General features: G+C 35.8%; 1 pseudogene; it reads left to right on the plus strand.

Annotated features, from left to right (window-relative positions):
• Positions 1-39,478: 39,478 nt before the first annotated feature.
• On the plus strand, positions 39,479-43,694 carry LOC133814979 (multiple organellar RNA editing factor 1, mitochondrial-like; annotated as a pseudogene).
• The last annotated feature ends 28,395 nt before the right edge of the window (positions 43,695-72,089 follow it).

The following is a 72,089-nucleotide window of genomic DNA, read 5'->3' on the forward strand; positions in this document are numbered from 1 at the left end:
TTTGGAGTCTAGCCACTTGGGCAAATATCGTGGATGTAAGCTAGTTGAGTTCCATTCTGGCTAGGTCGCAAGTAGTATGGTTGCATACTCGAGGACTTGGACAACCACGTGACGAGTTACTTGCTGAGGAATAAAATATCCATATTGAGCATGACACATGTCCCAAAATAGGCACATGCCCCTGAGAACGCCTCACGTGTGAGGTTTTGAAAAAACATGAGTAACAACACAATTCTAATTTATTTAGTTCAATAACATTTAAAAATACACAATTTTTTACAATAATCATGCATCACTTATTTAATATTCTGAAGAAAAAAATGGTTTATTTTTTTTCTTTTAAGATTTTTTTAAAATTATTAGAAAATAATAATTGAAGATTTATCTCATTTTACTTTCTCTATTTAAGTAAAATTCTAGTTCGATTCATTTGTTTTATAAAATTCTTTTTTAGACTTGCCAGTTTTCCAAATGGTTAAAAATTGTTCCCTTAACTTGAATTTGGTCAAATTATTTTCAAATATTACAAAAGTTTTCTTAGTTTTGATAAAATTATTATAAACGTATTTTTTTTAAAAAAAAGGTTCTATTTCCTTTCTCTCTCCTACTACTTCCATATCTTTTTTCTTGTGAAGAAAAATTTGAATTGTAAATATCAAATTGGGTGACCAAGATATGGCAACCAATTGCCACTCTCTCATCCTCATCTTCAAGACCCAAATAGGTTGACAATCCATAAACTACCCTTCCTCGGCCTCTCTCTTCCACTCACCTTAAAACTCTCTATTGATGGCGAGAAATCGTCAATTATGTTATGGTCGAAAAATACAAAGACAAGAAAGAAATCTATGAACTTAGAAGAATTTAGATAAAATTGAAGAAAAGTTGCAGAACAACAATAGAGAAAACTTGTATATTTCTCTTAGAAAAGTCTAGTGTTAGAAGAACTTTCCAATCCCCCTTCAATGATGAAGTGATGTCTTATGTATAGGTGAGCTCTAATGGATTTTAGTATAAAGTGGTCCCCAAGAGACAAAATAGTACTCTGACATGTTGCAAGTGGTATTGGGGTAGAAGGTAGTAGTGTTAGGATAGTGGTCGTTGGCTCTGTCCCGTGTTAGGAGGTGATTCCACTTTATGCTCTCCAAGCTTGTGTACTCTATGCTCTCCAAGCTCATATGTACCTGACCTGATGTAACTTGTACCCTGATTTTTTCTCTCATCCTCCTTAAGCATGCTTGATTATGGCTTGGTCACCTATACTTCTTGAACTTAGGGCACCCATCTTGGGAGTTATCCTTTTCTTATGCACAAAGGTCATTGTGCCTAGTACCAAGTGTTTAGGTGTGAGGAATGTTGGGAGAGAGTGAGATTACACCACCACAATATTAAGAATCTACACACAATTATCCTTGACAGAGACTAATAAAATATTGAGATAGGGAATGCAAACCCAAGTTTTAGGCCAAAACTTTTGGATCTTCTTGAAAGCTTCAAACCCTTGTTAGAATACCACTTGAAATTTCTTCTTCTTTGACAGGAATCAAAACCAAGGCTTATACACAAGGATTATCACTATCTAAATTCTCTATTTCTTAGTCCTTAATGGATGCTTGAGGCTTTCTCCAGTTAGAAATGAGAATTGAGATTGAACAAGCCTTTAAAATCATAAATACAAGCACTTTCTTTATGAATTTCTTGGAGAAAACTTGTTATCTTGAGAGCTAGAGAGAGAGAAAGGTTTTAAAGAGATTTGAGAAAGTGATCAAGTCTATCAAAACTCTAAGAGAACCCTTTTTAAAGTGTAGGCACTGCCATTAGGTCAAACCAATGGGATTAGATCTTTTAAACACACCATTTGGAGCTTAAAACATGTGTTTGTACGTACACATTAGGCGGTGTGTTGCCTACTAATAGGCGAAGCTTCTCCTACAAGGTTATGCATCGCCTACCAGCATGTGACATGTCTCCTGTTGGGCATTGCCAAAACCCTAGGGTTTTAGGTGATGCAATGCCTTCAAGGTCAAAACTCTCAAGATTGACCTTAAACACCTCCAAATGCTTTCAAACATTTTGGACATCCTTAGATTCCTAATTGTATCACTTTGGACCAAAAAGCATAATTTTTAAATGCCTACAATAGAAACTCAAATTTCACATATTCTCTATGTGAAAGCATTTAGTATTTTACGCCTAGCTTGTGTAAGAATACTAAACTTTGTATTTGAACCAATCCTAACATTCCCCCACTTAGTTATATGAAAACTTCTTCTAGCTCAAAATAGTATTGGTGCCCAAAATAAAGTGCCAATTCGACTTGAACTTTTCCTTAGTGAAAATACCACAAAGTCTTATCAACATCATAGGCTGCTTAAAATCTTGAGCCAAGTATTCCTTATGATAAAATCAGTGATACCTCACACACCTCCACTTGGTCATTCGTTTTCCCACTTTTCTTTCTTAGCACTCATATGGCCATGTGCTCATCCTTTCATGAACTTTCCCGAGAGAAACTCCAACTCCCATGAGAGGCGGAACCACCTCTAAGTTCACATAGGGGAAGTTCTTATAGAATTTTTGCCACCTTTATAGATGCTTGTCTCATTCAACTGAACTTCATTAAAAAACCCTTGGTTAACCCTCACTTGGTAGCAACCAACACTAACCATCTTGGATGGAACTCACATTAGCTTTAGTGTTAAAACCATCCACTTATCAATGAATTGTTCTTACCTATTGAACCCTTTTACTTAATATTAACAAGGTTGGAGTTGGGTTGCCATCATTGGTGAATCTCTTGTTCTAGGAGTTCCTGTCTCATCCATTTTTAAGTGGAACTTACTAACCTTCTCACAAGAGGTTATGTAAATGGATTCGCTAAGTTTTCACTTGTCTTAACATATGAGATTGATATGATTCCATCTTGAATCAATTGTCTCACATATTCATGTCTTAGACTTATATGTCTAGACTTCCCATTGTACACACTATTATATGCTCTAGCAAGTGTGGATTGGCTATCACAATGTATTAAAATTGTTGATACCATATCTCCAGTAAAAGAGATATCCAACATGAGAACCCAAAGCCACTCGACCTCTTTGTCAATTGCCGCTAGAGCTATAAACTCTGCTTCCATGGTTGAGTGTGATATACAAGTTTGTTTCTTGGAACCCCAAGAGATAGCATCTCCTCCAAGAGTAAACACCCAACTGGCAGTGGAGAGATTATCTCCCACTCCCGATATCCAACTAGTGTCAGAATATCCTTCAAGTATCCTAGGAAATTTTGAAAAGTGAATGTTATATTCTTTGGTTCAGTTAAGATATCCTAGAATCCTTTCAATAGTCTTACAATGCTTGATACTTGGATTGGTAGTAAACATACTAAGTTTAATAACCGCATATGCAATGTCCGCTCTAGTACAATGTGTCAGGGTTGGTGCCCTAAAAGCATGTGAAAAGTACAATTCTATTATATTTGATTATTGAAATTATTGTTTAAATAATTTATATAAATATAAAAAAAATTCATATTCATTTATGAGAATATGATCTTATACGCGTACAAGAGAATTAAGATCGTATATAATGAATAAAATAGTCAACAACATATTAAAGTATGAAATCTTTTATCAATGGTTGCTAGTACAGTTTACTAAGCATATGGTTGGATGGAAGTAATCTAGATTCAGATTACTGATGTGGAAATATATCTTGATAAAGGTACTTTATATAATTATGATTATATATGACAGGACTGATGCGAATTAATTTATTTATAAACTTACTGTTTGCCATAAAGATTTAATTCATATCTTAAAAGATGATCATTTGTAGATCAGTCTAAATCCTAAGTAGTCATGAAATCCTATTCATGTTTATTGGATCTTTTGATTCATTTGTTAATGTCTCTTAATATAATGAGGCCAGTGACTTTTGTTTTGGAGATTCAATATCTTGAATTTCTGGGAATATGATTTTATAATATTGGAATCCATGCTTTCCTAACGGATCGAATATTGGTTTAAGGGTTAATTTTGAGATTGAATAGTTATTGAGCTCAAATCTATAATATGATTATAGATTAATTATTCATTGGTAAATGAATGGTAGTTAAGGAACAAGAGGAAATTAGAATGGTAAAACGGTAATTCTTGACCAGCTCTAATTAGCGAACCAATAAATGGAGAACAAAACTACAAATATTGATTATATTTATGGACTACAAGAGAATACTCTGTAAATATAATTTTATAATTACTAAGAGTGAAATTCCATATTTATAATGGAATAATGATGGAATTAATAAAAAATATTATTTAATTAAAGAGTTTAATTAATAGTCTGGTTTATTGGAGCTTGATATTATAGGTTCATGGTTCCCTAGTCGCCTCTCTCCTACACTGTCAATGGTAAAGATGTCACAGGCAATATTAATGGAAAAAATAACTAAATTACAAGGGAATTAATTTTCTGTGACTAAGTTATAATTATGTGCAATTGATTAATTAATTATTTGACTAATTAGCTTTTATTTGAAATTTTTTATATTAGTTCAAATTAATATTAATTAGTGTTTGGATTAATATTAAAGAGAGTTAAAATAAATCTTAGTATAAGATAATTATTCAAACTGATAAGTTAAGATAGGGTTAATTTTGAATTAACTGATATTAATTTTTGAAATAATATTTATATTATTTTTGGAATAAATATATTGTCTTAAATTTAATTAAATAAACAAATAAGAAAAATTAGGGACACAAGTGTGTGGCACATGCTACTTAGTGTGCTTGCATAGTGAGTGGCGCCACACATATGTATCATGTGTCCTTAGGATTTGAATTTTGAATTTCAAATATTATTTGTTTATTTAACTATTATTTTAATTTGATTAAAATAAATAATTAAAATAAAGATATAGTAGACCAGTTTTGAATTCATTAAATTAAAATTATTTTATTATCTTTATAAGTTTAAAAAATATACGTTCTTTTTAATCAGTTGAATCAGACGTATTAGTTAGACCTATCGATAGAAATTTTCTAAGCCTGAAAATTTTCTATAACTCATTAAAGCCTTCTCTATTCTCCAAACTCTCTAGATCTCATGTGTTGAGAACATCTAGAGAGTCTAAATGATCAAACCAATGAATCTTATGTGCACACACACATCCTTGTGTGTTTGAGGAACGACTTGGAAAACTATGGTACGAGTCTTCACTTGATAGGAAGATCATTTGATTATACAAAAAGACTCAAGGACTCTTGATAGGTTACAAGAGGTATTCTTCATCTCTTTTTGTGTGTAGATTTAATGTATAGATATATGTATTGATCCTGGCTCGGTATTAATAATTTTTAAAACCACCACCGATTTCCGTTGCGTCCCTGATTTTATTCAAATTAATATCAACACAATGAGCGACGTACATTAGACTCCCTATTGCATTTGCATATTCCAATTGAGTCATCCCTCTTCCTTCATTCTTTTCAAGCTTCATGTTTGAATCGAATGGTGTATTTGCCTCTTTTATTTTAAGATGATTAAATTTGTCAAGCATTTTCTCAACATAATGGGTTTGATTCAATAAAAAACCTCCACTATTTCTTCTAACTTTGATACCTAGAAAGGTATCGACCTCTCCAAGCTCTTTCATCTTGAAGTTAGAAGATAGAAACATCTTTGTTTCTATTATTCATCGCATGTCGTTACTAATAATCAACATATCATCTACATAATGACACACTATTATGGCATAGTCATCACAAGTCTTAGAGTATAAGCACTTGTCAGCGTTGTTGTGTCTAAACCCATTTGAAATAATTAATTTATTAAACTTCCCATGCCACTGTTTTGGAGCTTGTTTTAAACCATATAATGATTTGACAAGTCTACACACTTTATGTCATTTCCTTGAAGAACAGAAGCTTCTGATTGTTCCATATAGACCTCTTCCTCGAGATCTCCATTTAGAAATGCCATTTTGACATCCATTTGGTGAACATAAAGGTTATATATAGATGATAAGGAAAATAAAAATCTAATGAATTGGTTCTTGCCACCAGTGCATATGTGTCAAAGTAATCTACTCCCTCATTTTTCTTGAATCCATTGACTACGAATCTAGCCTTAAAGGTTTGTATGGTGCCATTGGTATGGTATTTTATTCTAAATACTCATTTGCACCTAATTGGTTTACACCATTTTGTTGTAACGACCCGGATTTTCAAGACTCGATAATGCAGAAATACAAATGTTTTCATTTAACAAAATGTCTCAAAACCCTGTATAAAAAAAACTTTTTAAAAAGTCGTATGGCCATACTTAGCATTTAATTACAAACATATTTTATAAAGAGTAGAGTGAGCCTAGTTTAGGAAAATTACACAACATTTCTAAAAATAAAAAGACTTCCTAAAAGGTCGGTCCACATGTACATTTGCAAGGTGCTATCCAGGAAGCAACTAGGTAAGCGAAAACGCTTAGTAAGTTCAACCTTAAAACAAAGCATGCAGAGAATTAGGGTTCCGGATCCATCCGGACCCTACACAATCAATTTCAAGAACGCAAAAGCATCCTTGCAAACTTATGGTCATGCCTGATAACCAATGATAAATTATTTCCTATAAACAGATAAAACCATGCACGCAGAAAATCCCAAAACAAGCAGATAAATTATATCACAACTATTTCTTATCAACAATTATATCCTTGCACTCAGAAAATCCCAGAGCAAGCAGATATATTATTTCACAATATAATTCGAGACCAACGCTCGACAATTTCCAACAATTCGAGCATAACACGCCCTCCAACATAAATGATAATCTGTAAGAGAGAACCAAGTCTCAACACTAAGATCTACCCAATAAATATCCCCATCAAGGGTAACTATCATGTTACCTAGGGCATCACTACTTATCCAAGAGTGTAATCGAATTTACACAGTTTTACAGAGACTTCTATGTTAATTAGTGGTGCTGGTGAGCAGTTTCCCCCAGGGTGTTCAGCCTCACTCAATCTTGGCAACCCTTAGTATCTCTAGGCACTCTCACTGAATGGCCAATATTCACAGCTGCTATCCAGGAATAACTTATCAGAGCACTTGCTCGGGCTCTAACCGTTCACTGATTAAGTAAGCATGAGGGCCAATAGGTCCCATTCATTTTGGCTCCCCTAGGTTTAACCAGCAGTCATCACCTATTGGCCACTCGTCGCGGTACTGAACCGAACATAATAAAATCAAGCAGTGTGACGGGGATCAACCGTCTAGGATATGACGGATCTCTATCGTTCATATTTTCTAAATTAGCACTCACTAGACTAACGTCTCTAAGCAACTTTCTACAACAGTGTATATATGTGCATGTATCCCGATACTAACATACAATACAATAATTGTTTCATGTTGCAGCCTTACAATATAAGTTGATTTACTTGGAGTCCTTAGCACTCAGCAGGATTTCACCCTCCAACGTTCAGTCTAGTTACGCTAGCCAATACTGTAGTTATCCATACAATATACTCAGATTAATTATGACACTCATAATTTATTATTATTATTTTGGGTAGTTTGGACATTTTAATAAAAATCATTTGTAAAGATTAATGATCCTTATTTGGTTTCAAACCCATTAAGGAAATTCATACAAAATTTTTTAAGACTAAACCCTAAGTCTCGGGGAGACCTATCCTATGGTCTCGATACCTAGGCTCGGGTATCACTATAGTATTTTTCCACAATCCGCTAAAAATCTTGTTCTTTAATTGTATCACTGATCCGTACTTTCAACAAGTGGGTTAAAATATATAGAAGATTTTAGCCGGTATTATATTTAGAAAATACTAATTAAATTCTTTAATTATTTTTTCAAGAAAATAAACTCTTAAATTTCCCTTTTTTATTTTTCTTAAGGTTTTAATCTCTAAAAACCATTTTAAGAAAATTTCCTAATTTGTCTTAATTAGGAGAACCGTTAAAAATTTCTCATCTTGACTAGTTAATTTTCCAAAATCAATTAATCAAGTTTACTTACTAGAAAATAATTCACTTAATCATTTTCTCAAAATATAGGGTTTTAAACACTCTTTTAATTTATTAACTATTAATAAATTAAATCTTTTATTTTTAAAAAGAATAAAAATAATTCACACTATAGTCAAAGTGGTGATTTTAGTCAAAATATATTTTCAAGACTTACCAAGTGTTTATCTTGCAATAAGCAAAATTTTACTTTTTACCTTAAGTTCCAAAATCTCATTTTTACACTAAGTGTGAAAAGCCTATTTTTCACATTTTTAACTACATACTTTATTAGTTCATAACTTTAAATTTACTTATCCAATTGTTACCGAAATTTCCCAATTCCATTTTTGGTATTCCATTTAGGTCTTCGTAAAATATTAGGTCAAAATGAGCATTTTTGATTGGTGAAATCATTTTCCAACAATGAGGTAAAAATGACCTTATTTTCAAGTCCTTATTTTTTCCAAACTTTGACACTTAATAACTTTCAAACCGTTCAATATTTTCTTACCAAATTTTACAGTGGAATACTAGGTTATGTTAATAATATGTCCACCAAAGTTTAGAAAAAACTGGGTTAATTTTCCTTATACAGTGGCTGTCCAAACTTGGTTCCGAAATTAAGAATACGAAAAAACAGTTTTTTCACCTAAACTTTGAAATAGCATAGCTCACTCATTTTTAAACATTTTTGAGTGTTTCAAAAGATCAATTCTATATACTTAATCTCAAAAACATCACAGTATAAGTAAATTTTACAAAATAAATATACAGTGGATGCTTGACCCCTTGGAAGTCACAGCTCAAAACATGTATTTTGTTTTAAAGTTTCCTACAAAACCCTTGGGGGTTTTGGTCCCTATTTTAAAAAATCAACACACAAGCATCATAAAAGTTATAAAACAACTACCATAACCTTATTATATCACCAATAAGAAACTTTAAGTAGTAACTATACAAAATAATGCTTAAAACTAAAAATCATACAATAACAACCATAAAAATAAACTTTTTACCTCTTTGGTGTTCTTGCTTATGGTGTGGATCTTCCTACTAGCTTTGGATCCTTCAAAACCTTTCAAAAACCCTAACCAAATCCCCCAAAAAACATAGATAATTAGCTATTTGAAACTCTATGATTAAAATTTTACAAAAGTCTAGATTATTGAAACTTTACCTTAGGGAAAACCCTTCCTAGACCAAGGCTTAGCTTCCAAGTCTCCTTAGTGTTCTTGAGGTTGAAGATGGAGAGAAAACTTTGAGAGAGTTTTCAAAAAAAGATGATAGTGAATGGGAGAAAGTGAGTGGTCGGTTTGGCGGGGGAGGGGGGGGGGTTAGAAGAGTTTATACAACTCTAATTATCACCTAAAACACTCAAGTGGTTTACTACCCACTTGCCCACTTGACATTATCCCTTATCTTTAAATAAATGGGATTAAACTTAAAAAAAAATTGTCCACCCAATTAAATATATCACATGGCCAGCCACCCATTTTATTACATATGTAATCATATATATATTTTTTTATAAAGGTGAATCAATATTACCTAAGAAGAAAAGTCAAAATTGACTTTCTATACCTTTTTCACTCTTATTAAGTTTCAAAAACAAACTTAACACATAATAATTAAATTAAATATCTCTCACATTTAATTTAATTAATCACACAATAAAATTTTACCTAAGGTCTATTTATGGAATAAAATTCCCCATTTTGGCAAAATTAAGCATTTAACACAAAATGCCCTAAATTTTCCATTTTCTCTTAGGTTTATTATTTTTTACCAAACTTTAATTTTTATGAATGTATTTTATGCCCAAAATATATTTGCCAAAACTTTTCATTTTATTTTTCGATATTTTTACCCGATCAGGGTTTTTGTGTCAGTCCTGGACCGAAAGTCTTTTCTTGACTTTTAAATCACAAAATTCATATTTTGGCTAGCAATAACTCATGGAATAATTTCAAAACAAATATAATATTATTTAAAATAATATTCTTAACTCATGGAAAAAAATCCCGACTCGAGTCATTTAAAGGTACCTGAAACGCAGGACGTTACATTTGTAAGGTCAACCAATTCCTAAGTGTGGTTTGACATAATTATATCCATTTCATCATTTATTGTCTCCTTTCAAAAAGTGGAGTCTCTTGAGGACATAAGTTCTTTGAAAGTTTTGGGATCATCTTCTAATTGAAGTACTATTGGATATTTCCAAGTAACTTCCTCATTATTTTGTTCTATAAGATTTAGTGTCTCTACTTGAGAGCACTTCTCACTTGATCCTAAGTCTTTGAGCCTTTAGTTTCTTCTAGGAAATAAAGGTTATTCACCTACCATTTTAGGAGTCTCCTCTTGAGGCTCTCTAATTTGAATATGTTGTTTTGATTTGTTGTCATCACATGACATGTTCTCAAATAATTCAACCTCTCTTGATTAAATTATCATATTAGACTCCAAGTCTAACAATCTATAAGCTTTTCTATTTGAGTCATAGCCCACAAATGCACATTTTATAGCCCTTGGACCCAACTTGGTCCTTTTAGGATCTATGATCTTCCAATAAGCAAGACACCCCCACACTTTATAACTAATATTTTTCTTTTTTTCCTTTCTATAATTCATATGGAGATATATCATTTTTTTTATGGGAATACGATTCAAAATAGGACATGCAGATAACAAGGCTTCACCCCCACAAATTAAAACTTAATTTTGAATGTAATAGCATAACATTAATTATCTCAAGAAATGTTCTATTTTTCCTTTTCACTATACAATTTTGTTTTGGAAATCATTCCATGCTCTTCACAAAACAAGTGAAAATCATTTGAAATATATTCACCACCCCTATCACTTCTAAGAACTTTTATTTTCCTTTCTAATTGATTTTCAACTATCGCTTTGGAAGAATTAAATACATTAAATGATTCATCATTGTTCTTAAGAAAATATACATATGTGAACCTAGAGTAATCATCTATGAAAGTTGAAATTCCATTTTTAGTAATTACCAAATTAATTAAACCATGTGAAATAATTAAAGTGCAGAATGGTAATTAACTGTTTAAACAGATTGCAGTTCTATCGAGACAGAATCTGAACTTGTCACGACAGAAACTGAACACAATAAAAAGACAGTGCAAAACAATAAAGAACACAACGAATTTTTACAAGGTTCAGAAACCCTTTCGGATAACCTACTCCTTGGGGCCACGCCCAGAGAATAAAACCAATTAATAAAGAATCACAAGTACAAAATATTGACTTAAACAAAACAAGACTCCCTCTTGAGATTTGCCGCAACTTTGTTGTACTACTCTTCACTAATCTGATCTTGATTGAAACGCTCTACCACTTGAACTCCCTTCAATGGCCAGCGAGTGCTTGCATCCTCCCGACACAAGGCTTGTAAAAATCTTCTCCCAAAGACTATAAACGTTGTGTTCAAATTACAATGTGTATTCACTCATGAACATGGGATAAACTCACCACTAAAAACTAAACACACATATTTCTACAAGATCACGTGAATACTTATGATCTTGAATACAAAGAGGAACTCTCTCAAATATTACAATTATGCTCGCAAATTATGCATCTCAGAGTTCCACATTCTCACTGCCTTTAGAGCCCTATTTATAGAGTCCTTTTTCGTGTTCATAAAGGTTGAGAAAGAATTCTTCTAATAAAGGCAAGAATAATTGAAGATATTCTTGATTGATGAAGAGTTGCCTTTTTTAGAAGATGCTAATCCGACAGATACGATTTTGGTGGGGACAGCTCAGATCTGTGTCGGATCAAAAACAAGCTCAAACAAAATAGGAAACAACAATTAATGACATTAAGGATTCAGTTTCCTACTTTTTCAATTCTTGAGCTACACGAATATATAAACAAATAATCTAGAAATGACTTTGGGTAAGTACTGAATATTTTCAATATAAAACTTCCCTTTATAAACAAATTGGGACAATATAAAGCTAAATAAGGAAGCTAATTATTATCCGAAATTCACAAAAAGGGAAAGTGAATTTCTGAAAATTACATGTCATTTAACATAAATCACTATGTATCAAATCTAACAATTTAGAATTTCTATTAACACTTGGAAAAGGTTTCTAAACCATTTTAGATTTTATACATAGTTGACACTTATCATGCTCAACCTTATCAAAATTAATTAATCCATATTTAATTTCTCTTTTAGTTGTGCTAAATCCTATATGTGCAAGTCTAACATGCCACAAAGTAATAGAATTTGAGTCAAGCATATAACAAAAAGAAATAAAAGCTTTATTGTTCTCATGATCAATAGAGGTACACATTTTAAGCATGACATCACAAGCATATTCCTTCCCCACAAAAACATTCCTCTTTGACAAAATAAGCTGATTCCCGTTTTTCCAAGCAAATTTCCACTTATAAGGTTTCTACTCATTTCTGGTACATTCAAAACATTGGTGAGTAGAACCTTCTTGCTAGAAGGGAAGAATAGAACAATGTTTCCCTTGCCTTCAACCTTGGACCTTTTCTCATTGCCCATTTGGATTTCATGCCCTTCCTTTAAAGTCTCAAATATCTTGAATAAAGATCTATCAAAAGTGACATGGATGGTAGCAGAAGTATCATACCAATATCCATTTACCTTTCCATGTATGACACTAATCTCACTTAGTGTTGTCACTAAATCTTCTTCGGTTGAATTAACTTTCGCCTCATTATTGTGGTCTCTCTTAAACCTACAATCCCTTGCAAAATGGTCATTCTTGCCACACACAAAGCAATGCCCTTTGGAACTCTTGAATCTAACTTCATTCTTCTTAGGCCCCAATGTTAGGATTTATGCCTTAAAAGCATGCAAAGACAATTTATTGATTTAAATAAAAGTACACTTTTATTATATTTGAATGTTATGATTATTGTTTGAACAATTTATAAGAATATGTAGAAAATTTCATATTCATTTATGAGGATATGATCTTGTATTAGTATGAGAGAATTAAGATCATATACAATGAATAAAATAGTCAGTGACACATTAAAGTAAGGAATCTTTAATGAATAGTTACTAGTACGGTTCACTAATCATAAAGAATGCAAGTAATCTAGAATCAGATTACTGATGTGGATATATATCTTGGTAAAAGTACTATATATAATAGAGCTTACATATGACAGGACCAATATGAATTAACTATCTTTATAAACTTACTATTTGTCATAATGATTTAATTCTTATCATAATAGATGATCATTTTTAAATTCTGAGTAGTCATGAACTCATGTTTGTGCTTATTGGATCTTTTGATTCACTCGTTAACGTTTCTTAGTATAATGAGGCTAGTGACTTTTGTTTTGGAAATTCAATATCATGAATGGCTGGGAACATGATTTACAATATTGGAATTCATACTTTCCTAACAGATCGAATATTGTTTCCCTTAAGGGTTAATTCTGGAACTGAATAGTTATTGAGCTCAAATCTATAATTTGACTATAGATTAATTATTATCTAGTGAATTAATGGTACTTAAGGAACAAGAGGTAATTAGAAGGGTAAAGCAGTAATTTTGACCAGCTCTAATTAACGAACCAATAATTGGAGGACAAAACTACATTTATTGATTATATCAATGGACTACAAGAGAAAACTTTGTAAATATAATTCTATAAATACTTAGAGTGCAATTCCATATTTATAGTGGAGTAATAATGGAATCAATAAATAAGATTATTAGATTAAAGAGTTTAAATAATAATCTCGTTTATTGGAGCTTCATATTATAGGTTCATGGTCTCCAAGTCACGTTTGTCCTACACTATCAAGGGTAAGAATGTCATAAGTAAGATTTGTAGAGAGACTGACTAAATTGCAAAGGAATTAATTTTTCAAGGCAAGGAAATAATTATGTGATAATTATGGGAAATTGGTTAAGTATGAATTAATTAATTATTTAACTATATAGTATTTATTTCAAAAAAATTATGTTAAAATAAATATTAATCATGTTTGGATTAATATAGAGAGAGTTTATTTATTATTTTATTATAAGAAATTTATTTATTTAAAGCTGATACTTTAAGATAAAGTTAATATAGAATTAACTAATATTTATTTTGGTCGGGATAAATATATTATCTTAAATAGTAATTAAACAAGCAAATGAGAAATTCAGGGATAGCCAAATAGTTGCACACATGTAACGACCCGACTTAAAACCCATTAATTTACTAAATAGTCCATATTTAAGTAAATTAATGTTTACATGAAAATCTTTGAGAAAAACAAATCTTTTATTGAAATAAACATTAATTAACACATTTTACAAAACATGCAACTTGAGATCTCAATATTTTAAATAAATCATGTTTTACATGTATGACGTAAATAAAAATACACGTTTAAGACACAACATAACCAAAGGTTAAAACCTTTATAACAATAATACATAAGTAGCAACCCCTTGACCCCCAGGTCAACCAATCAAGACATGCACACATCTGATTGAGTCAGCCCCAACTCATCGCCTCATCAACTATGCTTATACATTTACCTGCAACACAGAGTACTCGCGAGTTAACTGTAGTGACCCACTAATCTAGACTAATTGGACCATTATCGAAACTATACATAAAAACTTACATTTTACGAAAATACCATAATTTATTGAGTAACTTGAAAATAAGAGTTATTTACAAAAAAAAAACGAATACTAAGAAGGATTTTGGGATCCCATTGTCTTTAAAACAAAATAAGATTTAAAATAAAAGACATTACATAATAATGCGGAAAATACATGTAAAACCATAAAAAAACATAAAAGGAGACTACATCCTCGAATCGATAACGCTCGGCCCCTTGACTCCATTCATCATCGATACACATTCTCCAAGCGTCACGAATCTTTCCGCCTCTAAACTTATTTTCCTGCACATAAACAGAAAGGAGTGAGCCTAATGCCCAGTAAGGAAAATCTAACACAAAGTCACATACATAATTTCATAAGGAAACATAAAGACTTAACATCATACATATAACATACACTTATTATAATGGCCATTATTACTTGGGGTCCCATAGACTAAACAAGCATATGCCCATGGGGTTAATGGGGTCCTACTAGCTAAGTAGGTCATATGCCCATAATCCATTTGGGGTCTTGTTAGTCATATGGGTCATATGCCCAAGCCTACATACACATATACATATCATAACACTTTTAATAACATAAACATATAGATAACACATAACATATTAATTCTAGCCTATTTTCCTTACCAAAGTTACCGAGATTATGGACTGAGTTAGGACTTTTGGAACACTCCTAAAACCACAATGAACAAGGGTGAGTCTAAAGAAAGGAGATGAAATGAAAGAGAATAGGAAGACTAAACCATTAAACGAAAATATGCTTACCACCACTTAAGTGCTTAAGAACTTGGATTCCCTAACCAAAAATAAGAATAAGGTTAGGGGACCGAGTAGAAGGTTTTGAGAAAAGAAATAACATAGAATACAGAAAGGACTAGAGTTTTGGGTTTACCTCAAAGATTGCAAGATCAATCTAACATCCACCGAAATACTATAGCACTCACTTACTTCCCAAGTGTTTGATAAGCTTATGATGTTTAAGCTTATAGTTTTTCCCCAAACCAAGTGTTTACACTCTCTCACTCACTTAACACTAGCAGCCTCTGAACTTAGAGCAAATGGTGAATAATGGCTGGGTACTAGGTCCTATTTATAGAGTTTGGGAATGAAAATATCTTGATTTTACTTGAATAAAAATAATGGCTTTTTAGGTGAAAATCATTTGAATAATCGTTCAGCAGAGGCTGAAGACTCGTTCAGAAGATGCTGGACTGTTGAAGGAGTTTGAATGGCTGAAGGGAAAAGAATTCAAATGAATTTGAAAACATGCTGGTGGAGGCGATATATCGCCCCCTATAGGCGATATATCGCCTGGACCTTTGTTCCCGAGGCGACCGTGCATCGATTCGTGTTTTCCGTATCTACGTGCTGCGACATATCGCCCCCTATAGCTGCGATATATCGGCATACGCAGAATATTTAAACACGAGTTTACACATTTTTAGCTAAGTTTGAATGGACTAAACAGCCTTGACTAAGCCCTCAACGTGCTCAAAGCTGCTGACTGACCCTATACATTCAAACTTTTACCCTTATTTAATTTAATCCTCAAAAATACTAAATCCTTAATTACCATTCAAAACATGTGCTTAAAATCCTATTGGTTGATGTCTAAACCTTATAATATACTAATATAATCCTTAATATCAGTCACATTAATCAAACCTTAGGTTATACTTAATATTCTTAAACTATAGGTTAAACTTAGAAAATCTATAAGTACTACTATGAGTGTCCAAATAACTCCCGGTCTGAAACAAAAATCCAAAGTAACAATGATAACACTAAACATACTATAATACTACTAAACAATTAGTTAAGTAAAGTTCTTGGACTCTACAATTCTCCCCTACTAAAAAGAATTTCGTCCTCGAAATTTACTTACCAAATAATTCCGGATACCGGCTCTGCATGTCCTCTTCCAACTCCCACGTTGCCTCGCGTTCAGAACTATTGCTCCATAGGACTTTAACTATAGGAAAGCTCTTGGACCGTAACTGCTTCATCCCCCTATCTAGGATGCTAACCGGTCGTTCCTCGTAACTTAAGTCCTTCTGGAGTGCTATGGTGTCGTACTTGAGGACGTGAGATGGGTCTGACACATACTTGCGTAACATCGAGATGTGGAAGACGTTGTGACTATCGGCTAGTGCTGGCGGTAGGGCTAGTCTATACGCAACTGGTCCCACTTTGTCCAATATCTCAAAAGGACCTAAGAATCGGGGACTGAGCTTGCCTTTCTTCCCGAACCGCTTGACACCCTTCATAGGAGATATCTTCAGGAAGACTTGATCTCCAACTTGGAACTCCACATCGCGTCGCTTGGTATCCGCATAGCTCTTCTGTCGGCTTTGAGCAGCAAGCATACGCTGTCTAATAAGCGTTACTGCTTCTTGTGCTTGTCTAACAGCTTCGGGCCCTAGAAGCTGCCTTTCTCCTACCTCGTCCCAGTGCAACGGTGATCGACACCTTCTTCCATATAGCAACTCATAAGGTGCCATCTCGATCGTTGACTGGTAGCTATTGTTGTACGAGAACTCGATCAGCGGTAAGTACTTGTTCCACGATCCTCCGAAGTCAAGTACACATGCGCGTAGCATATCCTCTAAAATCTGAATTGTACGCTCAGACTGCCCATCTGTCTGAGGATGGAAAGCTGTACTAAGACTTAGCTTAGTACCCATGGCTTGCTGTAAGCTTCTCCAAAATCTTGACGTAAACACTGATCCTCTATCTGATACTATCGTCTTGGGGATTCCATGCAATCGTACAATCTCTTGAATGTAGATGTCTGCATATTGGTCTGCCGTATAAGAAGTCTTAACAGGCAGAAAATGAGCCGACTTGGTTAGTCTATCTATGACTATCCAAGCAGAATCATGCTGCTTATTTGTCTTTGGCAGACCCGTCACGAAGTCCATGGCTATATCGTCCCACTTCCACTCCGGTATGCTAAGCGGTTGCAATAATCCTGCAGGCCGCTGATGCTCCGCCTTCACTTGCTGGCATACCAGACACTTAGATACATACTCCGCTATGTCCTTCTTCATCCCTGGCCACCAATAGACTGCCTTGATGTCATGAGTCATCTTGGTAGACCCTGGATGAACCGAGTATGGGGTGTTGTGCGCTTCTTCTAGGATCGTCTTCTTAATACTTTGATCGTCTAGCACGCATACCCGATCCTTATATCTCAATAAACCTTGACTGGATATTGAGAAATCTGTAGTCTTGCCTTCTCTGACTGCATCCATGTGTATTGCTAGTGAATCATCATGTCTCTGACCATTCCGTATGTCTTCTAGCATATTCGATTGGATAGACAAGTTAGCCAACTTGCCTACAACCACTTCTATTCCGGCACTGATAAGCTCCTGCTGTAGTGGCTTTTCTATTCCGGATAAGGCTGCTAAGTTCCCATAACTTTTTCGGCTAAGTGCATCGGCAACTACGTTTGCCTTCCCCGGGTGGTATAGGATTTCGCAGTCGTAATCCTTTACTAATTCCAACCACCGGCGCTGCCTCATGTTAAGCTCCTTCTGAGTAAAGAAGTATTTTAAACTTTTGTGGTCCGTATAAATCTCGCACCGTTCTCCGTAAAGATAATGGCGCCAGATTTTTAACGCAAAGACCACCGCTGCCAACTCCATATCGTGAGTTGGATAGCGTTGTTCATACTCCTTTAACTGACGTGACGCGTAGGCTATCACCTTGTCATTTTGCATCAGTACGCATCCCAATCCTAACTTTGATGCATCACAGTAGACAACGAACTTGTCGTTGGGTGTTGGGACACTAAGTACTGGTGTTGAGCAAAGCTTATCCTTAAGCAACTGGAAGCTTTCCTCACACTTATCATTCCAGTTAAACTTTTGTTGCTTCCGGGTCAGGTTGGTGAGTGGAGTGGCTATTTTAGAAAAGCCCTCTACAAACTTTCTATAGTAACCTGCTAGCCCTAAGAAGCTTCTTACTTCCGACGCGTTCTTTGGTCTAGGCCAATCTTTCACGGCCTCTACCTTCGATGGATCTACTGCAACTCCGTCTTTCGATATGATGTGCCCGAGGAACGCCACTTGTGAGAGCCAAAACTCGCATTTCTTGAACTTCGCGTAGAGTTGGTGCTCCTTCAATCGCGTCAAAATTATCCTCAAGTGTTCCTCGTGCTCCACTTCATCCTTGGAGTAAATTAAAATGTCGTCGATGAACACAACGACGAATTTATCCAAGTAGTCCTTGAAGACCCTATTCATTAAGTCCATAAACGCGGCTGGCGCGTTAGTAAGACCAAAAGACATAACCAAGAACTCGTAATGTCCATAACGAGTCCTAAAGGCTGTCTTAGGAATATCTTCCCCCTTTACCTTGAGCTGATGATACCCGGACCGTAAATCGATCTTAGAGAATACAGTCGCGCCTCGGAGTTGATCAAACAAATCATCAATCCGAGGTAGCGGGTATTTGTTCTTAATCGTTACTTTATTCAGCTCACGGTAGTCTATGCACATGCGCATACTTCCGTCCTTCTTTTTCACGAATAGTACCGGAGCTCCCCATGGTGAATGGCTTGGCCTAATGAAACCCAAGTCTAGGAGTTCTTGTAGCTGCGTCTTTAACTCCTTGAGTTCCGTAGGTGCCATCCGGTATGGTGCCTTAGAGATAGGCTCGGTGCCCGGTACTAATTCTATCGTGAAGTCTATTTCTCTAGTTGGCGGCAATCCTGGCAAGTCATCGGGGAAAACTTCTGGAAATTCTTGTATGACTCGAACATCTCCAACTATGAGTGATGTCTCCTTCTCCACATTCGTGATGTTGGCTAAGAATGCTTGACATCCTTTCTCCATCATTCTCTGAGCTTTGAGAGATGATACTAACGGTGTGCGTAGTCCTGAAGCTTGTCCCATGAAGCACAGTTTCTGGCCGTCAGGAGTATCGAATGTCACCTTCTTGCGTCTGCAGTCGATCGTTGCGCCATGCCGTGCTAGCCAATCCATGCCTAGTATGACGTCGAAGTCTTTGATCACCAGCTCTATCAGGTCTCCTTCTAGTTCCTTGTCCTCAATCTTGATTGGTACGCCTCGTACAATTCGTGATGATAGAACTACTTTGCCCGAAGGCAACTCGGTTGCAAACCTAGTTCTAAATCTTTCACTAGGTTTGTCTAGTTTATCTATCATTCCTAACGAAATATACGAATGGGTGGCTCCCGAATCAAATAATACATGACATAATTTATTGAGGATGGAAACCTGACCTGTGACCACCTTGTTGCTAGCATCCGCCTCTCCTTGGGTTAAAGCAAAAACCCGAGCAGGAACCATCTTTTCGTCCTTCTTTCCTTCCGGCTTTTGCTGAGGACAGTCTCTTTTACGATGCCCTTCTTGACCACAGTTGAAACACTCCTTGGTGTTGGCACGGCATTCTCCGGGGTGCTTCTTCTGACATTTGGCACATGGCGGGTATTCCACGTAGCCCGACCTATTTCCCCCATTACTTGGTCGTGCCCTTTTATTGTTGTCGGCTTGCTTGTTGTCAGGATGCCTTCTCTTCTGTCCGTTACCGTTGTTGTTGGACTGACTGTTGCTGGACTGATTGTTGTTCCGACTGGCCTGAGGTTGGCTCTGCTGCCTAGGTTCCGGCTTGCTGGCATCTTCTTTGCTCACGTTGGCTTGCAACCTTTCTACTTCAATTGCCGTCTCAAGAACGTCGGCATATGAAGTGTTTCCCGGGTTTGCTAGCTTCACCCCCATCTCAATCTTTGGTCGGAGTCCTCTCACGAATTTGTTCACCCTCAAATAATCGGTCGGAACTAACTCTGCCGCGAACTTGGCTAAGCGATCAAACTGACGAGCATATTTCGCCACTGTTAAGTTCCCTTGCTTCAGATTGGTGAACTCCTCAACTCTCGTAGCAAGCACTGCTGAATTGTAGTACTTCTTGTGGAAGAGCTCCACAAATCGGGTCCACGTCATGGTGGCAGCATCGTGGGATTGCTGGACCAAGTCCCACCATATCCTGGCATCTTTCTTGAGCAAAGATGAGACGCAGGATATGCGGTCTGCATTACTAAGGTTCATGTGGGCTAGGATCGGCTCCACATTCCTTAGCCATTCTTCTGCTTCAAAGGGGTCCGTAGTCCCTTCGAAGTTCGGAGCGTGCTGCTTGCGGAACCTCTCGTACACTGGCTCCATGTGCTGAACAGGATAAGGAGCGTAGTTCGTCATAGGCCATCCCCCATACGGACCAACTTGTTGGGGTGCTGGGGCCATTGGCTGTGGCTGCGGCTGCGGCTGTGGCGGAGGCTGAGGCTGAGATTGAGCCTGTTGGCGTTGTTGCTGCAGAAGTTCCTCGACTTGCTGTCGTAGTCTGGCAATCTCTGCAGTGTTGTCAGCTGGCTGTGCTGGTGCGTTGCGGCGAGCAGTAACACGTACTCTCCTTCGGCGAACGGTAGGGACCGCATTGGTTGCTGGAACATCGTTGGAAGCGTTCCCGTTGGTGCGAGCAGATCTTCGGAGAGACATCGTAGCAGAGTTCTAACAGTTAAAAGAAACATGTTAGAACTTTTTCCTAATAGGCTCTAAGGCAAAAACTTATTCTAAAACAAACATATCTCGGACCTATTTATTATGACTTTTTATGAAAAATTATATAGGTCTTTATTTATTATTAGAGTGGGTTTCTATACTTAGAAAAACAAGTCATATTTATTTTCTAAGTGTGTTTCTAATCATCCTATATGACTTAATTCTCAGGCTCGAAACTTATCTTTGTTCCAAAGTTAACCATATTGAGGGAGGGCTGGGATCAGTAAAATCGTTCCCACTACTAAGGCCCCCTAACTCTCAACAAGGAAACCAGGTTCATTGATTCGTATCCACCCTCACCGAACTCAGTCATTATTCATTTTATTTAGTATTTATTATGATTGTGAAAAAATTTTCAAACTCACACATGATATTCAAATAGCATGTTTATTCATTTGGAAAACAATTTCACTTATTACAATCATAACATAAAAGTAAATAAAACAAATAAAAACTTCTAATCTAAAAATCGGGATCTTCTACATCCGATCCGTCATCTAACATATCATCATCTATAGCCTCATAGTCATCATTATCATGAGCATCAAAATGCCCTCTAGGAAGGTTTGTGAGAATCCTATTCTTTTGCTCCTTGGTGAATTGAAATTCAAATTTTGCGGTGAACCTAACTAAGAGGAAATAGTATCTCATTGCTAATGGTGATTCATCCTCATCATTCATTTCTTCCCATATTTCTTCTAAGGCTGCTATTACAGGATGGAAATCTTTAAACAACCTAATCACTAATACATATTGTTCTGTTGATCTTAGCATTATTTGTTTAGCCTCTTGAAGGCCACCTATTGCTTGGTGAAACAAAAGCAACCTTCGTGTAATCCTTTCTAAGGCTCCTACGGTGTTTCTTGGCTCCCTTATTCTTTTTAAGGCCTTAATGGCTCGGATATCTTGGTAGGTTAAAGCTCCATTCATTTTTAACTGAAACATAAACACTAAAGTTGTTAGCTATACACATAGACAAAGTAACTTGTAACTTGTAACTTAAACACTTACTTGGCGGTCCGATTCGGAGCTTTGAGCATGTGTATCGAGGAGAACTTCATGCGAAGGAACCGTTTGCTCTGATACCAACTGTAGTGACCCACTAATCTAGACTAATTGGACCATTATCGAAACTATACATAAAAACTTACATTTTACGAAAATACCATAATTTATTGAGTAACTTGAAAATAAGAGTTATTTACAAAAAAAAACGAATACTAAGAAGGATTTTGGGATCCCATTGTCTTTAAAACAAAATAAGATTTAAAATAAAAGACATTACATAATAATGCGGAAAATACATGTAAAACCATAAAAAAACATAAAAGGAGACTACATCCTCGAATCGATAACGCTCGGCCCCTTGACTCCATTCATCATCGATACACATTCTCCAAGCGTCACGAATCTTTCCGCCTCTAAACTTATTTTCCTGCACATAAACAGAAAGGAGTGAGCCTAATGCCCAGTAAGGAAAATCTAACACAAAGTCACATACATAATTTCATAAGGAAACATAAAGACTTAACATCATACATATAACATACACTTATTATAATGGCCATTATTACTTGGGGTCCCATAGACTAAATAAGCATATGCCCATGGGGTTAATGGGGTCCTACTAGCTAAGTAGGTCATATGCCCATAATCCATTTGGGGTCTTGTTAGTCATATGGGTCATATGCCCAAGCCTACATACACATATACATATCATAACACTTTTAATAACATAAACATATAGATAACACATAACATATTAATTCTAGCCTATTTTCCTTACCAAAGTTACCGAGATTATGGACTGAGTTAGGACTTTTGGAACACTCCTAAAACCACAATGAACAAGGGTGAGTCTAAAGAAAGGAGATGAAATGAAAGAGAATAGGAAGACTAAACCATTAAACGAAAATATGCTTACCACCACTTAAGTGCTTAAGAACTTGGATTCCCTAACCAAAAATAAGAATAAGGTTAGGGGACCGAGTAGAAGGTTTTGAGAAAAGAAATAACATAGAATACAGAAAGGACTAGAGTTTTGGGTTTACCTCAAAGATTGCAAGATCAATCTAACATCCACCGAAATACTATAGCACTCACTTACTTCCCAAGTGTTTGATAAGCTTATGATGTTTAAGCTTATAGTTTTTCCCCAAACCAAGTGTTTACACTCTCTCACTCACTTAACACTAGCAGCCTCTGAACTTAGAGCAAATGGTGAATAATGGCTGGGTACTAGGTCCTATTTATAGAGTTTGGGAATGAAAATATCTTGATTTTACTTGAATAAAAATAATGGCTTTTTAGGTGAAAATCATTTGAATAATCGTTCAGCAGAGGCTGAAGACTCGTTCAGAAGATGCTGGACTGTTGAAGGAGTTTGAATGGCTGAAGGGAAAAGAATTCAAATGAATTTGAAAACATGCTGGTGGAGGCGATATATCGCCCCCTATAGGCGATATATCGCCTGGACCTTTGTTCCCGAGGCGACCGTGCATCGATTCGTGTTTTCCGTATCTACGTGCTGCGACATATCGCCCCCTATAGCTGCGATATATCGGCATACGCAGAATATTTAAACACGAGTTTACACATTTTTAGCTAAGTTTGAATGGACTAAACAGCCTTGACTAAGCCCTCAACGTGCTCAAAGCTGCTGACTGACCCTATACATTCAAACTTTTACCCTTATTTAATTTAATCCTCAAAAATACTAAATCCTTAATTACCATTCAAAACATGTGCTTAAAATCCTATTGGTTGATGTCTAAACCTTATAATATACTAATATAATCCTTAATATCAGTCACATTAATCAAACCTTAGGTTATACTTAATATTCTTAAACTATAGGTTAAACTTAGAAAATCTATAAGTACTACTATGAGTGTCCAAATAACTCCCGGTCTGAAACAAAAATCCAAAGTAACAATGATAACACTAAACATACTATAATACTACTAAACAATTAGTTAAGTAAAGTTCTTGGACTCTACATTAACGCCCAACAAGAAGAGCAATATAGGACACAATCCCCAAGCCCAACCATATGAGATATATAAAAAACATAAAGCGTAAAACATAAAACACAAAACATAGACATAAGCTAACTCATACAATCACAACCTAAAACTTATACTATTCCTAACTTATAACCTTACATAAATTAAAAAGTTCAACAATAATTGATATTGTAACGTATCATTCTCATAGTATAACTTTACATACCATAGCATAACATAACAAACAATAATCATAGCATATCACAAAACATTCATAACACGTATTACCGATGTCGCTCCAGCCGTAAACCAATGTTGATCTAGTCAATTGTGCAACTGAGCACGGATTAACATAAGCATGCACTTTCATAACATAAGCATGAAATTTGTCGTAACATGAGCATGCATTATCATATCGTGCAACAATACAACATATTCACACATAATACTGCCACACATAACATGCATAACGCATAACATACCTCATAACATAACCCATGCCATAATTCCTAATGTAACTCATAACTTAATTCACATCATAGTTGATAGTATTATTCTTAAAAATATTCATAACATAACTCCTGACATAATTCAAAATATAATTCATATCATACAAAGTTTACCATAAATAAGTACGTCGAGCGTACACCCTGCGTGCAAGTGTCCACTCTTCTTACCTGCATTCCAGCAATTTAGTTGATAAAACAGCCTAAGTGAGATTCTGTTCAAGCGTCTCTAGCCAATCCTAATCAAAATTGATCAAAATCGATTAATACCAAGCTTAGTTCATAATTCCAACTCCAATATAATAACATCTAAACTTAGCTTAGGTTCTAGGACTGTAGATCTTTTCCAAAGCTTTCCAACTATATAAAGAACGTCCAAATTCGACATCGGGTCAAAATTTATGGTCAAAATATGAAATCCAAAAATTATAATAGAAAAAATGTATTTGGTCTGTGGTGCCCTCACAAAAGGGCCACGGCTCTACCGAAGTTAGAAAGAGTTTTAGAGCCTAAATGAGATGTATTTGCATCACGACGCTCATTCACTTGAGCCGCGACGCCACTGTGAAAAAACCTAGAAATCTTAGCGATTTTTCAACCATTTCGACCCCAAACTTCCCAAAACACTAGGGGACTTAAAACCTTGCCCCAAAATAGCTATCCTGACATGTTTCTAATCCCTCAAACCCAGATATTAATATCTCCAACTTATATTAGACATTTATCAACCCAGAAACAATAACAATGAATCTCATAATTTCAAAAACTTCAATTGACAAAAACTTTAAACAGAAGTTGAACACTTACACATCAAGATCTAGCCCCCAAAACTCAGACCCTTGCCACCTATGAGATCCCTAGCCCTTCAATAACCAAGATTGGTGATCTCCTTCAAACCTCAAGCTTTCAAAAACTCAAATCAAGAACGAGAGATTGTTCTTGGTCTATTTCCCTTTCAGTCTATCGCCCAAAACTAGAGTCTGAAAATCGTACGAAATCTAAACCTAATTTTCTTATTAATAAATTATTTAATCTGACTTACACTACACCAAATACCCCTTTCCATAACACATGAATATAATACTAATAAAAAAGTATTATGCTAGAGTATTATATTGGGCATGAAAAAAGGGCGGTAATATATTACACCATCCCGCCACTTAGCCTTTTTTTTCATTTCTGAGACCTGAAAATTTGTGAGACCCGAAAGACCCATTTCCTCTCCTTCAACATTTCCTCAATTCCAGTAGAGAGACCCGAGAGACTTGAAAATTCCTTTCATTCAATTCCTTCAACATTTCTGAGACCCGAGACCCATTTCCTCTCCTTCAACATATCTCAGGGGGCTATCGATTTACTCCTGACCATCTACATGTAATGACCCAACTACTCTAGACTTTGGACCATTAACGAAAACTATATATAGACCCTAATCTTTAATAGAACTTACAAGTGAAAAAGAACATACTTTATTAAAAACTTGTAAAAACCAATGTTTAAACTTACATAACTCAAAGCAGGATATGGGATCCCATTGTTTTAAAAAGAAAACATATCTTAATTGAAATGAAAAGAGATTACATAAATAGGTGCGGAAAAATACACATAAACCATAAATAAAGACTACATCCTCGAAATCGAACTCTCGACTTGTAATGACCCACTACTCTAGACTCTTGGACCATTAACGAAACTATACATACAAATTCTTACTAAAACCTACATTTGCGAAAATACCATAATTTTATTAGAAAACTTATAGAAAATAAGAGTTACTTACAAAATAAATACCAAGAAGGATATGGGATCCCATTGTCTTAAAAACAAAACATAATTTAAAATAAAAAGACATTACATAAATAGTGCGGAAAATACATGTAAAAAGACATAAAACAAAACTACATCCTCGAATCGAATAACGCTCGGCTCCTTGACTCTATTCACCATCGATACACATTCTCTAAGCGTCCACAAATCTTACCGCCTCTTAAAGCTATTTTCCTGCACATAAAACAAAAAGGAATGAGCCTAATGCCCAGCAAGGAAAATCTAACACATAGTCATAAACATAAATTTCATAATAAACATAAAGACATATCATAACACTTATTACATACACTTATTATAATGGCCATTATTACTTGGGGTCCCATAGACTAAACAAGTCATATGCCCATTAGATTAGTGGGGTCCTACTAGCTAAGTAGGTCACATGCCCATAATCTTTTGGGGTCTTGTTAGTCATATGGGTCATATGCCCAAGCCTACATACATACATACATATCATAATACATTTAATAACATAAAACATAAGATAACATAAGCATATAACATATTGATTCTACCCTATTTTCCTTACCAAAGTTACCGGGATAAGAGGACAGCGTTGGGACTTTGGAACACTCCTAATAACCATTATGAGAAAGAGTGAGTCTAATGAAGAAAAAGAGATGAAAAGGAATGGGAAGACTAAACCATTGAAAAACATGCTTACCAAAACTTATGTGCTCAAGAACTTAGATTTCCTAACCAAAATAAGAATGAGGTTAGGAGACTGAGTAGAAGGCTATGAGAAAGAAAATAACATAAAACAAATGAACTAGAGTTTTGGTTTACCTCAAAGACTTGTAAGACCAATCTACACCACAACCGAAATATTATAGAACCTTACTTCCCAAAGTGTTTGATAAGCTTATGATGTTTAAGCTTATGATTTCCCCAAACCAGGTGTTTACACTCTCACACTTACTTAGCACTAGCAGCCTCTGAACTTAGAGCAAAAGAAGAATAATGGCTGGGTACTAGGTCCTATTTATAGAGTTTGGGAATGAAGGAATCTTAATTTTACTTGAATAAAAATAATAGCTTTATAGGTGAAAATAATTTGAATAATCGTTCAGCAGAGGCTGAAGACTCGTTCAAAAGATGCTGGACTTATGAAGAAGTTGAATGGCTGAAAGGAAAAAGAATTTAAAAACATTTGAATTATGCTGAAGGAGGTGATATATCGCCCCCTGTAGGCGATATATCACCTGGGCCAGTATGCCCGAGGCGACCGTGCATCGTCTCGTGTTTTCCGTATCTACGTGCTGCGATATATCGGCACACGCTGATTAATTAAACACGAAATTACATATTTTTAGCTAAGTTTGAATGGAGTAAACAGCCTTGACTAAGCCCTCAACGTATTCAAAGCTGTTGACTGACCTTAAAGCATTCAAATTTTACCCTTATTTAATTTAATCCTCAAAATACTTAATCCTTAATCACCCATTCATAACATGTGCTTAAAATCCTATTGGTTGATATCTAAACCTTATAGTATAATAAATATTATTCTTAATATCAGTAATATAATCAAACCTTAGGTTAAAATTAATATTCTTAAACTATAGGTTAAACTTAGAAAGTCTATAAGTACTACTATGAGTGTCCAAATAATTCCCGGTCTGAACCAAAAATCCACAGTTACAAAGATAATACTATACATACTATAATACTACTAAATAATTAGCTAAGTAAAGTTCTTGGACTCTACACGACTCCTTGAATCCATTCATCACTGATACACATTCCCCAAGCATCCATGAACCTTACCACCACTATAGCTATTTTCCTGCACATGTAAACAAAAAGGAATGAGCCTAATGCCCCGCAAGGAAAAATCTAACACATAGTTCATATACATAAATTTCATAAGAAACATAAAAACATATCATAACATAACATTACACTTATATTATACACATACTATAATGACCATTATTACTTGGGGTCCCATAGACTAAACAAGTCATATGCCCATTAGATTAGTGGGGTCCTACTAGCTAAGTAGGTCATATGCCCATAATCTATTTGGGGCTTGTTAGTCAAATGGGTCATATGCCCAAGCCTACAAACATACATATTTCATAACATATTTTATAACATATTTCATAGCATAAAACATAAGATAACATAAGCATATAACATATAGATTCTATCCTATTTTCCTTACCAAAGTTACCGGGATAAGAGGACAGCGTTGGGACTTTGGAACACTCCTAATAACCATTATGAAAGGGTGAGTCTATAGAAGAAAAAGAGAAATGAAAGGAATGGAAGGACTAAACCTTTGAGAAACATAATTACCAAAACCTTTTTGCTCAAGAACTTAGATTTCCTAACCAAAATAAAGATTAAGGTTAGTGGCTGAGTAGAAGACTATGAGAACTTAAAAGAACAAGTACAGAAATGAACTAGAGTTTTGGGTTACCTTGAAGACTTGTAAGACCAATCTAAACCTTGAACCGAAATACTATGAAACCTTACTTCCCCAAGTGTTTGATAAGCTTATGATGATCAAGCTTATGATTTCCCCACCCAAGTGTTTAACTCTCACACTCACCTAGCAACTTGCAGCCTCTGAACTTAGAGTAAAAGGTGAATAATGGCTGGGTACTAGGTCCTATTTATAGAGTTTAGGAATGAAATGATCTTAATTTTACTTGAATAAAAATAATGGCTTTTTAGGTGAAAATATTTTGAATTATCGTTCAGCAGAGGCTGAAGACTCGTTCAAAAAGGTGTTGGACTTATCAAGAGGTTGAATGGTTGAATGGAAAACGAATTCAAAAACATTCAAAATATGCTGAAGGAGGCGATATATTGCCCCCTATAGGCGATATATCGCCTTGACCATTATGCCCGAGGCAAACGTGCATCGTTTCGTGTTTTCCGTATCTACGTGTTGCGATATATCGCCCCATATAGCTGCGATATATCGGCATACGCTGATTATTTAAACACGAAATTACACATTTTTAGCTTAATTCAAATTGAGTAAACAACCTTGACTGTAATGACCCACTAATCTAGACTAATTGGACCATTATCGAAACTATACATAAAAACTTACATTTTACGAAAATACCATAATTTATTGAGTAACTTGAAAATAAGAGTTATTTACAAAGAAACAGAATACTAAGAAGGATTTTGGGATCCCATTGTCTTTAAAAACAAAAGATGATTTAAAATAAAAGACATTACATAATAATGCGGAAAATACATGTAAAACCATTAAAAACATAAGAAGTGAGACTACATCCTCGAATCGAATAACGCTCGGCCCCTTGACTCCATTCATCATCGATACACATCCTCCAAGCGTCACGAATCTTACAGCCTCTAAACTTATTTTCCTGCACATAAACAGAAAGGAGTGAGCCTAATGCCCAGCAAGGAAAACCTAACACATAGTCATATACATAATTTCATAATAAAATATAAAGACATATCATAACACATAATTCACTTATTATAATGGCCATTATTACTTGGGGTCCCATAGACTAAACAAGCTTATGCCCATGAGATTAGTGGGGTCCTACCAGCTAAATAGGCTTATGCCCACAATCCTTTTGGGGTCTTGTTAGTCAAATAGGCATATGCCCAAGCCTACAACATACACATCAATAACATATAACATATGAAAACATAACACATAAAATAGCATAATCATAAACATGTAGATTCTAGCCTATTTTCCTTACCAAAGTTACCGAGATTATGGACTGAGTTGGGATTGTTGGAACACTCCAACTTATATGCTTAAAAGCTTGGATTCCCTAACCAAAATAAGAATAAGGTTAGGGGACTGAGTAGAAGGTTTTGAGAAAGGAAATAACATAAAAATACAGAAAAGAACTAGAGTTTTGGGTTTACCTCAAAGATTGCAAGATCAATCTAACATCCACCGAAATACTATAGCACTCACTTACTTCCCAAGTGTTTGATAAGCTTATGATGTTTAAGCTTATAGTTTTTCCCCAAACCAAGTGTTTACACTCTTACACTCACTTAACACTAGCAGCCTCTGAACTTAGAGCAAATGGTGAATGATGGCTGGGTACTAGGTCCTATTTATAGAGTTTGGGAATGAAAATATCTTGATTTTACTTGAATAAAAATAATGGCTTTTTAAGTGAAAATCATTTGAATAATCGTTCAGTAGAGGCTGAAGACTCGTTCAGAAGATGCTGGACTGTTGAAGGAGTTTGAATGGCTGAAGGGAAAAGAATTCAAATGTATTTGAATTTATGCTGGTGGAGGCGATATATCGTCCCCTATAGGCGATATATCGCCTGGACCTTTGTTCCCGAGGCGACCGTGCATCGATTCGTGTTTTCCGTATCTACGTGCTGCGACATATCGCCCCCTATAGCTGCGACATATCGGCATACGCTGAATATTTAAACACGAATTTACACATTTTTAGCTGAGTTTGAATGGAGTAAACAGCCTTGACTAAGCCCTCAACGTGCTCAAAGCTGCTGACTGACCCTATACATTCAAACTTTTACCCTTATTTATTTTAATCCTCAAAAATACTTAATCCTTAATTACCATTCAAAACATGTGCTTAAAATCCTATTGGTTGATGTCTAAACCTTATAATATAATAATATAATCCTTAATATCAGACACATTAATCAAACCTTAGGTTATACTTAATATTCTTAAACTATAGGTTAAACTTAGAAAATCTATAAGTACTACTATGAGTGTCCAAATAACTCCCGGTCTGAACCAAAAATCCAAAGTAACAATGATAACACTAAACATACTATAATACTACTAAACAATTAGCTAAGTAAAGTTCTTGGACTCTACAATTCTCCCCTACTAAAAAGAATTTCGTCCTCGAAATTTACTTACCAAATAATTCCGGATACCGGCTCTGCATGTCCTCTTCCAACTCCCACGTTGCCTCGCGTTCAGAACTATTGCTCCATAGGACTTTAACTATAGGAAAGCTCTTGGACCGTAACTGCTTCATCCCCCTATCTAGGATGCTAACCGGTCGTTCCTCGTAACTTAAGTCTTTCTGGAGTGCTATGGTATCGTACTTGAGGACGTGAGATGGGTCTGACACATACTTGCGTAACATCGAGATGTGGAAGACGTTGTGACTATCGGCTAGTGCTGGCGGTAGGGCTAGTCTATACGCAACTGGTCCCACTTTGTCCAATATCTCAAAAGGACCTAAGAATCGGGGACTGAGCTTGCCTTTCTTCCCGAACCGCTTGACACCCTTCATAGGAGATATCTTCAGGAAGACTTGATCTCCAACTTGGAACTCCACATCGCGTCTCTTGGTATCTGCATAGCTTTTCTGTCGGCTTTGAGCAGCAAGCATACGCTGTCTAATAAGCGTTACTGCTTCTTGAGCTTGCCTAACAGCTTCGGGCCCTAGAAGCTGCCTTTCTCCTACCTCGTCCCAATGCAACGGTGATCGGCACCTTCTTCCATATAGCAACTCATAAGGTGCCATCTCGATCGTCGACTGGTAGCTATTGTTGTACGAGAACTCGATCAGCGGTAAGTACTTGTTCCACGATCCTCCGAAGTCAAGTACACATGCGCGTAGCATATCCTCTAAAATCTGAATCGTACGCTCTGACTGCCCATCTGTCTGAGGATGGAAAGCTGTACTAAGACTTAACTTAGTACCCATGGCTTGCTGTAAGCTTCTCCAAAATCTTGACGTAAACACTGATCCTCTATCTGATACTATCGTCTTGGGGATTCCATGCAATCGTACAATCTCTTGGATGTAGATGTCTGCATATTGGTCTGCCGTATAAGAAGTCTTAACAGGCAGAAAATGAGCCGACTTGGTTAGTCTATCTATGACTATCCAAGCAGAATCATGCTGCTTATTTGTCTTTGGCAGACCCGTCACGAAGTCCATGGCTATATCGTCCCACTTCCACTCCGGTATGCTAAGCGGTTGCAATAATCCTGCAGGCCGCTGATGCTCCGCCTTCACTTGCTGGCATACCAGACACTTAGATACATATTCCGCTATGTCCTTCTTCATCCCTGGCCACCAATAGACTGCCTTGATGTCATGAGTCATCTTGGTAGACCCTGGATGAACCGAGTATGGGGTGTTGTGCGCTTCTTCTAGGATCGTCTTCTTAATACTTTGATCGTCTGGCACGCATTCCCGATCCTTATATCTCAATAAACCTTGACTGGATATTGAGAAATATGTAGTCTTGCCTTCTCTGACTGCATCCATGTGCGTTGCTAGTGAATCATCATGTCTCTGACCATTCTGTATGTCTTCTAGCATATTCGATTGGATAGACAAGTTAGCCAACTTGCCTACAACCACTTCTATTCCGGCACTGATAAGCTCCTGTTGCAGTGGCTTTTCTATTCCGGATAAGGCTGCTAAGTTCCCATAACATTTTCGACTAAGTGCATCGGCAACTACGTTTGCCTTCCCCGGGTGGTATAGGATTTCGCAGTCGTAATCCTTTACTAATTCCAACCACCGGCGCTGCCTCATGTTAAGCTCCTTCTGAGTAAAGAAGTATTTTAAACTTTTGTGGTCCGTATAAATCTCGCACCGTTCTCCGTAAAGATAATGGCGCCAGATTTTTAACGCAAAGACCACCGCTGCCAACTCCATATCGTGAGTTGGATAGCGTTGTTCATACTCCTTTAACTGACGTGACGCGTAGGCTATCACCTTGTCATTTTGCATCAGTACGCATCCCAATCCTAACTTTGATGCATCACAGTAAACAACGAACTTGTCATTGGGTGTTGGGACACTAAGTACTGGTGTTGAGCAAAGCTTATCCTTAAGCAACTGGAAGCTTTCCTCACACTTATCACTCCAGTTAAACTTTTGTTGCTTCCGGGTCAGGTTGGTGAGTGGAGTGGCTATCTTAGAAAAGCCCTCTACAAACTTTCTATAGTAACCTGCTAGCCCTAAGAAGCTTCTTACTTCCGACGCGTTCTTTGGTCTAGGCCAATCCTTCACGGCCTCTACCTTCGATGGATCTACTGCAACTCCGTCTCTCGATATGATGTGCCCGAGGAACGCCACTTGTGAGAGCCAAAACTCGCATTTCTTGAACTTCGCGTAGAGTTGGTGCTCCTTCAATCACGTCAAAATCATCCTCAAGTGTTCCTCGTGCTCCACTTCATCCTTGGAGTAAATTAAAATGTCGTCGATGAACACAACGACGAATTTATCCAAGTAGTCCTTGAAGACCCTATTCATTAAGTCCATAAACGCGGCTGGCGCGTTAGTAAGACCAAAAGACATAACCAAGAACTCGTAATGTCCATAACGAGTCCTAAAGGCTGTCTTGGGGATATCTTCTCCCTTTACCTTGAGCTGATGATACCCGGACCGTAGATCGATCTTAGAAAATACAGTCGCGCCTCGGAGTTGATCAAACAAATCATCAATCCGAGGTAGCGGGTATTTGTTCTTAATTGTTACTTTATTCAGCTCTCGGTAGTCTATGCACATGCGCATACTTCCGTCATTCTTCTTCACGACTAGTACCGGAGCTCCCCACGGTGAATGGCTTGGCCTAATGAAACCCAAGTCTAGGAGTTCTTGTAGCTGCGTCTTTAACTCCTTGAGTTCCGTAGGTGCCATCCGGTATGGTGCCTTAGAGATAGGCTCGGTGCCGGGTACTAATTCTATCGTGAAGTCTATTTCTCTAGTTGGCGGCAATCCCGGCAAGTCATCGGGGAAAACTTCTGGAAATTCTTGTATAACCCGAACATCTCCAACTTTGAGTGATGTCTCCTTCTCCACATTCGTGATGCTGGCTAAGAACGCTTGGCATCCTTTCTCCATCATTCTCTGAGCTTTGATAGATGACACTAGCGGTGTGCGTAGTCCTGAAGCTTGTCCCATGAAGCACAGTTTCTGGCCGTCAGGAGTCTCGAACATCACCTTCTTGCGTCTGCAGTCGATCGTTGCGCCATGCCGTGCTAGCCAATCCATGCCTAGTATGACGTCGAAGTCTTTGATCACCAGCTCTATCAGGTCTCCTTCTAGTTCCTTGTCCTCAATCTTGATTGGTACGCCTCGTACAATTCGTGATGATAGAACTACTTTCCCCGAAGGCAACTCGGTTGCAAACCTAGTTATAAATCTTTCACTAGGTTTGTCTAGTTTATCTATCATTCCTAACGAAATATACGAATGGGTGGCCCCCGAATCAAATAATACATTACAAAATTTATTGAGGATGGAAACCTGACCTGTGACCACCTTGTTGCTAGCATCCGCCTCTCCTTGGGTTAAAGCAAAAACCCGAGCAGGAACCATCTTTCGTCCTTCTTTCCTTCCGGCTTTTGCTGAGGACAATCTTTCTTGCGATGCCCCTCTTGACCACAATTGAAACACTCCTTGGTGTTGGCACGGCATTCTCCGGGGTGCTTCTTCTGACATTTGGCACAGGACGGGTATTCCACGTAGTTTGACTTATTTCCCCCATTATTTGGTCGTGCCCTTTTATTGTTGTCGACTTGCTTGTTGTCAGGATGCCTTCTCTTCTGTCCGTTACCGTTGTTGTTGGACTGACTATTGCTGGACTGATTGTTGTTCCGACTGGCCTGAGGTTGGCTCTGCTGTCTAGGTTCCGGCTTGCTGGCTTCTTCTTTGCTCACGTTGGCTTGCAACCTTTCTACTTCAATTGCCGTCTCAAGAACGTCGGCATATGAAGTGTTTCCCGGGTTCGCTAGTTTAACCCCCATCTCGATCTTCGGGCGAAGTCCTCTAACAAACGTGTTCACCCTTAGATAGTCGGTTGGAACCAACTCTGCTGCGAACTTCGCTAAGCGATCGAACTGACGAGCATATTCCGCCACTGTTAAATTCCCTTGCTTCAGATTGGTGAACTCCTCAACTCTTGTAGCAAGCACTGCTGAATTGTAGTACTTCTTGTGGAAGAGCTCCACAAATCGGGTCCACGTCATGGTGGCAGCATCGTGGGATTGCTGGACCAAGTCCCACCATATCCTGGCATCTTTCTTGAGGAAAGATGAGACGCAGGATATGCGGTCTGCATTACTAAGGTTCATGTGGGCTAGGATCGGCTCCACATTCCTTAGCCATTCTTCTGCTTCAAAGGGGTCCGTAGTCCCTTCGAAGTTCGGAGCGTGCTGCTTGCGGAACCTCTCGTACACTGGCTCCATGTGCTGAACAGGATAAGGAGCGTAGTTCGTCATAGGCCATCCCCCATACGGACCAACTTGTTGGGGTGCTGGGGCCATTGGCTGTGGCTGCGGCTGCGGCTGTGGCGGAGGCTGAGGCTGAGATTGAGCCTGTTGGCGTTGTTGCTGCAGAAGTTCCTCGACTTGCTGTCGTAGTCTGGCAATCTCTGCAGTGTTGTCAGCTGGCTGTGCCGGTGCGTTGCGGCGAGCAGTAACACGTACTCTCCTTCGGCGAACGGTAGGGACCGCATTGGTCGCTGGAACATCGTTGGAGGCGTTTCCGTTGGTGCGTGCGGATCTTCGGAGAGACATCGTAGCAGAGTTCTAACAGTTGAAAGAAACATGTTAGAACTTTTCCTAATAGGCTCTAAGGCAAAAACTTATTCTAAACAAACATATCTCGGACCTATTTATTATGACTTTTTATGAAAAATTATATAGGTCTTTATTTATTATTAGAGTGGGTTTCTATACTTAGAAAAACAAGTCATCTTTATTTTCTAAGTGTGTTTCTAATAATCCTATATGACTTAATTCTTAGGCTCGAAACTTATCTTTGTTCCAAAGTTAACCATATTGAGGGAGGGCTGGGATCAGTAAAATCGTTCCCACTACTAAGGCCCCCTAACTCTCAACAAGGAAACCAGGTTCATTGATTCGTATCCACCCTCACCGAACTCAGTCATTATTCATTTTATTTAGTATTTATTATGATTGAAAAAAAAAAAAATTTCAAACTCACACATGATATTCAAATAGCATGTTTATTCATTTGGAAAAATAATTTCACTTATTACAATCAAAATAAAACAAACATTTGAAATCTTCTAATCTAAAAATCGGGATCTTCTACATCCGATCCGTCATCTAACATATCATCATCTATTGCCTCATAGTCATCATTATCATGAGCATCAAAATTCCCTCTAGGAAGGTTTGTGAGAATCCTATTCTTTTGCTCATTGGTGAATTGAAATTCAAATTTTGCGGTGAACCTAACTAAGAGGAAATAGTATCTCATTGCTAATGGTGATTCATCCTCATCATTCATTTCTTCCCATATTTCTTCTAAGGCTGCTATTACAGGATGGAAATCTTTAAACAACCTAATCACTAATACATATTGTTCCGTTGATCTTAGCATTATTTGTTTATCCTCTTGAAGGCCACCTATCGCTTGGTGAAACAAAAGCAACCTTCGTGTAATCCTTTCTAAGGCTCCTACGGTGTTTCTTGGCTCCCTTATTCTTTTTAAGGCCTTAATGGCTCGGATATCTTGGTAGGTTAAAGCTCCATTCATTTTTAACTGAAACATAAACACTAAAGTTGTTAGCTATACACATAGACAAAGTAACTTGTAACTTGTAACTTAAACACTTACTTGGCGGTCCGATTCGGAGCTTTGAGCATGTGTATCGAGGAGAACTTCATGCGAAGGAACCGTTTGCTCTGATACCAACTGTAATGACCCACTAATCTAGACTAATTGGACCATTATCGAAACTATACATAAAAACTTACATTTTACGAAAATACCATAATTTATTGAGTAACTTGAAAATAAGAGTTATTTACAAAGAAACAGAATACTAAGAAGGATTTTGGGATCCCATTGTCTTTAAAAAAAAAAGATGATTTAAAATAAAAGACATTACATAATAATGCGGAAAATACATGTAAAACCATTAAAAACATAAGAAGTGAGACTACATCCTCGAATCGAATAACGCTCGGCCCCTTGACTCCATTCATCATCGATACACATCCTCCAAGCGTCACGAATCTTACAGCCTCTAAACTTATTTTCCTGCACATAAACAGAAAGGAGTGAGCCTAATGCCCAGCAAGGAAAACCTAACACATAGTCATATACATAATTTCATAAGAAAATATAAAGACATATCATAACACATAATTCACTTATTATAATGGCCATTATTACTTGGGGTCCCATAGACTAAACAAGCTTATGCCCATGAGATTAGTGGGGTCCTACCAGCTAAATAGGCTTATGCCCACAATCCTTTTGGGGTCTTGTTAGTCAAATAGGCATATGCCCAAGCCTACAACATACACATCAATAACATATAACATATGAAAACATAACACATAAAATAGCATAATCATAAACATGTAGATTCTAGCCTATTTTCCTTACCAAAGTTACCGAGATTATGGACTGAGTTGGGATTGTTGGAACACTCCAACTTATATGCTTAAAAGCTTGGATTCCCTAACCAAAATAAGAATAAGGTTAGGGGACTGAGTAGAAGGTTTTGAGAAAGGAAATAACATAAAAATACAGAAAAGAACTAGAGTTTTGGGTTTACCTCAAAGATTGCAAGATCAATCTAACATCCACCGAAATACTATAGCACTCACTTACTTCCCAAGTGTTTGATAAGCTTATGATGTTTAAGCTTATAGTTTTTCCCCAAACCAAGTGTTTACACTCTTACACTCACTTAACACTAGCAGCCTCTGAACTTAGAGCAAATGGTGAATGATGGCTGGGTACTAGGTCCTATTTATAGAGTTTGGGAATGAAAATATCTTGATTTTACTTGAATAAAAATAATGGCTTTTTAAGTGAAAATCATTTGAATAATCGTTCAGCAGAGGCTGAAGACTCGTTCAGAAGATGCTGGACTGTTGAAGGAGTTTGAATGGCTGAAGGGAAAAGAATTCAAATGTATTTGAATTTATGCTGGTGGAGGCGATATATCGCCCCCTATAGGCGATATATCGCCTGGACCTTTGTTCCCGAGGCGACCGTGCATCGATTCGTGTTTTCCGTATCTACGTGCTGCGACATATCGCCCCCTATAGCTGCGACATATCGGCATACGCTGAATATTTAAACACGAATTTACACATTTTTAGCTGAGTTTGAATGGAGTAAACAGCCTTGACTAAGCCCTCAACGTGCTCAAAGCTGCTGACTGACCCTATACATTCAAACTTTTACCCTTATTTATTTTAATCCTCAAAAATACTTAATCCTTAATTACCATTCAAAACATGTGCTTAAAATCCTATTGGTTGATGTCTAAACCTTATAATATAATAATATAATCCTTAATATCAGACACATTAATCAAACCTTAGGTTATACTTAATATTCTTAAACTATAGGTTAAACTTAGAAAATCTATAAGTACTACTATGAGTGTCCAAATAACTCCCGGTCTGAACCAAAAATCCAAAGTAACAATGATAACACTAAACATACTATAATACTACTAAACAATTAGCTAAGTAAAGTTCTTGGACTCTACATTGACTAAGCCCTCAAACATTTTCAAAGCTGCTGACTGACCTTAGAGCATTCAAACTTTACCCTTATTAAATTTAATCCTCAAAATACTTAATCCTTAATCACCCATACATAACATGTGCTTAAAATCCTATTGGTTCTTATCTAAACCTTATAGTATAATAAATATTATCCTCAACATCAGCCATATTAATCAAACCTTAGGTTAAAATTAATATTCTTAAACTATAGGTTAAACTTAGAAAATCTACAAGTACTACTATGAGTGTCCAAATAATTCACAGTCTGAACCAAAAATCCACAGTCATAAAGATAATACTAATAATACTATAATACTACTATTTAACTAGCTAAGTAAAGTTCTTGGACTCTACACTACATCACCACTGCAAAAAGCATCCATGGCGCTGACCTCTCTCCGCCTCCGCCGAACTATCAGCAGTACCATCTCCACACTCGGTCGCTCTCTTGCCACCACTTCTGCAATTTCTGCACCATCTTCCTCATCACCTCCACTCCAGGGCTTCATTTCGGTAGATTTCCCTACTTTGGTAGAGCATTCATGGCCTCTGCTCCATCAATCTCGCCAGTTCAGATCGTCGTCTCTCTCGCTCTTGTCTGCCCGATTAGCATACGGTAATAGCAACAACCAGAACAACGAAATTGGGCCCGACACGATACTGTTCGAGGGATGTGACTACAACCACTGGCTCATCGTCATGGATTTCCCCAAGGACCATAAACCTTCCCCTGAAGAAATGGTTTGTACCTATGAGGAAACCTGTGCCAGGGGCTTAAACATCAAGTCTAATGTCACCCTTTCTCTGTCTATATATATATTATATGGTATATGTTCCCCTTTTTTTCTTCTTTTTTCTTCTATTATTGTATTTATAAGATTAGAAATGAGCAGAAATTTTCATGAATTCTATTTCTTTGGGTAATGCCTTTTATTGGTATCTTTCTGTTCATTATTTACCAGGGTAAATGATTATCAAATGGGCTTTTCTTTTTTCTTTTCTTATTCATTTATATATTTATGTTTTGAATTATTTGGATGTATGTGTTATAACTTTTTCTTCCTAGGGTTGGGGTGGCCTGAATGGGATTACATTTTTTTAAAATGTTTTCATCTTTGTTTCTTTACTACATCGCTACATGTCATGAATCTTTTCATTTTAAACATGTTTTTGTTTTGTACTGAAAGAGCTAGTTAGCAAAATGATTCATATAAATTTTTGGTTTTCAGCGGCCTGGCACCGATTTTTGGAAAAAGATTTTATGTTGCCCTGTTGATGGAGAGAAAATTTGAATAGTTGGATAATAAATTGATTATGATACTAGGTTTGTCTTCTATTTCTTTATTTTTTTTATATAAAAATAATAATAATTTGCTTTCATTTACGTTAGTTTGAAGGGCCTATGCAAATTCTTTTATGTCTCAAGACATGTAACATGTTATTAGTTTTGTACTCCAGATTAGATTTGTATTCAAAATAATTTAGCCTTGTAATAATTGCTTTCTTGGATACAGTATGGAAGAGGCAAAAAATAAAATTTATGCTTGTAGCACAACAACTTACACAGGCTTTCAAGCTGTAATGACCGAAGAAGAGTCAGAGAAGTTTAATGGTAGTTTAATGTGACACAAAAGTTTACTATCGAAAGTTTATGGAAGTTCAATAGTCATGATCTTAAATTTTTGCCTTGAACATGTCTACCTGGAGTTATCTTTGTACTCCCTGATTCTTACATCGATCCACAAAACAAGGAGTATGGAGGTATTTAACATGAACTTTTGTTTGTTTGTTACAATATCTATTTATTGTGTACTCAATTGCATTTATATCCAATGATTTTTAGAGAACTAGATTATATCATAGACTATAGTTGGACCTGTGTAGCACTTATTTATTTATTCAAGTGCTGTAGGATTAAAAAAAAAATGAAAATAGAAAAACCTGAGACTTTCTCTTCAATTGTCAGGGGATAAATACATTGATGGAACAATCATTCCAAGGCCACCGCCAATTCAATATGGTAGGCAGACTGGAAGATATGGTGACTGCAATCAGCATCCAAACCAACCAAGACAAGATCAGCCGGGAGGACCAGTGCCAAATCAGCAGGGAAATCCCTCATACGGTCAATAGGGTCCTATGCAAGGAGGTGGAAGGAACTATGGACCTCCACAAAGTTATCCATCCCAACAGAATTATGGACCTCCTGGACAAGGGGAACAAAGGGATCATATGCCAATCAATGCTCCTGGTGGGAGGAATCCATACGACCAGGGAAGTGGAGGTTCAACCCCTTCATATCAGGGAAACTACAACCAGGGGGGTTCAGGAAATTTTTATCCTCAACAACAGAGGGAATTCCAACAGGGAGATCAAAGGAACTATGTACCTCCTAGGCAGCAGGGTGGTACGAGGGAAGACTATAATAACTATGGCCCAACGCAAGGTGCACCTTCTGGACAAGGAGTTGGTGGATATCAAGTTTACATTTTATTTATTTATTATATTTCATAAAAATTCATAGGTAAATTTGGAAAGGATGAATCACTTTTTAGAAGTCGTGGGATCTCATGAAGCTTTAATCTTGAGAAAACGTGTCCAGGTACTGATCATTGTCAATAGCCTTTGTATTACTTCTCGTTTATTTGCACTTTTTTTAATTAATGACAAGTATCTCTAAATTGGTGGGTACTAGATAATTAGTTTGCGTTTGAGTTGAAGTTACCTTTGTTTGGCTTGTAAATTGTTGATTGAAAGTTTCTGTTTTGGATTTATTTTCTGTAGATGGTGTTGCGCCTCGATCTAAGATGAACCAGCAAAGGTCACGGCATTTCAAGACTGCTAAGGATGCAGCTGAGGAGGTGAGTTTTGTTGTCTTTGAGCTCTGAAAATTGCCTCTGTTATTTGTTATGATTGGGGTAGTGTTTTAAGATCCAACACTCATTCAAAACACAATCAAGGACGTATTACAAGAACAATGAGAGTAGTGTAAACTAGCAAGATGTAAATGGCAATATATGCACAAGTATATATGTGGTTCAGCTCTTTGAAGAGCTTACTTCCACGGAGGAACTGCCAATGTGGCTTTCTTGTTTTATTGATCAATACTTAAACAATTACACCGTGTACAATATTTAAAGACGCAAACCTCTCTATCAAAACAACTTTAGTAGAAGAACATAACACTCTAAAGGGAGCACTACTTCTGTTGAACTCACAAAACTCTCATCATGAAACCAAGCTGAACTAAGACTCCTTAAATAGCTAGCATCTGAAAGGAGAGAAAGACTTCAACTAACATAATGGTTTCTTGAGTTCTTTCAAAAATATTTTTCCATGTGCACTGACTTCAAGGAAGATCATACTCAATAATAGGGAACATATGTTTCGGTTGCCTTTTCTTTTTAATTTCCTGTAATGAAGTAACTCTTTTTTATTATTTTTCAGGCTGCTCAGATAGTGAAGCTTGAGGATGATTTAATGGAAAATTCTGGTAAACTTGATTCAAATGTCATCACACCCGGGTCTGAATTCATGGCATTGCTATCTTCAGTACTTCACGTTTACATATACTTGAGAATGAATGGGGATACAAAGTGGCAGGGAATCAAGGTAACTGTCATGATCTTACCCATTTATTTAATTCTCTCTTTTTTTTAGTGCATATCGATTCTCACTTATTAACATGAGGATTCTGCAGGTCATTCTTTTGGAGGCCAGCGTACCTGGCGAGGGGGAGCATAAGATAATGTCATACATTCGTTTGCAAAGAAACCTGCCTGGATTTGATCCAAATACAAGGCATTGTCTATATGGATTGGTAATTTGATGATTCCTTTCATTTAGACTAGAACCGATTTACTCAATACAGGATATTGAAAGATGTTAACATTTGAATTTGATTTAGGATGCAGATCTTATCATGCTTGCACTAGCATCCCACGAAGTCCATTTTTTTTTGTCTTGAGAGAGGTTTGTGATGAGCAAGTTATTTTTCTTTTGTTCTTTTATATATATAAGAAGATTCCTGTAGTTTTCTCATCATCATCATCCTTTATTGTTATTTTATTTTTTTGTATATGTATGGTGTCATGAAGAATAAATATGTAAAATCCAAGGAGAGGAATGGGAAAAATATGAAGGGCTTTTCAAAAGAGAATCTAAATGACCATATCTTGAACCAGAGATTTCAGGTAAATTTTCTGCCCCCTGCCAATATTTCTAATTTGATACTCCCAAATTTCACATCTTGTTTTTTTTAGATAATTTGATTACCACTTTGAAACTTCTAGTGTTAGTCTAAAGCATTCTTATAATCTGATACTTCATATTTGGGTTTACATGCTTAGATTTGTGTGTTTTGGCCATAAGAATTCCGTATTATTTCTAATATATATTTCCATCTTCTGTACAGTTTCTCCATATTTGGATCCTTAGGGAGTATTTAGCATATGCTATGGGAATCCCAGATGTTAAAGGAGATTTGGAGTGCCTAATTGATGATTTTGTTTTGATGTGTTTGTTTGTGGGGAATGACTTTCTACCTCACATTCCCTCGTTGGAAATATCCGAGGGTTATCACTATATAAACTTGTGAGTAAAATATGGAATTTTTTTTACCTGTTATGTTTTATTTCTGTTTAAACTATTATGCTTTGTAAGTGTTGATTTGAAATAGATTTAATAAATAAATGATAACATACTGCAACTCTTATTTGTTTAGACATTTATTGAGTAATTTTTTATTCCTTCCATATTTTTCTTAGAAATTTATCTTCATTGCAGTGGAAAATTTCCATGGGAACAAGTTTTGAGGTATTCAAGATTGCGCAAAAAATATGCAAGATGACATATTGACAGAGTTTCAAGTTCTGCAATCAATTCTTCTAAACATGCATTTTGACCATTGAGCATACAAACACATTTCACAACCTGTTTTAAGTGGCATATTTTGGTTCTTTAGCAGTTGGTTTATATGGTAGTACATCATGTACCCCACTTTTTCTCTGCTATTTCCCTGAAAGTTTAGGAGTTATTTTAATTTCAACTTAATGGAAAGTGACTTGCTAAGCGAGACTTTGATAATTTTGACAATGTGCAGGTATATTGAGATAAATTTCTGTGGAGCAATACTAGACAAGTGCCCTACCAGCTGTCATGTTCTTCTTCTCTGTGTGTTTCTCAAAATCTCATCTATGGTTTTTAGTTTTCAGTTTCATATTAATAAATATATATATTTGTTGAAATACATGTGTTTATTGTTTGTACTATATACATTTACATATAAATATATATTATACTATTGTTGGAAAGGAAGGGAAGATGGCAGATTTTTATGATTTTCCCTCTTAAATGTATTAAATTTAGGTATATGCAATTCATAGATTGAATATTACTTTAAATTAATGTCGTGGCTTATGCATGCATGATGAATAATTAGAATATGTCTTATCCCCTTATTCTTGTGTGCAGGGTATTGACTCAAAGCATCAGACCTCTCTCTTATACATTCTTGAGAAAAGTAAACTATGACTAAATAGTTGTACCTATGGTAGTTGTACATAATCATTATCTTATTCTTTTCTAATCATTTGCTTGTTCCTTTTTTAACACACGCGTACTGATTTTATTTCTAACTTTTACTTGCATGATACTAATTTCTTCATTGTTAACTTTTGAATCTTGATTCATCAAATTGTCAATGATTTGAACAAAGTTCATCTTGATACATTCCGTAGTCTCATTAAGAGGCATGCTTGCTATTAATCATCTTGTGTCTATAAATACTAAGAAATAATCATGGATTGATGTGGCCCATTTTTCATGTTTTAGAGAATTAGGAAATTCTAGCTAGTCATGGGAAAGATGTGACAGATCCCTTCACTATACGAGGTTGTTAGGGTAAGATGCACTACTATAAAACTGATTTGCAATGTTATTTACGTTATTTTGATTCGGATATGGCTTTGTACCACTGTTTTTTTTTTGTATCAATTGTTCTATAACCTTTGATTATGTTTATATGATCAGCTTCAGTGGTAAAACTGCTAAAAAGTATCATGTAGTATATATAAATTTTGTTGTCTAATTTATTTAATTTTCTTGCTTTGTTCGGCTCTGATCTGATATGTGTGCTGATTATTGCTATTTATATATGGACTAAACAAGTCTCTTTTAGAAATGTGGTGTAAATCCTACACCCTTAAAGAACAACAAAACAAGAAAGAGTAATGCAGAAACATAGAATAAAAAATGATAAGACTTAAAAAAAAAAAATACACCAAACACATTACTTGGTTCAACTCAATTAAAAGCCTACATCCAAGGTAGAATAGCCTCAAATAATGGCTGATTAGACTTTATTCTTTCTTGAGTATCAAGTACAAAATTACACAAAGGGAGACTTGCTCCATGTACAAACACTCTAAAAAAAATGCTTTAAAAAACAGAACAAAAAAATGCTGAAAAATTCTCTATTGATTCTCTTAACCTCGAATGAGAGTAGTGAAGACAATATATATAGGCTTCTATGGTAGCTAATGTACCAACTGTATTACCAAAATTTTGAACTTCTTGGAATAAAAGAATTGTCACATTAGCTGTCACTTAAGTGGCATATCAAGTCATACAATGTAGAGAAGTGAGCTAGTTTGATTTGATTTCAAGTTTAATGGGTTCGATTTAATCTTCCCAGCATTATAATCAATCATGTTGTTGTGGATTTCATTTATAATCAATCATGTTGTTGTGGATTTCTTTTATAATCAATCATGTTGTTGTATATGATTTTGCGTTTATACCTCAGATATTAGTGTAAAAGAACATATATTCACTTTATGCAGCAGTCTTAGAGCTGATGTGGTTGGGCAACTCATTGTCTAACATATTTTTCAATTTGATTGATTGACAAGCAGTTGAAACAGAGAGACACTGCTCCGAGCTTGCAAAGTTGGTGTTGAATTGGAACCTTGGGAAAAACAACTTATTGAGCACATGGGAAAACTTAAAGTTGCATCTACCGAGAATAAGATTTTGAGTGAAAAGGTGAGGTTAATAATTTATATTAGGACTTTCAACATCAATATATTGACACTCTAATAGATAACCATTTGCCTTATAATTTATACTACCAGGAAGCTACTCGTGCAGCTTTTGAAGATGCAAAAAAGCAGATGGAAGACATATTGGGAGCTATTGAAACAAAATCTGAGAGTATCACAAAAATTCAAAGTGATATTGAAAGGAGCAAACTCGAAGCATTGGAAGCTCATAAAGTGGAATAAGTTCGTGTTTTAATGATGTACAGGGAGGGGCTCGGCAGGGACGGTGGCTGGGCGCGGGGCTGGCTGGTGGGGTTCTCAACTTCACGGCGGCAGTAGGTATATCTTTCTGTGGTGTTGAACTTTAGTTTGGTGATGTTATGGTCTTAGATTTTCTTGATAGCTCTCTTATTTTATTGTTCATCTGAAAATTCCCTAGCTCTTTCTTGATAGCTCTCTTATTTTATTGAACTAAAACAGATAAGTATTTATCTTAGTTTTCCATTTTCTTCTTTTGAAGTTTTCAATGTATCATTTAAGAAAAGACTGTAAGTTTGTTGTTATGGTGGCAAGAACTTTTACTCTGTTCTGGGATAGCTCTCTCAACTCAGTATGCTTGGGCTTTTGTTGGCTTATCAGTCACAGAAGTGATCACTGCAAGCATAACAGTTGTTATAGGTCCTTTCTTTCATTCTCTCTCTCTCTCTAACCATTTCTAAATGTTGATGTTTGTCTATGTTGCTCTTATAGATACTGAATTTTTTGCTTCTATTGCGATCTTTAATGGTGACCGGAACAACCTTGAATTAATTTTTAGACAATAGAATTAATAGAGCCAAGATCCTTTTCCCTGGTGTGGCTGCTTCTTGGTTGTAGTTTGCCTTGCTTCTATTGTCCACTCATCTAATGCAGCTGATAATAAAGAAAAGCTTGAAGGTTTTTAATCTAAAGATGGGTATGTTTCATTCATTAAATGTTAAGGTTATCAAAGAATTATCTTGTTTCCAGGTGACATTCTTCTTTCTTTTTATTAGAAAGAGTTCTTTTTTCCTACTTTATTTTTAGTTTTATTGTAGAAATTGGGCTAAACCTTATATTAAAGATGCTAAAGAAGTTTCCAAGTGCATTTTTATTTTATTGTTTTTCTTTATGATTTTGTTGTATAAGAAGTCAAAGTTTTTTTATTCTTTAATTTTTTTGGGGATATATTGACAGAATTTAGAGTTCTGGAATCAATTCTTCCTCACATACTTTTTGATCATTGAGAATGATATATTTGTTATCTTGATACATTTCACAAGCCTTGTTTTAAGTTGCATGTTTTGTTGCTTCAGTCGTTGTTTTGCATGGTAGTACATCTTGCTATACCCTGCTGTTTCATCAAGTTTTGGAGTTATTACAAATTTAATTTAAACTTTATATGCTTACAGGTGGAAACTAGCTTAAGTCTTATGTTCTTAATAATAAAAGGACTTTTTTTTTACAATGTGCAGGTATATTGAGATGATTTTTTCTAGCAATTCTTGACAACATTTGTAGTTGAGGCCTTTAGAATGGAAGAATGTATTTCACTAATTTTTGTATACATTTCTTGTTTTGTATTTAGTGATAAAGGAATCTGAATCTCATGCGGTTTATTTTCGATCATGATAGAAATGGGAGAGTGATGCTTTTAGTTTAATCTCTACTACTGTTCCATCCACGTTGGCTTCCGAAACATCACCGATCCTGATACCGAACAAGGCTCCCATCACCCTCTTCCTGCAGCAAAGGTTCTTTGCTTGACAGCTTTGACGTCCCCGAGGGCATAAATTATGTAGTAATATGATTTCTTTAGCCTAGACTAGTAGACTAAATATTGTAATTACATTTGAGTAATTAATAAAAATCTATTTATGTTACCTTATTTGGCTTCAACTATACTAAAGTGTAGTATAACACAAAAAATGTGTTATACTAAAGTGTAGTATAACACAAATTTATAAGTATTGAAATGTGTTATATAATCGACTATAAATAACATTATTAAACACTTATCTATTTATTAAAATAACATAGAAATTGTGTTATCGTTGACAGTATAATAACACATCTGTATAACAATGATAAAGTGTTATGTAAAGTACCCTGACCTACAATAACATAGTCGGTCTTAACACATCAAAAAGTGTTATGGTATGTTTTGATAACACATTTTCGGTGTTATTAAAAGTATTTTTTCTTGTAGTGATTAATTCATATAAAACCAAACGACCTTTCTGTCCCCAACCTCAAATTTATCCTTAATAATCATTCAAGACCCTTATTTTAATTTCCAACCAAAACTAATAGTTTTAACTTTTCATAATTACACTTTCTATCATGAAACCCAAAATTCTACTTTGACCCCCATAATTCAATTTCTATCACACTTTGGCCTTTAATACTTGAACGAACTAATGTGTGTGGATTGTCTGCCAGAAAACATAAAATAAACATACACCATAAATCATGCATATCATAGTTCATATAATTAAACACATAATAACATACAATTTATCATAATACCCCGATCCAAGCTAGATTAGCATAATACCCTTACTAGTAGAAGCAGATATTACAACACGCCACTCACTGTGCTGCACAGTGAGTGGAGCCACTTTCAGGGATATCATATCCCTGTGATTTGAATTTTGAATTTCATATTAATTTGTTTATTTAATTATTTTTTATAAAAATGATTTAAATTAAATAATTAAAATAGATGTAACTGATCAATTTTATTTTGATGAAATAAAAAATAATTAAATTAGTTAATTATCTTTATAAACCTGAAAAGAAGCGATACTTTTCTTAAGTTTTATAAGTTGTTAATTTTGACTATGAGACTCTCTCTAAAGAAAGAAACGATAAAATTTCCTAAACCTGAAATTCTAGAAATTTCTATAATCTCTCTCTTCTTAATCCTTTCTGGATCTCATGTGTTGAGTAATCTAGAGAGTCTAAATTAACATTTGAATCCTACGTGCCCACACACGTCGTTGTGTGTTTGAGGATTGGCTTGGAATGCAAAGATGTGAGCTTCTAGAAATGATAGGAAGATCATTTATTCATACGAAAAGACTCAAAGACACTTAATAGGCCACTAGAGAATCTATTTATGCGTCATTTAATATATATATATATATATGTATGATCCTTGTAGTTATTAACAAAATTTTCAAAGATCCTATTCCGCTGCGTATTCTTATTTTTCTCATTTAATACCAACAATTGGTACCAGAGTAGTCTACATATATATATATATATATATATATATTAAATGATGTGTGGGTTTCTTGCATATGTTATATGTATGTTGATATGAATATTGAATGGATGGATATGATTTTCGAATGTATGGTTGAATGATGAATCGTTAATTATATGGTTATATTGGGTTAGGAATTTGAATTTTATTTTTTTCTTAGATTTTGTGTAAGCCATAAAGGGCGTAGAATTTTTGTAATTTTATTTTTGAAATTTAAATCTAAATTTTTTGTACAAGATAAGAAAAAGGGACCCAAGCAACCAACCAAAGCTAGCGGCCCGAGCCCCCCAGCCATGCGCGCCCCTGCGCCTGGACCGAGCCCTGTGTGTGCCACCCATGCCTGTTATGAGCCCTGTGTGTGCCACTTGCGCCTAGTGCACCCAAGCGCCCTAGTCCCCTGCTCCCGTGCACAGGCACAAGCCCAGCCACATGCTATGGCTAAGCTTTGCCGAGCCTTTATGGCTTTCCTTGCCCATTCTTGGTGCTCAAGCTAGATCCTATTTTTGTGTTAAAAATATTTTATTTAATTATTTGAATTTAAAAGGATATTTATCTCATATTATTTTTGTTAGAAAAATAAAATATCTTTGTTGATGCGATTTTTCAGCAACAGGGGATTTAGAAATCCGACAATAGAGAGATTAGGTTTTTTCGTAAACCAAATGTATAGGAAATGGAAAAAAACAAGAATGTGAAATGCTCACATGATTTTACATGGTTCAGTAGTTAAAATCCACCTAGTCCACGAGTCACTCTTGTTGATCTGTTTTAGGACTCTTGAAGAAACTGTTGATGACAATTTTAGCAGAGTTTTTACATACACAAAGCCGATCCTTTTAATTATCCATTCCCTTTGTATTTATAGGAGATTATCATGGAATGTTTTGGGTAACCGTACATTAATATGGTAATTAAAAAATTTGGGTAACTTCCCATTTACATAGATATATGATTGCCTATTAAATTTATATCTTTTATATTGGGTAATAAATGCATAGTAAAATCAGGGTCTTTATGAGGTGTATAAAGAATCTCCGAGTCTCTAGGGATCCTTCATTGTGGGTAATGACAAAACTTTAACAAGCTGAACACTTCCTTCGAGCTGGGCATCATAAGACTAATATGAACTGACACAAGTCACGTTCAGAGTTTCACAAAGGCGATATGGGCGATGCATATCTCGAACTAAGTTGTTGGCACAAGAAGCAATCTAGATATTATCTGGTTGTCATAAGCTATCGAGTTTACTTGAGCTGCTCACTCCAGAGTATGATTTATATATGCTTCTCTGCCAGTTGTACTCTGTGCTGAGTAATTTAGCTCATATTTTTGGGGTACAACATTTGCCCCCCAAGCTCCTGTTCATGCATGACATCACTTCTGACTCACATAGTAGGGGCTTTGATGTTATGAGAAAGCATGCCCACCCATGAACTAAAGTACGGGACACATGCCGGCCTGTAATAGGCGTCTGTTTGATTTTTGAGTGTTGTGACAATTTTCTTGTCAACTTTTTTCCGCCGCTTGGTTTATTTAACTCAGGCCCTTTAATGTCGAACTGATCTAATCGTGTGACCTAGATCATTTCTCGAAGTTTACATATAAATAGGAGAGCAACGCTTGAGCCTTACCACCTTTGCATTCAAAATTTTCCTTTTGCCTTTCTTCTTCTCAAAACATTCAAACTTTATGAAATCCCTTGCTTCCTAGAGATCCTTAGGTTCTCACATTCAGATTTTTCAAGCACTTTCTATTCTTAATCCACTCATCGATCAAGAAACTAATTTGTAAGTATGATCATCTATGGTTTAAATTTCATTTTCTCATTTTTCAACAAGTTTTATGAATTTTTCCAGTACTTTGTCTTGCTTTTGTTTTGTTTGAGTTTAGGGTGGGTTTTTGTTAGGCAAAAAATAATAGCACTAGATCCAATTAGAAATAATGCACAAAAAATGGGTGATTTTCTGAGTTTTCTGGGCTTGAAAGAGGAACATTAGAATATGTGAATTTGAAGAATTGAGGTTTTTTTAGGTTCAATTTTAGGTAGCTTAAAGGTCACAGTATTTTGAGTGGTTTTGCATTAAACCACTTTCTGAAGAGGTACTGGGTCTAACATACGAATCTCGAAGTATCAGGGTTTCCCAAAGTTACGGCGCATGGTTTCTGACAGCGCGTGAACTCACGTATTATCATTAGGTGAGAATCTAGCTCATAGGTATCTTAGGTCGAGTAAACCGAATCTAAAACTTTAGGTGTCCCTCAATCTAGTGTCACAATGAGGTATATCATAGGTTGCCTCTATTGTGCCACTTTGTAGCTAGGCGAACTATATTATGGCCAACTAGAAGAAGAAATTAGTTGCGAGCTCCTCCTCTAAAAATAAAAAATAAGGATAAGCAAGTCTCCTCCGAGACCCCTATTCCACACTTTGGCCCAGTAGTTATAGGCAGCTTATGGTTGACCCCAATGCCTTCTTCGAGGCCAAGCATATCGAGTCTTGGATAAAGACTCAGAGCAAGGTGAACAAAATCTTACTAAGTCAAGGGATTGAGACAGGCTCCAAAGTACTTGTTGCCCCCTCTCTGTTAAATGGAGAGCAGAGCTACACCTTGCTCCAGGACGACTTTGGGGCTTGGAGTAATGAGCACCTGAAGGTAGGTGCCGACCAATAATTCGTAGATATTTTAAACTACGTGGAACTAGCACTAGTACTTCTCGAATGATGGTTCGAGCTTCCTCGGGCAGAACACATTGCAAGAGGGGCAATGAATGGCCTCGCCTGTAGAGAATTCCTTCGACCATAACATACTGTGGGATCTAATAAAATAATTTTCTTGCATTCTTTTGATCTTCTCATAGTTTACCAGTCGTGAGGTACTCGACAATAGGAGTCATCCAGGTCAGTTCTGTGAAAATTACTCTGACTTCTACTTGCTCCTTCTCAATACTTGGTCATTCCAAAAACTCTACGGGAACCACATTTAATGTGTTCACTTCCTTGGTGGTGGTGATTTGACCTAGAGCATCATCATTAGTGTTCTATTCGTGGGGGACCTGCTCAACGGAATAGAATCAAATTCAGAGAGTTCACCTTTAACCTTAGCTAGATAAGCTGCCATTTTAATTCCTCAAGCTTGGTACTCCCCTAATACTTGATTAACCACAAGCTGAGAATCACTAAAGGATTGAATTGCTCTTGCTTTCAGCTCCTTTGCTATCCGAACTTCGGCCAATAATGCCTCGTACTCCACTTCGATGTTGGAGGAGTCAAAACCAAATCTGAGAGTCGTATGGAAGCGATGTCCTTCGAGCGAAATTAAAATCATTCCAGCTCTAAACTTGTTCTCATTTTACGATCCGTCAATGAAGATTTTCCACAACTCTTGTACAGGTTCTCTCATTGGTTTGTCTTGGAACCTTGTACATTCAGCCACAAAGTCAGCGAGCACTTGGCCTTTGATTGCTATTCATGGTTTGTATAGTATCTCTAACTGACTAAGTTCGATGGCCCACTAAAACAAACGTCCCGATGTCTCAGGATTTGGCAAGACTTTCCTTAAAGGTTGTTCGGTTAAGACATGTATAGTGTGGGACTGAAAATTACGGCTTGGGTTTTCTCGAAGCTAGGATCAAACAAAATGCGAGTTTTTCAATTAGAGGATATTTGGATTCATCTCTAAAAAGCCTATTGCTCACGTAATATACCAATTTATGTGCTTAGTTTCCTCTCGAACTAATACAACACTGACTATGTTTTCTGTTACAGCTAGGTATAATTATAGACCTTCCCCAGCAGTTGGTTTTGATAACATAGGGGGCTCAGCTAGATGAGTCTTCAGATCCTGAAATTCTTATTCGCATTCTTCTGTCAACTGAAACTGTCTATTTCCCCTAAGCAAGTTTTCGAAGGGAAGACATTTGTTCGTGGAATTTGAAACAAATCGGTTCAAGGCAGCGAACCTTCCGGTTAAGCTCTGTACATATTTTTGTGACCTTGGTGAAGGCATCTCTAATAGCAACTAGATCTTTTACGGGTTTTCCTCGATCCCCCTCGCATTGACTATGAAGCCTAATAACTTTCCCGATGACACCCCAAAGGTACATTTTTAGGGGTTCAACTTCATGTTGTATTTTCTCAGCACGCCAAAACATTCCTCCATATCAGATACATGGTTATTGGCAGTCTTTGACTTGACAAGAATATCATCGACATACACCTCCATGTTTCTCTCGATCTGGTTAACGAACATCTTGTTGACCAAACTTTGATAAGTTGCATCTGCATTACTCAGGCCAAATGGCATAAATATGTAACAATATACGTTATGCTCAGTCATGAAGCTAGTGTGCTCTTGGTCCGCAAGGTTCATCACGATCTGGTTATATCCAGAATACACATCCATGAAGGACACGAGCTCATGACCAGCCGTTGTGTCTACTAGTTGATCAATTCTTTGCAATGGGAAATAATCCTTGGGACAAGCTTTATTAAGGTTGGAGAAGTCAATGCAGTTTCTCCACATTCCATTAGGCTTCGGGATGGGGTTGGCCATCTAGGTCAGATATTTTGCCTCCCTGATGAACCCACAATTTAATAAGCGAGCTACCTCTTCCTCCAGAGCTTCTCCTTGCTCTTTTCCCAACAGCCTATGTTTCTACGCCTTCAAAGGTATGTTTTTGTCTAGGTTTAATGTGTGCATCTTCATGCTTGTACTGAATCCTACCATGTACTGATGTGACAAGGAAAAGGCGTCAAGATTTCTTCTCAAAAACTCAACCAACTCCTTCTTTCTTTTGGATTCGAGATTTTTCTCAACCTTTACCACTTTCGAAGGTACTTCTAGTTCGAGGATGATTTCCTCTAGCTCCTCTAAAGCCTGAAGCTTAGATCTCTCTATTCCTAATCTCGATCAATTTCTTCAGGTAGGGTGACCTCATTTCTGACTTTTTGACGTTCTTCCACCTGTTCGACAACTATTGTAACATCCTGAATTTGCTAATAAGGCCGAGTGCCTTAATTACTGTGCCAGGAGGGTGTAATCAGATTTATATGTGGAATTCATTGAATATACGTGTGATTATGCAGTATAAATGATTTGTTCTGTAATGTGAATAATTATGCATGTTTATGTGTATTAAATATTCATGTGGGCCCGTTTTTGTAAATTGGGGCATATTTGTAATTTTTGACTCATTGAGCGTATATTTGTATTATGTTTCTGTTATGAGTGAGACCCCAGCGTTATGGGGATACATTTTAGATGTGTGGTCCGATGCGATCCTAGTGAGCAGAATAGTGACAACGGGGTTAAATACCCGGCTCAGGGTGAGCCCGGGGGTATTTTGGGAAACTTAGCATATATTCGGGATTTATCGGGTAACGGGTAGCGATTTGGTGATTAATTGGGTATGTGGGGATTAATTGGGAATTTATAGGATTATTCAAGGATTATCGGGAAATGTGGCAAATGACGGTTTTGATCTAGGGGTTTTCTGGTCTTTTTGCTAGCTTTTGGTTGGCCTTAGTTGAAGCTAGAAACCTTGAGAAGTAATCAGAAAGCTTCTCAGCCTCTCCCTCTCCCTCTCTCTCTATTCGGTTCTCTCTTTCCCTTATGATGTGCTTTGAAGCTTTGTAAAATTCTTGAGGAATTGGCCAAGGCATCCAAGAAGCTGAAGCTAGGATTAGGATCAAGGGATAGTTTGGGATCATATTACTATTGAGTTAAGATATGTAACCTAATTCAGCTGTAAATTCTAAGTTTTTAAATTCCATATTTTTTTTATCTTCTTAAGCCTCAAAGATCAAGGTAGGATTTAAGAGTTTTGTGGAATTTTTTGTTATGTTTTGGTGTTAAATTGTTGCTCTTGATGTATTGCTTGGAGTTTGTAGCTCAATTTTGGGTTTAGCTATTATTTAGAGTGAATTCTGGTGAATTTGGCTAAGGGAACGTAGGAAAGCCCCAAAATTATTAGGTTTTGGGCTAGATCTGCGACACTGTTCTTCAAGCGTTCGGCCCGTGTACATAAGATGGCCTTGGCGGTTCTCTAAAATTGCCTAAGCACTACGATGCGCACTAGAGCACGCTGTAGCCCGTGTCTCCTAGGAGAGAGATCCCCGAGCTCTCTAACTTGTAGTGCGCCATGGCCCCTGGGCCTGATGCGTGACTCTAATTGAGAAAAATAACAAAACCATTTTTTTAGCTCGGGAACTCAAACCGAAGGGCTCGGGAAGGATTCTACTACAATGTTTCGTATAATTTGAGGTCCCGAGGGCTAGCATATTATTCCAAAGCTTTTAATTGGTTAGGTTTTGATGGTTATTCATTATTGCGTTGTGACTAGGTTATACCGCTAAGGCTCGGGATTAGGGATCGTGCTCGGGATCGTGCTCGGGATCGCTTTATACTTTCAGCTCGGGATTCGAGGTAAGAAAACTTCACCCGGGTTGTGATTGGGGCTCGGACCCCTATTAATAAATATGAGTATGACTATATGTGATAATATGGCTATAACCGTATTTGAGAATATTCGGTAGGACATGCTTGTATATGTTGCATTTGATTGCGTGTTGTGCAATATATATGTGATTATATCTATTTTGAAGGCCAACCTACGGGTGTCGGGGTCAGTAGCAAGCGTGCGAAATGCAACCTGACCTTAGCGTGTTGGGTTCGGCTACAAGATTAGAGGACTCGACCCAAGTGATTCGGGCCTGAACGTTATACACATAAACAAAAGTGCCGAATGCGCTTAACTAGCTATATTGATTGTTGAGATTGGATTGTGTGTTTGATTGAGCAGCTTATTCCTGCTAAGATAATTGCTTGTATCCTTTTGCTGATTGAATTTATTGATTTAAGTTTACTGTGTATATAATGTTGCTCATTTGTACCTGTTGATTTGAGTTTTCTTGCTGAGCCTTGGCTCACGGGTGCTATGTGTTGCAAGTAAGGGAAAGGGATAACTGGACCAGCCATGAGTTGGAGAGCTTCAAGGGCGGTGTGTACATATGCAGCCTACTCGACCGCCACGGTCAGGATAGCTTGGGAGGAACTAGGGTTGAACCCTGTTTTGCCGCTTAGGACGGCTAATTTGTATTTTATCTGTCTTTTATTAGTCTGTAAACACTTTCTGGGGTCTTATGTATAAACTTAATATTTTGATGAAAAAACAATTATGTCGTTGACCAAAAATTTTAATACCTAACCTTGATTTAGTCTTTAATTACACATCTAAGTCCAAATGACTCGCCTAGCGAGTTAAGCACTATTTTAAACACACAGTGTAATGCTCTTGGCTAACAAGGGTGTTACAACTTGGTATCGGAGTAGTCTAGGCTTAAGGATTCCTGAAGACTGGCTAGGCATGTACACTCGCTGCTATAGACAAGCTCGACCCACGGTTTGGTATCTAATAACGTGACTATGTGTTTAATTGGTTAAATTGAACCTATGTGCCTTATCTGCATGCTAGAATAGAGAGCATGATGTATTTAAACGTATACTGTGGGAGTAAGACTTCATAATTGATGCATGAACATTATAAACTGGTGTCTTGGTATGCATATTGTATGTGGCTATTATGTTGTTTGGCCCTTCTAGTGGAATAGTTCTGGATATGATTATCATGCCTGATAGGTTAAGTAATTGACTGCGAAAGATTAAGAAGTTATGTATCTAAGGCAGTCAATTGGACCAGGCATGGGTAATATGTGGATGATAGTCAGGGTCTGAACCCTCCATCTGCCCCCGAGAATCGGCAACAAATGTTTGGTGGCATGCAAGCAAGAATGCAAAATCAAGAGGAGGAGATTAGGTGGTTGAGACAGCGGGTTCCACAAGGGAACGCTGCTCTATATGTTTTGAGAGAAATGGCACTAGTTTCGATTCAACCTGTGGGTGGAAATAGATGGGAACTACTATATGAAAGATTCCAAAAGTATTATCCTCTAGCATTTTAGGCAGGCCTAGATCCATTCAGAGCTGAATAGAGGATGGGCATGATTAGCTCCATCCTTGACTATATGGGAGTGATAGGCAATGATAGAGTGGCTTGCACCACGTACATGCTTCTTAGTTCTAACTTTTAGCTTCTAGCTTCTAGCTTCTATAACCTCTGCTAAATTGATTTTCAGCTCTGTTAAGGTAAAAATAAAAAAAATAAAAAAAAGAGGAACAAAAGCTTCTGTTTTGGGGGTAATCTCTAAAAATTACAGAGGCCAAAATAATATGATAGAAACCTTTGACATGCCTTAGTAATCAATGGTGGTCATTATCTAGATGGTATCATCATAGGAAGTAGCACCATCACACTGTACTACATGGTATCATCATCATTCCTTTGTGATTAAATAATAGCATTTCATACTTCCAAACAGGCCCCCCTGTGTGATCGTTGCCATCACACACACATAAGAGTACTTAAGAGTAAATGAATTGGATAAAATGATCTTTGTAAATGTACTAGAGATATGAGACTTTATTATTTATAGCTGAATAGTAAAAACATACAAAGAGAGGGAAAAAGGAGCTGGAAACCAAGAAGTGATTAATTAGAAAACTAACCACACTAATCAACTAACTATAACTGAACCTATATTATAGTTAGAGCTAACTAACTACATGTGCTAAAACTTAAGCCCAAGCAAAACAATTAAAACCACCCATTTTGTTGGGATATTTAAGCCAAAGCAAAACAATCAAAGTGACTCCTGACTTAAAGGGTGGTGATAAACCATATTGCAGACATAGATCATCCTATGCCTATGAGGATTCTATTTCACTGTCAAATGGCTGGGCTACCAATTCTTTGATGTCATTGTCAAATCCAATGGTGCTTGTTCAGTAATGACAATGGTCATGGAGGGACCTGTAGTGGGGGACTTCCTAAACTAAAGTGATAACTTGACACTGACTTAACTTAACTTATAAGGTCAAATCAGAGAACACAAACAAACAAACAAACAAAAAAATCAAGAACAACACCATAAGAGGGCAATCTTTTTCAATAATCAAATTGTTCAAGTCTGAAACCACAGAGACAAATATTTAAAAAAATGAAAATGGGAAAGGAGTTCAAATCCATTACAGTTGTACAGGGGCAAGTATATCTAGCATTTTATCTTAAGTTATAAAATATACGTACCTTTATGCATGAGTTTTATAATTGAGGCCTTGTTATTTGTTGTATAAAAGAATATTTTTGTTGCTAGGCATATATTGCTTCACTTCATATACTTTCCTATATTATTAATTACCTTTTATCATACTTTTTTTTTACAAAGGTCACATGGCCTTTTATTATACTGTAAGTATGACAAAAATATGAATTTTCACTAATTCCACCACAATTTACCAATTCAACTTTTGTCATCATCTTTGAATTACACTATTTAACTCCTTCACTTTACATTTTTTTAAAGAGAGTATTTATTCGGCCCTCAAACTGTAGAATTAGAATCTCATTTTGGCCTCAAGAACTTCAAATGTATGGTTTTACTACCCCAAACCTAAATTTTTTTGTCAACAATAAAATAAGGGGCTAAAACATGATTAGAATGGTAAAATGAGACACTTGAAAGTTAAAAGGGCCAAAGTTAGAATGGTAGTGCATAAAAAAATAGGGGCAATGGAGACCTGAGTATATCCACAAAGCAAAAAAGCCACAACCAACAACAGATCATAAAAAGTTCTGTAATGCTTTTTTTTTAATGCAAAATGAATGTCTATAGTATACACTTTTAAAGTCTAGGTATGCAGTATGCACCTTACAAATGAATTATTTGCTAATCCATGAACAATTTCAAAAAGCTAATTGAAGTTTGCCTGAGAACTAATGAGACAAGATAAGGGGAAAAAAACTAAATAAATAAATTCAATACCTTCCAGGAGCTCACAAAGCTAGGGTCAGGTCCGATTTTTTTCTGGGTGCGATGGAGCTCTAGATGCAGGAGTTTTCTTGGAGACACACGCGTGTTTGAGCTTTCAATTGTGAAGTTGTTCCCAACTAAGTTGCTTCATATTATCCAAAACAAAAGAAAATTAATTAATATTAGTATCCATCTTAGCTTATTCATTGAATGAAAAGAAGAGTAGCAACAAAACTAGTAAACTACTAACCTATGGAAGTAAACAAAAGTATTAATGATACAATAAGAAATATTACTAACTATCCCTATTGAAAACAGAACATAGAAATTTCAAGGTAAACCCAAATCAATTAACAGCAAAACCCACATACAAATATCCAAATTAAAATAGAAACTACAACAAAAGAGCCCTAAAATACCAAAGATATAAGAATAAACTGAAAAGAAAGACTACCAGAACTGGTAGCTCCGTCTTTGGGTTCGGGAGCATCGGAGGCCAAAGGTGAAGAAACTCGGCGTTTTTCTGAGCTCCCTTGTTTGTCTTGTCAAGCTGCAAGACCAAAGGTCGCCTCGTCATGATCCCTGCAGATTTTCCAATCCAAATTCCATTATATATCCTTGCTAAAACAAAATAGTAAATAAGAAGAAAAAAGATACAAGAAAATTAAATGATAAAAATAGTAAATAAGAAAAAAAAAACAAATACCTCACAAAGTTGTTCTTTCTTCAGCTGGGATTAAATAAAGAGCATGACCATGTATTTAGATAGTCTTTCTACTATCACTCTATAAAACAGAGCATAATTTGAGTAAGTTGATTGAAAAGAGCAAAAGATATACAACAATTAAACCTGACCATTTGAACCATATTACACATAACTAATGGTAAAACTTACAAAACTAGAGAAATCAAACTTAAATCCTTATTACACATAACTACATAATGGTAGAACTTAAGTTTATTGCAGTATTTCTTGATACTAGATATGATAATCAATTAGTGAACCTTAATCAGTAACATCAGCTGCAAAAATAGCTTAAGAAAAACTTGTTAAGAGCTTACAAAGAGATTCAGAATGCGGTCTTTCATTGTATCAAATAAGGAGCATTATCCCTTTCCACAAATATTCAAATAAGCAGCTATATTTTAGGCACACTTTTAGGACATTCATAAACAAAACGAATCAGATTGGCATGGAATACTTGAATTTAACATGTCTTTATAAATTATAGTATACTTTATAATAATACTATTTTGGTATTATATAATGTAGTTTACATAATACAATTTTATACTTATAAGTTAAAAGAAAAAAAATACAATACCACAAACTCTAGTTGATAATTAATACCTTGGCCAAGCTTAAACTTGAAAGGAATCCTCTATAATGGCTAGAATTGCACTTAGTCCCATCAAGCAAAGTTTCAGTTTGATGAGGCGCTACACCAGCAGAAGGGGACATAAGTTAACTTTATAAATCCTTGTCAAGCTTCAACAACATAATGATGACGTTTTAAACAACATCATAGACTTGGCAGATTTTTTGCACAACTAAAAAGAATCAATAAATATATAAAAACATAGAACCAGTTTCCCTTGTACATACTTAGAAATTAGAAGGATAAATTTAATATGACATGACATTTATACAATTCATCAAAGATTAATAGTGAAGGCCAGTCTCCAATGATAACATCCAATAATTTCACCACATGAAAAACATGCTCACCTTCCTGTCAAGAATGCTAGAAAGAGATTGCACATCAACCCTCAAAGAATGAACATCTAAAGCAGTTTTTTTATGTTTTCGCAGTTGCTCTTGCATGTTTTTCATTTCCACAGGAAAGGAAGACACCAAGGCTTTAATATTTGCAATGGTTTCTTTTCTTCCTGAAATAATAATTCTTCCATCAGAATTAAAGAATAAAGAGAGCCATTGGCTTGCAGTAAAGCTTCAGGTTTCTTCTAATCGGGTTCTCTTGAAGCATCATCCACCTTTGTTTCAATCATCTTTCTCTCATCGTTCTGCTTCTGTATTTCTATCCTAAGATCTGAAATCTTTGAATTCTCAATTGCAGGAGATCTTAGAAGGAAATCAATGACATCACTTTTAATACTAAGTTCCCTTTCCTTTAAGATAAGAATATCCTTCTCAGCCTACAATCTCCAATGCCAACATTATTATTAGCATCAAAATGACATCTTAGCAAAAAATGGCAGATAAAAGGCATAAATAAACTACCGACCAGTTACAACCTGAAGTTTCTCATACGAAGCCTGATACTCAATAACATCAGATTTTGATTTTTCAATTTGATCTCTCACTAAGAGGTAGGCTTGGGAAGAGGAAATACATGCTACATTCTTCAATTTGCTCTGTCCATTTGCGAGAAGAGTTAGCATTAGTGAAATGATATTTTAAAGTAATAAAACCACCACATACAAAAGACTAGTTATACATTAAAGTGACCTGCAAATTAGATAACTGCTGCAATATATGTACTCTCTCTTCATGAAGACCTTTTATTTCTTTAAGCCGGCAAGAAGCTTGATCCTTCAGAGCTCAAATCAGTTAGAATGGATTACCCTCTATGAAAGTTTAATTTACAAAGGTAAGTGTTAGAAAGAAAGGTAATTACACTACCGTTAATTCTTTAAGAGCAGTCTCCATATCTTGTATATCTTTTACTTGATCTCTGACTTTGTCACTACTAACATGCTTGCTCCCTAAATTTAAGACAGGAAAGCCTGCCACTTTTGCGGCATCTCTCCGAGCTTTGAGAATCGCTAGTTTGCAATTACTCTCTTCTAGTTCAGCAACTCTATTTTGTAACTCCCCTTCATAAAACCAATGCACTTAACATTAGCTTCACAGAACATTCAATTATCCTCCAAGACAATGAAAACTATAAACAACTAAACAAAAATTCTCCATATTTCAGCAAGAGAAAACCAACCCTTCAACTTATTCCATTTTATCCATTTATGAAGAACTTTAAAATACAACAATGTTCACTTAAAATTACCTTTTGTTTCAAACTTAAGTTACATCAACTTATCAAGTGACCACAAGATTCCCTAAATTGCTATAAATTATGATCATTCGAAAGTTCTAATGTATTACATGAAGGATTTGAAAAAGTTGAGGTTCCTATGAGTACCAATATGGATGCATATTCATTAAAAAGAAAAAGATAATATACTAATTTGGCACTTCATTTTTAGACCAAGTTACAAATACCAAATTGCTTCTCATAGATTGACCAACCAACATGAGTGGGTGTTGCCCCAACTTAAAACCAAAGTAGTAATATTTTTCTTCTCTTAGCTGGACAATAATAATGGACTCCTTTGGCCCAGATATAGTTATCAAAGGTAAGAAAATAAATTTAACTGTTTTCAGTATGAGACTAGTGAAGATGTACAAGTTACCTGATGCATTTCCCATGTGTTTAGTGTCTCTAAATCCAATTGTTACAGCAATGCAAAGGATCATGAGAATCCAATTGATCTCTGAAATATATATCTGACCATGAATCTTGTCAGAAGTGTGAACGACCTTGACTCTTGGGAAGCAACCAATCGACTGGCTTTGGTTTATGATAGAAAATGTTCCACTGATGATTGCTTGGCTTCCAACAACTGAAGCAAGAATAACTACAACAAGAACTGGCCACCTTACGTATTCTGCATTCAAAAAAATTTATAGACATCATATCTTTCGTAATGAGTACTTATACCAGTCACTTTTCACAACAGAAGTTTGAAATAATAATATTAATGAATGAGATGTGAAGTTTAATTTTCTTTAACATCATCTATCGAATGCTAGGAGAATTTGGTGAATCTTAGTTTTAATTTATTTCATCTTGTCAAAGCTTGCCCAACTAGAAATTAAACAACAGTACTTCATAAAAAAGGGAAGAATGACCCTTACCAGGAACTGAGACATAAAAACCGATACTATGTTTGGAGTGGTGATGATGTGATAAATAAGCAGCTTCGTCCATGTATGCCAAAATAAGTGCTTTATAAACCAGAAAGGTGAAAGCAATATGCGGTAGGAAAATACATTGGGAGTTGAAATTCGCTTGTTAGATTAGACATCCACTGAAAATGAGATTAAAACATGATAAAGTACTGTTATAATGATGTTCAAAGTTACCTGAATGGCCGCATATGAGAAGTGTCCAAGATCAGCAAACATAGCCTCTGAGCCTGCAAAAGCACATGAATTCATTAGTGGCATGTAATAACACATAAAAATCTGACAACAACTTATGTCTTATCAAGGTCATTCATAACTTATCAAACATGCAAAAAAACAAAACAATACAAAGAGCTATGTTTTCTTTCCTAAGAAAAATGACTCAAAATATTATGTGTGTTCTCCTATTTTACCTGTTATGCACGGTAATATTCCACCTAAAGACATCCATCCACTTATCTGTAGAGTCCAAGAACTTTACTTAGCTAAGATAGATAATAGTATGATAGTATTTATAGCATTATCTTTGTTACTATGGATTTTTGGTTCAGACCAGGAATTATTTGGACACTCATAGTAGTACTTATAGATTTTCTAAGTTTAATCTATAGTTTAAGAATATTAAGTATAACCTAAGGTTTGATTAATGTGTTTGATATTAAGGATTATATTTATTATATTATAAGGTTTAGACATCAACCAATAGGATTTTAAGCACATGTTATGAATGGTGATTAAGGATTAAGTATTTTTGAGGATTTAATTTAATAAGGAGTAAAGTTTGAATCCCCTAAGGTCAGTCAGCAGCTTTGAATACGTTGAGGGCTTAGTCAAGGCTGTTTACCCCATTCAAACTTAGCTAAAAATGTGTAATTTCGTGTTTAAATATTCAGCGAGTGCCGATATATCGCAGCTATAGGGGGCGATATGTCGCAGCACGTAGATACGGAAAACACGAAACAATGCACGGTCGCCTCGGGCATACTGGCCCAGGCGATATATCGCCTACAGGGGGCGATATATCGCCTCCTTCAGCATATGTTCAATTATTTTTGAATTCTTTTCCTTTCAGCCATTCAAACTCCTCCATAAGTCCAGCATCTTTTGAATGAGTCTTCAGCCTCTGCTGAACGATTATTCAAATGATTTTCACTTAAAAAGCCATTATTTTTATTCAAGTAAAATCAAGATACTTTCATTCCAAAACTCTATAAATAGGACCTAGTACCCAGCCATTATTCACCATTTGCTCTAAGTTCAGAAGCTGCTAGTGTTAAGTGAGTGTGAGAGTATAAACACCTGGTTTGGGAAAAACTATAAGCTTAAACATCATAAGCTTATCAAACACTTTGGGAAGTGAGTTCTATAGTATTTCGGTGGAGGTTAGATTGATCTTGCAATCTTTGAGGTAAACCCAAAACTCTAGTTCCTTTCTGTATTTTATGTTATTTCCTTTCTCAAAACCTTCTACTCAATCCCCTAACCTTATTCTTATTTTGGTTAGGGAATCCAAGCTCTTAAGCATATAAGTCGGTAAGTATGTTTTTTTTTTTTATGGTTTAGTCTTTCCATCTCCTTCATTTCATCTCCTTTCTTTAGACTTACTCTTTATTATGGTTTTAGGAGTGTTCCAAAAGTCCCAACTCAGTCCATAATCCCGGTAACTTTGGTAAGGAAAATAGGCTAGAATCTATATGTTTATGTTTATGTTATCTTATGTGTTATGTTATGATATGATATGAATATGTTATGAATATGTTATGCATGTGTTTGTTGTAGGCTTGGGCTTATGCCCTATTTGACTAACAAGACCCCAAAAAGATTGTGGGCATATGCCTATTTAGCTGGTAGGACCCCACTAATCTCATGGGCATAAGCTTGTTTAGTCTATGGGACCCCAAGTAATAATGGCCATTATAATAAGTGAATTATGTGTTATGATATGTCTTTACGTTATTATGAAATTATGTTTATGTTTATGACTATGTGTTAGATTTTCCTTGTTGGGCATTAGGCTCATTCCTTTCTGTTTATGTGCAGGAAATAAGCTTTAGAGGCGGAAAGATTCGTGACGCTTAGAGGATGTGTATTGATGGTGAATGGAGTCAAGGGGCCGAGCGTTATTCGATTCGAGGATGTAGTCTTCTTTAAGTTTTTATGGTTTCAAATGTATTTTCCGCATTTTCTATGTAACCCTTTTTACTTTAAGTTGTTTTTGTTTTAAAGACGATGGGTACCCATATCCTACTTATTTTATGAAAGTAACCTTTGTTTCCACAAGTTTCAATAAATTTATGGTATTTCCGCAAAAATGTAAGTTTTATGTATAGATTCGTTAATGGTCCAAATAGTCTAGATTAGTGGGTCATTACATTATCCTTGTCTTCTTCAAGAACTTGAACATGTAATATGGGGAAAGAGCTTGAATAAAAACCACAATCCAGACCCAACCCACGATCTCGCAAAAGTGAGACCTCACATCAACCACATTAGATAAGAAAAAAATCCACATTCGATAGAGAAACTTACCAAGTGCGAGCCCTGAACCCAAGTTGTCTTCCACAATGTTCCAAGGTGAAGAAGAAGAAGAAGAAGAAGAAGAAGCCATCGTCACCGTCGGACCCTGCGAAGACCCACTATGCGACGAGGAGTAGAAGGATTCATCATCACCAAATCTTTTGGTTGTAAATTAATTGAAAAAACTAAAAAAATATAATGAATGGAGGTTTGGATGGATAAAAGATGATAAATGGTATAAATTACAGAGAATAAAAAAACTTGGAGCATCAAATTCTCAGACTTAAATCAATTAAAAATGATTATAGATGATAAAGACTTGTAGAAATGATCATTAATCAAAAATAAGAGAGAATCATATCTGAATGTATTCGGACGTTTGGCAGCAGTAATTTTTGGGCAGCCACCGTTGTGAAGTCCTAGATGATTGATGCTTGCCCTAAGTAGAACCATCGCTTATTGGAGTAATTTGGTCTGTCACTGACTGTAAAAGTTTGTTGCTTTGTTTTTGTGCCCTAATTTGGATTTGATTTGGGAACTCTTGTCCCCATGAAAATGAGAAAGAAAATGAAGAAATCACAAGAAGAAGAAGAAGAAAAATGTGGTTTCATATTCATGTGCAATGGCTCAACCAAACCCCAATGCTATCTTTACTATGTTTTCGGGCTACCCATGGCGCAACAAGAAGTTGTCCTTCATGATCAAACTGGGTGCCAAGCTTTTTCTTTACGACTTTGGCACAATAAAGATATATGTTTTAAGACCATTTTAATTTTTAGTTTCAGTTTCCCTCTAATTAAATTCACTACCCGCCTTTTACACTATAGCGCATTTTATGTTCCCTCTTTTTAACTAGCTTTTATAATACTTTTTCAATAGTCTTATAAACATGTATTGTGAAAAGTGGTTTTTCTTGTAGTGTAGACTTCTTGTCATCAACATCAGTCTAAAATCTGAATCTGTGTAGCCTAGCAGGTTCAAAGATCCACCAGAAAAGACTAACATATAGTCTCTAGTCCATCAAAGATACTGACCTCCATCTATTGTTCATTTCCAAAGTTTTACTGGCACTTGCTCACCACTCCCACTGCATAGCAGATCTCTAGTCACAACACACAACATAGTATGCATTAGACTTCTAATTGCAAATGCATAAGGAATTTGTTACATCTTTTCTTTCTCTTGAGGAGTTTGTGGAGACTGCTGCTTAGAAAAATAAACTCCATGTCAAGATGCTAAACATCCTTTCTTGGAATTTGTTACATAGTAACGACCAAGCACCTCACTAAAGTAGGTTGCTTCAGTTAGAGCCAAAATTCAGTTATTTATTTCCCTAATGTTTTGGATACCAAGAATACGACTTGCTACAACGAAATCTGGAATTTCGTTTCTAGCCAATTCTTTACGTTTGATAATTTCTTGACATTGTTTCCAATGAATAAGATATCATCTACATAAAGCATTAAGAACACCACAATGTATTTTTCCCTGAGTTGTCAAACACAAGGTCAACTACATTTTGTTCGAAACCTCAGGTCTTAATGTTTTCTTTTAACCTTAAGTTCCAAGAGCGCGAAGCTTGTTTAAGTCCATAGATTGACCTACTCAACTTGCCGACTTTCTTGTTCAACTATTTTAAATCCTTCTGATTGATCCATGTTTATGGTCTCATCAAGATAGCCATTGAAAATGCTTTTTTTTATGTCCATTTTCCTTATCTCTTAATCAAGAGTCGTGGCTATGGATAAGAGTATACTAAATGAATTTTTAACATGGCTACCGGAGAAAAAGTTTTCTCTAAGTCAAGTTTCTCTCTCTGCCACGAGTCGAGCCTTTAATGTCTTGACCTTTCCATCATCTACTTGCACCCCATGGGCCTAAAGTCCAATGGCACATCTACAAGATCTCAGACAAATTAAGAGTACTTAGACTTTATTTCCTGCTACTTGGCTTTGAGTGAAAGATCCCTTTCAAACTTACCCATTCCCTATTTAAAGGCCAACGAATCATTGTTACTTGTGTCCCCAACCAACTTGTGGGTTTCACTATCCATATCATAGGTATCGGGTTCCGAGAAACCCTCCCACTATGACGAGGCATCGTAACTTTCTGACTTGGATTACTGGTTTCTAAATCTACCTTGTTTTCATCGAATTGCGTCGGTGAGGATGGAACAATTGTTTATCGTTTTTCCATTCAATACTATTTTGCTACGAGAGTTGAAATTCATTATGTAGTCGTTATCCATAAAAGTAGCATTTGTAGAGCCAAACACTTTCTTGTCTACTGAACTATAAAACAGACCACCCTGAGTACCTTTAGAATAACCATCAAGCAAGCAAACCTCAGTTCATTGTTATAGCTTTCCTATCTTTTTCTTCAAGACATAAACAGGACACCCCCAAATTTGATAATGACGTAAACCAGGTTCATGACCATTTCATAATTCTAGTGTTGTCTTGTAGAAAGCTCTTGAGACAGCACAACATTTTAAAAAATGTCACATGCGGTCTAGGTAGTATGTCTCCAGAAAGATCTGGGTAAGAAGTTGGTAGAGTTGAATAGCTTATCATAGAACACACATTTTCATAAATGAGCAATTCACACTGCTCAGCAACATTGTTATGTTGCGAAGTCCTTGTGACAGTTTCTTTAGACAATTCTCCAAGTTCAATTAAATGATCTTGGTTCTAATTATCCAAATATCCTCCACCCCAATCAGATCGCAAGATCTTTAACATTTTACCTAATATGGTTTTAAAGCCATAGCAATGAATTCTTTGAACTTCTTAAAAAATTCATAGAATTCCTATGCTTTAGGTACTTACATGAGTCTCTAGAGCAATCGTCGATGAAGGTGATGAAATACTCATAACCACCCCTCGCTTGAACATTCATATGTCCACAGACATTTGAACATACTATCCCTAGTGGATCTTTGGCCCTTTCTCCTATCACAGAGAATGGATGCTTTGTCATTCTGCCCTTGAGACTAGATTCACAAACAGGTAGGTCACCCTAGGTGAGTTCCCTCAAAGGCCCAGCCTTTGTTAGTCTTTGAATCCTATCATAGCAAATATGACCAAAGCGAAAATGCCAAAGGTACGTCATTTCTAACATTATTGACCTTTTGTCGTTTAATGGTCCTAGAATTAGCTATCTTAAACAACTCATTATTTAGAACATAGGGTTCTTTTAGTTGCAATAGGTATATCCTGTTTTTCATACATCCACCCCACAATTCACATTCATTTAAAGAAATAGGATTTTATTACTTGTGAAAGTAACTACAAATTGTTGTTGATATAATAAGAAAAGTTAAAATTAAAATTTCCATTGAAAATCAGAATAAAATTAACATTTTCTTAAAATAATATATTTATTTCCAAAATTCATTCAAGCTTATCCTTTTGCCTTGTTTGATACGAACAACCCTTGATGGATTCCAAGCCGTGGCTTCTTATCCTTCATGGCTTTCCCAATGCTAAAAAGGTGTAAAAAAAAAAAGGTACATGCATGTTTAGTAGATTTTGATTCAGCGATCCAAAATCGAAGTATCATCCTCTAAAATCACATGCATCCAAGACAAATTTAATTATCTTGGGTTCCATATGCCTTGGGTGCTGGGAAATTTTGTTCCAATTCCCAGTCTCCTTGCACTTGGAAACACTCCCTTTTTTGTGTACTTTTAGTCAGGCCCTGCTCCAAGATGCTTTGCCAATGGACTTCTTGTTCTTTTCGTTTGAATTTCTTCCTCATTTGTTCTTCGAAGAAGAAGCTTAAAGCAGCTTCTTCTTGAGCTTGTTTAGTAGTATTAGAATTGGAGCATTTGCTCGAACCACCATCAACAATCCAAGGATTTGGTGATCGTTGGATAGGAAAAATGGGAATATCTTTGATTATCATGAACTCGATGTTGTCTATAATCAACACCATGTTGATGTTGGACAAACATTTCGTGAGGTTCTCACCATAGAGTAACCTTTTAGAGATTAGAGAGAGTATGAGGTGGAACGCCTAGAGCTACTATTATCAACTAAGTAGAAATCAACGCATTACTTGAAAAACATTTATTCATCAAATTTTTAGAATTAGCATACAAAATGTTTTGAGATAAGCAAAATACTAAAACACTTATCTTCTATTTCTTAGGTACCTTAACTAGCAATGAACCCATGTGTCCCGGTAGGCGAGAGTCACAAATATTCACTTAGTTAAATAGAGAAACATCTCAATTAATAAAACGTCATAGACTTTTATTAACTACCTATTCCATCCGATCAAAGTAACGAAAACTCATGTGTCTCGGTGGGCGGGAGTCACAAATATTTCTTACTTTATGAGTTTGACCCACGGTTTCGATTATTATAGACTTAATTCCTATAGTCACCGTAGGGATGAGACTATAGAAGGTCCATCTATAACCATCTATCCTAAGAAATTTAACCATGTTAAGAAGTCCAGTGAAACCTTCCGTAGGGAGACGAAATCAAAGTGCCATGAGGCCCTACTTGACTCTAACCTTGTTAATCAATGGTGGAGATCGAATTTAAAATTTTAAAACTCATTATTAAATATTTTAGTATTTTATTCTTTTTAAAAAAATTTCAACTTAGGTTTGCCAAATTAAAAAACATAATTAATAAACCAACTTAGGTTTGCCAAATTATAAAAATAATCAATAAACCAACTTAGGTTTGCCAAATTAATAAAATAATTAATAAACCATAGTTTATAATTTTTCCATTAATTCTAAAATTACCATGGAAAATTAATCCAAAAATTAGAATTAATTTGTTTCTAATCAATTATTAGGCCCAACTAAAAAGAATAGCCTAACAATTAAGTCCAACTTAGGTAAATGAGCCTTAACAATTCGAGCTTGCATTGAGGAGAGCTGGGTTCAGTATGTCGGACCCACTACAAAGGCTCCCTAACTTCCACACATAGCCCAAAAAGACAGGAATTTGAACCTGCATTTTATTAATTGTTGTTCAATTGATTAAGCCCAATCTAGTAATGCAAAGCAAATGGGCATTCACAAGTGAAACCACCCACAAGAGAGGAATTTAAACTTTACATGTTCAATTGAGCCCAAATAAAACCTAACATTCTACAAACACAAAAATTGGGCCATCATTATACTTATATTTAAAGCACAAATGCAAGAAATAACTTAATAACGATGCTTGATATGTAAATAATTGGATGGGCCTAACATGTTACTCTATAAGCATGTATTATTAAATTATGCAAATATACCACAACAATATACTATTTTGCAAAATACCATAATTAATTAACATAGAATTCATCATACAAAATTCAATATAATTAATTAAACAAGTTACAAATATTAAATTAATTAAAATAGAATTTATCAAATAAAATTCAATTTCAAATAATTAATTTAATCAAGGCTGCTAAGTTGTTAGGAATAACAAGATATTTTATTTTAAAATATTTTAACCAATTTTAAAATATCAAAATATCTTTTAACCAAATTTAAAATGTCTAAAATATATTAGAATTATCTGATAACTAATTATAAATATTTTAAGCAATAAAAATATCTAGAATAATCAGATAACTAATTTTAATATTTTATTTATAACAAAATAAAAAAAATATCTTGATTATCATATAATCAATTCAAAATATTTTTAAAAGCTAAAATATCTAAAATAATCAGATAATCAATTTAAAATATTTTAAACCTAACTGTACAAAATATCCAATTTAAAAAAATAAAAAAAATAAAAAATTTTGTGAAAAAATGCCGACGCGGGTTCCAGCACTGACGTCGTACAGACGTCCATACGGCTAGGTCCCAATGGCGGCTCCATTCGTGCCCAGCACTCACACTACAAAATCAGTTAAAAAATATATATTTTTTTAAATTCTGTCCAATTTTTTAATCCAAAACAAGCCAAAAACAACCAAATTATTGCTAAATTTACATAAGAAAACATAACACATGCACCAATAACATGTACCATCCAAGTAGGACCTAACATATCAATCAATTTCATACATGTTCATTCATGAAAATAAACTAACAACCTATGGCTCTGAGGCCAATTGTAGGAAATAATTATTGCAGGATCTTTATTTATTTTCATGCAATTTACATATTATCAAACAAACATGCAAATTCCTAGAAGATGCTCTTATGAAAATGATAAAAATACAGAGTAAAGTAAAAACTTACATTACGCAGTGGAATTGGAACAATTCCATCCTTCAATCTCTCTAACCCTTGATTCCTTTCTGTAGCAGAGTATTATCAA

This window comes from Humulus lupulus, chromosome 2 (genome assembly GCF_963169125.1).
Source record: "Humulus lupulus chromosome 2, drHumLupu1.1, whole genome shotgun sequence".
In the NCBI taxonomy this organism is placed as follows: domain Eukaryota; kingdom Viridiplantae; phylum Streptophyta; class Magnoliopsida; order Rosales; family Cannabaceae; genus Humulus; species Humulus lupulus.